Here is a 63947-nt window from a genome sequence, read left to right as displayed (position 1 = left end):
CCATGATCGAAGCTAGGGGCAAAGTGAAGAAGCAGAACAGTTATGTTGTAGATGGATTCTCATATGCACTACAGATTTGGTTGATGGAGGCTATTCCAGACATCGGGTCTCTTTTGGGTCAGAAGCTCAGAGAAGGCGTCACTAGCATGCGATGTAGGAACTGGAAAGGATCTGCTAAGGTTTCTTATGACGATATTATTAGCATGGAGTCTAATTTTGCATCCACTGTAAGCTCTGATATCTTGACTTAATCTGACTGATATTTTTAGTTCTTAATGTTTGTGTCTAACCGTTTTAATTTGGTGATTTCTTGTAGGGAAATGTATTTCCATACATCTCTTCTACTGGAAATTGCAAGATCATTGTTGATGCTGGATTTGAACGGGACGATGAGATGAAAGATGAAAGAGTCGATCTCATCATTGACATGTACGAACAGAAGTATGACTGGAGTAAACATGTTTGGCAGCATCAGGAAACTGTCCAAGCATTTGTGTACAGTTCTGATGAAGATGGTTCAGAGGAAGAAGTGGCTCGTGAGTCGCGTGACACTGGACGGGAAGAAGTTGAAACCGTCCGTGTGTCTCCTGCAAAGAAGCGAAAGAACAAGTATCAGGACATTGGAGCCGAGTCAAGGAAGAAGAGGTTACTTTCCCAAAGATCAGCTGACAAATATAGAGATGTTGAAGAGGAAATGAAGTCTTATATCCAGGGTATGTTTAAGTCTTCATTTACTTCCTTGGCGCTTGAGGTACGTGACATAATTGAAGACCGCTTCACCAAATTAGAGGAGAAGTTGCTTTCATCTCAGAAAACTGGTCCTTCTCCTGCTCCTACTCCATCTTACACTCCTGGTCCTGTTCTAGCTTCTACTGATGCTCCTACTACTGTTGCGGCTTCTACCTTTGATCTTACTTCGGCTTCTACTCGCACTGGTGCTCCTCAAAAGACTTCTCGTGCTCCTGCTTCTTCTCGCGGTCGAGGTTCTGCTTCTTCTCGGGGCCGAGGTTCTGCTTCTACTCGCAGTCAAGAGTCGGCTCCCTCTCACACTGGTGCTCCTGCAGATGCTGCAAAGACAAGGTCACAGACAAAGGTAAACAAGAAGTAGATCTCTTTTGATGTCATGTACTGTTCTGGCGGTTTGTAATATATATTTAAGGATGATGTGTTGTTTGATGTTTGTAATATATATGTATGGATGGTTATGTGTACTTGCGGTTTGTAATATATATTTAAGGATGATGTATTCACTGTTCTAATATATATGTTTAAAAAGTGTTAATGTCTTTTTTTGTTTTATAACCAGGAAGAAGACATGTCTGATTTCTTTGGCAGCTTCTTTAGCACCTTAGATGCAACTTTAGGGACCCAAGAGCACTTAAAGAAAACAATGGGCAACCTTACACAAGAGTCTAATGTAGTAGGTTTTGATCTAACTCAAGACAAGCTATTTGAAGATCCTGAAGATTTCACCACGCCTTTGACTTCTTTCCGGCCATCGAGCCTTAAGAGTCCCTCCTTGACTGATATTGACAAGCCAGAAGTCCGATACAAAGATAGTGACTATGCACTGGTTTTCCTTCCAGAAGAGAAATGGTCCAAACTAACTGAATGGTCCTTGAATCCCAAGTAAGTAATATTTTCTTGTTGTAGTTGTAATATTATCAATTCCCGTTTGAAGTAATTCTTACAAAAGTGTTTTATTTTTACAGTCGACTTCAGATTGGGCCATCCACATTCGAGGAAGAGTTATGTAAGCGTGTGATCGGGCCTAATTGTTGGTTCAAGAACTATGTGAGTTTAGCTTAGAAATATTTGACATCTGTTTTACATTTTTACATTCTGTTCTCATTATTTAAAATTTTTGTCTTTTGTTTTACAGGAAATAGACGCCATGATGTATTTGTTTCAGGAAAAAACCTCTTTGTTGAGATGGAAGGCAAAACGAGTAGCTTTTATGAGCTGTTTGTTTAGTAATCAGATCATTTCGGCGTGCCCGAGAGAAAGTTGTAGAACTCCAAAGCGTGCCCGAGAGAAAGTTGTAGAACTCGTTTGAACTCTTGATTGTTTTCCTGGAATTGATTGGTTTTCGTATTTGGATTAAGATGTAAAACTTGTGTCACAATTGTTATTGATATTTGGGGTTTTCTAATTTTATTAGATTATGTGTTCAAATCATATTTGGATTACTGTAGATAACTAGTTTAAGATATTACTGTTATTGATATTTGAGGTTTTCTAATTCAAACCCTAAAGAAAATAGGGTTCAAACCCTAAACCCTAAATCGAGTAGGGTTCAATCTCTAAACCCTAAATTGAGTAGGGTTCAATCTCTAATCCCTAAACCCTAAATCAAATAGGGTTCAATCTCTAATCCCTAAACCCTAAATCAAATAGGGTTCAATCTCTAATCCCTAAATCAAATAAAGAGTGACCAACTTCGAGTTTTGTATTTATCAAGTCAATTCTAATGATTTGTAAATTACTATGTAATGTTTATTAAGTTTTAGTGTGATGATTTCGAAATACAAAGTAGAGTTTTCGATTTTGGGATTGTAGTGTTCTTATTCATTTTAGTGTTGGAGTGTAGTATCTTAGAACTCGATTTAATGTTAATAGAGTAACCCCTTTTGAGGTTTATACCCGCTTGGACCCACCCGAATTTAAAAAAAACCCACCCGAGACCCGGATCCAGACAACCCCAAAACACGTGAAATTGTATCATTTGTTGAAACAAAGGAAACCAAACAAGAGAGAAAGGGCGATTAGGGTTCTTCATCGGCGACTCTAGAAACGAGACCAAACATGAGCAGTTCGTCAATTTCCTCCTCTCGTTTTCCTCGAATTTCAACTCATGGTGTCCCTTCAAGATGCTGGTGTGGGGAGGGCATAACCACTTTTGCATCTTCGACGACGGAGAATCGGTATCGAAGATTCTACCGATGCGAAGTTGCAATACATGTAACTCGATTCAGTCCTTACTTTGCTTTTCTTTATGTGATTTCAGTCCTTCCTTTGCTTTCCTTTATGTAACCACTTTTGTTTTTGTTTCTGGTAGAAAAAATCTGAGAATCATCTATTTAAATGGATTGATGAAGCTTTGCTTGACGAGATACGAGAAGTAGATGCGAAACATGATAGGGTTTCTCGACGGCTTGCTAGAGTTGAACACGAGATGACACAGAAGATGAATGAGAAGGTGACGTTGGAGATTGCTAGAGTAGAACATGAGATGACACAGAAGATGAATGAGAAGGTAATAGTGGAGATTGCTAGAGTCCAAGAAGAGATACAAAAGAAGCTAAAGATTGCGACAGTGGCGATGGTACTTGTCGGAGCCATCGCAGTGATGTGGACTTCTCATACTGTCTGAACTAGTTCTAGTGATGCTCATTATAATTAGCTTCTGTTTACAACTTCTTGCTGGGTCATTATTGGCTTCTTGTTTACAATTGATAGGTCGTTCTATTCAGCTTCTTTTTACAACTTTATGCAAGAGTCTTCGCAGGTAGTTGCAGTTTGAAGTAGAGTACAAAAAGCAATCAAGTAATTATGATAAAACGAGTAAATCAAGTAGAACAAGAAAATCCAAAAGCAAACAAAACGAGTAAATCAAGTAGTCAACAACAATAAGAAAAAATAGAAAATCAGAGCTAAATAGCTCTGTCACATGTAGCCCTGTTATGATTCTCTTCGCCACATCGACTGCATCTGCGCCTCTTTTTTTCTTGACCTCGTTGGGACGAACGAAGCTTGTCTTCAACTGTCTCGTATCTGCGTTTTCTTCTCCTTCCTGCTCCTCTTCTTGATTCAGGCGGTAGTACACTAGCAATTTCAACTTCATTTGGAACAACCCAACTATCTTCAGGAACACCTATTGGATTGATAGTTTCTTGATAAGCTGTTCTCCATGTGGAAGTAGTGTACATGTCATCCGTTAGTGAGGATGGGGATCGGCCAACTGTTAAACCTGCTTTGATGGCGTGTCTACATGGAATTTTAAGCAGGTCATATTTCCCACATGAGCAAGTTCTTCTGTCCAAATCAACCAGGCAGTCAAATGTATCTCCACGAACCAAGAAACGATGCTCGTTAACTGGTTGCACAAGAAACGTTCTACCCTTGGTAATCCGTCTATCTATCTTTTTCTCGATGCGGATAGTTAATGGTTTTGTATGCTTCCTGCTTTTTGTCCGACGTTCAAAGAACCAACGAGTTAGCATTTCTCTGATGCTATCCAACAACGGAATGACTGGATACTCTCTTGGTGAGCGCAAAGCTGAGTTGATTGATTCAGCCGGGTTTGTCGTCCTGATGTCGTACCTGAATCCTTGAAACCGACAGCGAGCCCACTTTCTAACATCTGCATCAACCAAATATTTTCCAATAGCTGGACTGATATTGCACACAGCTTCGAATCGCGTCCGAAAATCAACGACTCTATAAGCTTTAGAAGCTTTTGCAATCAATCCAACCATTCCATTTCCTCTGTAATGTGTGACCACATTATTCAACAAATGGTGAATGCAGATTCCGTGTTCAGCAAGAGGATATACATTCTCAATCGCCTTACAAAGTGAGCTATTTCTGTCTGATACAAAAGCTAGGGAACGGTCGTCAGCTACAACAACTTGTAGCTCTCTCATAAACCAATCCCACGAGCGATCATTTTCTGAGTCCACAACCGCAAATGCAATAGGATACAAGTTAGAGTTTCCATCTAAAGCTGTCGCAACAAGTAATACCCCTTTGTATTTGCTCTTCAAAAATGTCCCATCGACAACAAGAACTTTTCGCATGGCTGTGTGAAAACCTCGCACAGATTGCCCAAACGAAACAAAGAGAAATCGGAATCTACCATCAACATCAGTCTCATAAAACGTGTGTGTTCCTGGATTAGCTTCTTTCAGCATGTGCAAGTATTTCGGAATTTTTTCAAAACTCTTCTCCGGAATACCTCGGACCATATTAATTGCAAACTCTCGAGCATCCCATGCTAAGGACTTAGATATCTCACATCCATGATCCATTCTCATAATCTGTATGATATCGTTAACTTTGGGACCTTCTTTCACACCCTCGTACCTATGCATTATTAGACTCCCAATAGTTTTCGCAGAAGCTGTCCGACCACCATTTTTCATACTCGACGCAGCACATGTATGATCCGCCACATATTTTTTGATGATGAAATATGTGGATCCTGATAACCCCTCAGCACGAACACTCCAGTTGCAATGATTGTCAATGCATCTGATGTACCAAAGTTTTCTGTCCGATTTCACAACTTTGTAATCGAAGTGATGCTTCATCGCTGACATTTCCAACGCTGCTTTCAACAGCGATTTGTTTTGAAAGGTTTCACCTCTCTTCACAACATCCACCAAAGAAAACCGAACACTGTTTTCCTTAGGATCTTCTTCTGCAGTTGAGACGACAACATCATCTTCTTCAACATCCTGGCTTGATTCAGATGAACTACCATCGTCATCTTGAGGTGGAAACGAGGAAGGTTCACCTTTCTCTCTGAAAGGCGAGTTGGATTCCTTCATATCAACTTCAAAGTCTTGGCTGTTTCCATTGATAGGTGAAGTTGACACACACAACCTTGTAGAAGCTTTTCCTCGTACATATGTTAAGAAATTTTTGACTTGTCTATCATTCGCAATGATCACTGGCGGACAGTCTACTGCACCGATTAACTCCATAGGTAAGTAGCTTAACTCCAGCTCAAACTCGTTTTGGTCTATTCCAAAATCATCAAAAGCCAAAATCCTTAGATATTCAAAGGAACTTGTCAACTCCACAACCAATACTCTACCCCGTTTCTTCTCATCAACAGCAAATTCCCATCCTTTAAGGGGACTGAATTTCCACACCCCACAAGAAGCATAAATATGCATCTTCAACAATAGCTTCAAAATTTTTGGTTGATTTCTAAAAAAAATCTTAATAACGTGTGTGAGGAAGAAGGAGATCACGTTTTTTAATTTTTTTTTAAAAAAATTAATTTAGGAAACATGAAAATCACTAAAATTTAGGAAGTTTTAGATTCAAAAATATACACTTAACAGATTTTGGAGATATTTAAGGAAAATTAACATTTCTGCGTCGGTAGAGGGAACCATCTACTCCCGTAGAATATAGTTAAGAGGGTAGATTGTGTAATACAACTGTGGTAGGGAAATACATTTTCGTAGATTACTTTGTTAAACTTTCGTAGAGTACTTCTATAATGGCAGATTATTTGCTCAAATGAAATCTACCGTAGTTCAGAACTAAGTTAACATGGCAGGCGGTTCATTCTACGAAAGTAGATTTATATTTTACAGTGGATTTGCTCGTCTACGGCCGTAGATATGTAAGTGATTAGTAGAACCAGTTACCTTCGAGCCCGTAGACGGTAGATTAGATTGTCTACGAGCCGTAGACCAGAATATAAAATTATGATCTACTTATATTTAATCAACAAAACTATTTTTCATACGATTGTCTCTTGTTCATGTACGATTTGTATATTTTTTCATATTTTTCGGACTTTTAAAATAATTGTTATGAATTTTTAAAGTTCATCAGGGACATGAAAGTCAAAAACAAGCAAAAAATGAAATTATGGCAAAGGGACAATGCACTTGTTTTTCTATTCCGTTTTGGCAATTTTTTCATATTCAATTAACTTGAATAAGTGTTTTTATGATTTTGTCAATGACTGAAATCATGAAAGTAAAACAAGTTTTTGGCTGTAGATAACTTTTAAAAACAAATCATAACTCTTAATGATAGCTTATATACAAATATTATGCTAACAACAAATAAGAATATTACGTAAGGATAATAATAATAGCGCGAAAACAACTCACTTATATTAACACTTTCACTATAACTCATATACAAAACATTCTGCTAACAACAAATTCAGAACACGAGAGTCACGAGATTAATGATCTAATAACAAATCATATGCAAATTTCAAAATAAACTTGCAAACTTTTTGCTAAAACAAAAAAACAAGTTCTTGTCTACCAAATCCAAACCGGTAGACCCGAACTGAAAAAGTTTTTTTTTTTTAATAAAGGGTTTGAAATAGATTGTTTTTTTCATGATATTTTGTATACATCAATTACAAAGAAGAATTCCAGCTACTTGTGAATGATCCTTGAAATCTCTTGAGGAAGTGACAATTTTATGTTTATATTTGAAAAAAAAAACTATCTAAGATTCTAAATTTAAAGTTCCAAGTTTATAGATAGTTGAAGGAATAAAAGAAATCGGAGTGAATATATGAAAACAAGGTTTATGAAAAGTATGTAGAGAAAATATCATTATTTGTGTAGATTTGATGTTTGATCGAGTTATGAAAAGGAAAATGTAAGATTTAAAGAAAAGTGAATCCGGGTTGTGAATATATTCTATCAGGTTTCAGATATATACTAATACGAACATCCCTGATACAAAATTTAAAGATCTACTCGGTTCATCCAAATCCAACCCATACCGCTTTTAAGAGACTTGTTTGGTTCGATTAATTGGATTCTGTCGTCTATTTGTCCATACTAGTTTTTAGTTTACACATCCAAATAACTAATGTAAAATTGTATTTTCTTGAAATATAAGAATCGCATGGTTTGTCATACGGACAATACTATAATAAAAAACTTCGATAATTTCGTGGACTACTCTTTAGGCCTAAACCTCGAAAGCCGTATTTTTTACATAGTTCATAGTTTGATAGTAACGCCCCAATAGGCAATACATCACATTAGTTAACTAAAATACTTTAGTTGACTGATAATACAGTATGTAGAGAAATCGGAGTGAATATACAGTAATATCTTTAATTCAAAACTAGAGATCGACCTTCATAATATCCGTGCGGCTGTTGATTTTTACTCTCTCTTTTTATAAATTGGTACTAGATTATGATCCGCGCGCCTGCGCGGATTTATCTTTTGTTTCACATGTTTTATATACATGTATATTATTTAAGATTTATAATATTAAAAAGTTAGAATGATCTGGAACAAAAAAAATCGACCCGGACAAAAAAAAATCAAATACATATTTAGATACAAATGTTGAGAACTCGAAGAACTCATACCTGAAAGAACAGATTTATACCCGATCGAGTGAGCTAAATTTCAAACATAATATCTTTTGTTATATTTTTAATTCATTTTTTTGGGTTGGTGAAATTTACTATTTATTTGGAAGATGTTTGGCTAACTTAATGGTATATATTCGTATGTTTCTTTTTTCTGAACAGGAAAAAAAAGATTTGGGTCTTGATTAAATTTATCTTATATAACAAATTGCTGCTATAAATAATTTTTATAAAAACTAATTTGTAACAGTAATATTATTTTTGTTATAAATTAGTATATCATGGTTTATAGGTTCAAAGTATAGAGTTAGTCGTCTTCATAGTATTGCTAATATTGATAGATGCAAGTTAATTAATACAAATAATATATTGTATTATTAGTAATCTGTCGCATAATATTATATATTAGTAGATGTATTATTAATAATCTATCTTGTAGTATAATATGCTAGTGGATGTATCTAACTTATAGTAAAATATATGCAATATAAGAAAACATGCGTAGTGGATATAATAATAAGGTAAGAAGTTAAAAACTATGGTAATGGTTGATATTAATTATTTATAAAAAGGCATATCTAATAATAAGTAGATTAATATAACATTAATTACATAAGGTCCAACTTTAAAATCCACTTAGAAGAAGTTGTAATGTTTCAGTTTTAATAAGATAGATGTTTTCTCATGATTGGTTTTAATTATCTTATATGTGTTACTATATAATTAGTTTTATATTTTTAGGTTTATATACATCTGAATCGAATCCGAATTAAACCGGGTAATATATTTATTTTTGATTATTTGATTATTTTTTAGATATTTTTAGTTTGAATTCAAAGTACTCGTACTGATTCGGTTAATATGATTATTTTTAAGAGCATCTCCGATGTATTATTCTATTTTCTACTTTAAAATGGAGTAACTTCAAAATGGTGTATTGTTTTGCTCCAATGTATTACTCTATTTTCTACTCCAAAATTGAATATTTTTAATATTTTATGTTTTATATTTATTTTAAAATTAATAATATCACCTTTGATTTAAACTATTTACAAAATAGTCTATTTTTACTTTGTAACATTTCTATTAAATACAATATTAACCATAATTAAATTTTTATTATATAATTAAAATTACTCAACAAGATTTAGAAAGGAAACATTTAATACACTAAAAATTACATTACAATATTTAAACACAATAATACATCAACTTAAATTATTCATTATAGTTATTATAATTATTCAGTACAGATCTTTTATGTTTTATATTATATATTTTGTTGCATAAAATATTTTATTAGATGGCTATTTATATAACTAATAAATATTAACAGTAATTTTATAATATATATAGTAAAATAACATTATTATACTTATTTATAATAATATTTTATTAAAACGAAAATATTTAAATGTGAAGGACCACTTTATAAATAAAAAAAGTTCAACTCCATTTGGAAGTAATGAGTTGGTTTACTCCATATTTGGAATAATCAGGACATCTCCAACCCCATTCTATTTTTTCTCCAAAATGGAGTAAAAATGAATATGAAGTAAGAATTGCCCCAATCCAACTACATATCTCACTCTATAATATTGTTTACTCCATAAATAGAATAATCTAATTTTTGTTTGTTCATCACTCCATTATGGAGTGAAAAATAGAGTAGGGTTAGAGTATTTTTACTCCATTTTCACTTTTACTTCATTTTGGAGGAAAAAATGGAGTATTACATTGGAGATGCTCTCATGTCTATTACTCCATTTTGAAGTAAGTTTTAGAGTGGAGATGGAGATGATTTTACTGCAAAATGGAATTTAAAGTGAATTTTGGAGTGGGGTTGGAGATGCTCTAATACAAAATTTGAGTCCATTTTAGATTCATCAGTTTCGATGTTTTTATATTTATATACATCAAAACTGAATATCCGGAGAAAGACTCTACTCCAAACGCATACAAAAAAATTTCTAATACCTAAATGACACATAATTTCAAAACTAAAAAAACCACAACTTGTAAGCAAAAAATTTACCCGAATGTATATATCTAATTTGTTATATAAAAAAGTTAAAATTTTTATTATTATTAATTTTGACTTCTAGTCACAGATAAAACAATTTCGTTTAAACATGTCACATTATTATGGTTAATATGTAAAATAAATACTGTCAAAATATTATAATAAAAATAAATTAATGAAATTGTTAAGAGTGAGAAAATGAATATAAAAGATATAATAAAACAATTGAAAATACATAAATTTTATTTTGAATTTCTATAATAAATGATATGGATTTATTTAGATAAGATAATAATTGAAGTGGTTATGATTAGTTAAAAATGAAATAAAATCTTTAAAAAATCACTTAAAAGTAGGCGAGTATTGTTTTGTAATTAGTTTTAATATAATAAATTAACATATTGGTCACCATATATACGTGAGTGAGTGTGTGGTTAGAGAGACTGAAACCATTTCTCTACCAAAACGTCTTTACCTTTTCAACTCTTCTTCTTCATCTTCATCTTCTTTCTCTCTTCATTCGAAGTCTCGGCTACAAATTAAAAAAAAAACAAATACAGAATAAAAAATATCAAAACACAAAGAGACAAAAATGAGTGACGGGAGAGTCAACAACTCAGATCAACAAGAACAAGAACAAAACCTGGTCAAAGCACCGGCCAAGCGATCCCTCGGCCTCCTCATCACCACTTACGGCTGCCTCTTCGTCGGCTCCGTGGCCTCGAGCCTCCTCGCGAAATACTACTTCGTCCACGGTGGCTCGAGCCGGTGGGTGTCCACGTGGGTCCAATCCGCCGGGTTCCCACTCCTCCTCGTCCTTATCTACTTCCCTCACTTCGTCTTCAAAACAACTAAGCGCCGTCCCTTCACGCGCTTCACACAACGCCATCTCTTCTTCTCCGTCGTAATCGGACTCTTCCTCGGTTTCAACAACTTCCTCTTCTCGTGGGGTACCTCGTACCTCCCTGTGTCCACGTCATCACTTCTTCTCTCGACACAACTCATCTTCACTCTCATCTTGTCCGTGATCATAGTGAAACAGAAAGTCACTTTCTCAAATCTCAACTGCGTTGTTCTCTTAACGCTGAGCTCTGTTTTACTAGCTCTCGGTTCGAGCCAAGATAAACCGGCCGGTTTAACTAAAACCAAGTATTTCATCGGGTTTTTATCCACGATCGGAGCCGGTTTACTCTTCGCGCTTTACCTCCCCGTGACAGAGAGGGTCTACAGGTCCGTTTATTGTTACGCGATGGTCATGGAGATGCAACTGGTTATGGAGTTTTCAGCCACGGTTTTCGCTACAGTCGGTATGGCTTTCGACGGTGGGTTTAAAGAAATGGTTAAGGAAGCGAACCAAGTTTTCACTAAAGGACCGACGGTTTACTGGACTGTTGCGATTTTAGCTAATGTGGTGACGTGGCAGCTCTGTTTCGCGGCCACGTCAGGGATGGTTTATTTGACGTCTGGTATCACCGGAGGTATTTGCATGACGGCCTTACTAGCTATGAATGTGATTGGAGGTGTTGTTGTTTACGGCGATGAGTTCGGCGGCGTGAAGATTGTATCAACGGTGCTATGCATTTGGGGATTCTCGTCTTATGTATATGGGCTTTACGTGAAGATGAAAAAGGAGGAGAAGAAGGAAAAGGAGGAGAAGGGATACACCGGTGTAAAGACGGCGGAAGACGGCGGAGAGATGCAGGTGGAGATGGGTAAGGTTAAAAATGACGACGTGGCGGCGGCTGATGAAAGGGTTTGATGATGATATATGTTTGGGTAGTATCTTTTATGTGTTCTTTCTTTTTCTCAACTTTTATTTTTATTTTTAGGTAATGCATTTGCTTTTTTGATTTTCTTTTTTAAGGTTTCTTTGTTTTTCCTCTTTTGGTTGTTTTTATGAATTATATCTATCAATGCACAAAACTAGTTATGCACCTTCAACTCTCCAAGTGTGTGAAGGTTTCATTGTCGGTCAATAGTCATCTCTATAATGTATATGTATGAAATTACGCATTATTACTCCCATTTAGTACTACTAAATTTTATAGATTCATTTGACATAACAAAACCAAGTAGCGAAGCCAAAAACAAAAAGAAGCCAAAAACAAAAAGAGAAAAACTAAGATCTTATGGCAATTGATCATGAGACTTTTGATCAATTGCCATTATTTCCAATATTGCAACAAACTTTCCACAACACTCTCGAGGAAGAAAATCATTTAACAAAAAGGAAAAAAAATCATTCTATAATGTGGCATGATTCGCTTTCTTTTCCTCCTTTTAGGGCATTTACTGATGAGAACCGTTTCAACAGCAAATATATTACTGTTATACTATAAATTATTATGTTGACAAAAAAAATACTATAAATTATTAATCAAAACTTTGTTTATTTTGTAAAAAAGATCATTAACACATGTATATCGTGTTTCTCATAAGAATCTCATCTTCTTCTCTCTTATTTTATTTATTTATTCATTATTTTGAATTAAAAAATACACATTTAAATATTTTGGATGAAATATTTTTAGCTATGACTGGCCAAAAAATCTGAATCCAAAGAATCAAACTGAATTCAATTTGAGAAAGAAGTACCGAATCCAAACCGAAATTATGAAATATCTGAACGGGTTCAAAATTTTGGAATCTAAAGAATCAAAACCAAATCCGACCTGAACCGAAGTATTTTTAGTATCCGAATGTATCCGAAATAAACTTAAATACCTAAATATATTGATTATTTTAGATTTATTATATATTAAAAAACATCCAAAATATATAGATACTTTTAAATTGTCTAAAATAATTGAAACTATATACAAATAGTCAAAATTAAATATCTAAAATAGCTAAAGTATACTCAAAACATCAAAAATACTTAAAATTATTACTATTAAAACAAAAATAATTTTTATCTACTTGCAAGTAGAGCATTTTATTTATTTAGTTTCTATTATTTCGAGATTATATAACAATTAATTCTTTTATGTGTTCTTTCTTTTATGTGTTTTTTCTCTTTCTCAACTTTTATTTTTATTTTTATTTTTATTTTTAGGTAATGTTAAATGCTTTTTTGGTTTTTTTTCTTTTTAAGGTTTGTTTGTTTTTCCTCTTTTGGTTGTTCTTATAAATTATCTGTCTATCAATGCACAAAACTAGTTATGCCCCATCAACTCTTCAAGTGTGTGAAGGTTTCATTGTCGGTAGGGCTGGGCAAAAAATCAGGATCCGAAAAAACGAACCGAACCTGATCTGAAAAAGTAGTACCGAACCCGAACCGAAATTCATTAAATATCCGAATAGATTCAAAATTTTGGTATTTATAGAACCGAAACCGAACCCAATCCGAACCGAAATATTTTGGGTATCCGAATATATCCTAAATATATATATATATATATATATATATACCTAAATATATTAACTTTTTAGTTTTAATGTGTATTAAAAATATCCAAAATATATAAGATACTTTTTATTTTTCCAAAATACTTGAAAACATATACAATTAGTCAAAAGTAAATGTATAAAATAGCTAAACTATACTCAAAACACCAAAAATACTTAAACAATCCATTGATTCTTTATCCAAATGTTCAAACAAAACTAATTTATATTTTAAGTTTAGGTATTTTGACATTTGTTATTCAATTTTTTTATAATACATTATTTTATTTATAGATGTTGAGAAATTTAAAGTATATAATTAATTTTAAAATAATTTAAATGGATTATCCGAACCCGAACCAAACTCGTAAGGATCCGAACCGAATCTGAACCAAAATTTAGAAATACCCGAATAGAGCTAAAATCTTTGACCCCAAAAACCCGAAACCCGAATAGATCCGATCCGAACCCGATTGGATACTCGAACGCCACCCCTAATTGTCGGTCAATAGTCATCTCTATATTTATAATTTCTTTTATTGTGTACTAGATCATGACCCGCTCGACCGAGCGGGAATCAATTTTTTTTTTATTTTTTTTGTACTAAATGTTATACATGATTCATGATTGTAATGTGTACTAATATAAAATTTTGATAAATAACAGTGTGTACTAATGTGTTTAAATAAGCAATGTGTTTAATTACTAAATTTGATTTTTAAACTTTATGATAACGTAAAGTAGATTTTTAATATATTATTTAAAATATATAGTGCTATATATTTTGTATTTTCAACATTTATCATATAAAATTTACATTTGGGTATTATTTATATGAAAATATTTGTAACATAATATATTTATATATTATATAAACATATCTACGATTTTCGCAAAGGCCATGCGCACCCGCACGGGTTTTATTTTTAAGATGTATTCTATATTGTTTAGTTATATGTAGTATCGAGTTTGTATAATTCAATTTTGTGTTTAAAAAAACAATATCAAAACTGTATTTCGTATGTAAAAATAACACTTTGCAGGCGCGAATTGTGTCTTTTTATTGTAACACAAAATTTGATATAAAACTTATGTTTTTTACATTACGAAGTTCAGTTTTTAAAAATAATTATTACATAATTTCAAAGTGAATTTTATCTCTGAGGTGTAATATATTTTGTGTGTAATGGTTCAAAGCATTTTCGATATATATTATATTTCAGTTTGGTTTGTTTTTAGTATTATTGTATAAGTATAATATTATACAATATTACTATATTCTATACAATATATAAAGCTATGTGTTATTTGTTTTAAAAAGTAGATTAGACCCAACATAGTTAAAAAATAGTCATATCTTTATGTATGTGTCTATGACTTATCTACCTAATGTTATCCGTGAAAATAAAATCAATATGGCCAATGAAAGTATACTGATCAATTTAAAATGAATTGTATAGAGTAACTCTAGTACGATTAATTTTTTAGTATTCTTAGTATATATCTTATTTAAATCGACATGTAATAAAAGTGAAAGCCATATATGGAATATGGACAAAGAGAAGAATTGTATTTAAGGAAATACATCAATGTAAAATTAAACTATGGTATGTATTATATATAAAGAATGAGACATTTAATTTAAATATATGAGGTCCACCTTTTAAAATTCACCTAGAAGAAATTTTAATGTTTCTGATTTAATAAAATAGATGTATGAAATTACGCTTTATTATTCCGATTTAGAACTATTAAATTTTATAAAGATTCATTTGACATAACAAAACAAGTAGGGAATAGCAAAGCAAAAGAAAGAAGAAAACTAAGATCTTATTACAAATAGAGAGAAGCTTCTAATCGGAAATTAATTCATTAATCTCCATGAGACTTTTGATCAATTGCCACTATTTCAAAAAATCTTTTTTTTTATGGCAAAAAAACTTTTCACAACACTCTCTAGGAAGAAAATCACTTAACAAAAAGAAAAAAAATTATTGTGAACGAACGCGAATTAACTTAGAAGAAAGCAAAAGAGCAAAATGAATTGAAACAAATACCCGTTTAGAGTTTTTTATTAATGTGTAAATGAATAATTTTACAAACATTTAGACCCGTATTTATAGCAGTATCAAAACCAGATTTTTTTTTTTTTTATAGGAATACATACTTATATAGAAAAAGTAAAAATTTTAAACCGAAAAAGACAGAGAAATTCAAGACACACAGATGCAACAAAAATCAAAATGGCATGATTCGCTTTCTTTTCCTCCTTTTTGGGCATTTTACTGATAAGAACCATTTCAGCAGAAAATATTATATTGTTATACAATAAATCGTTATCAAAAATTTGTTTATTTTTGTAAAAGATCATTCACCCATGTAATATTGTAATTCATTGCATAGTTTTATATAAAACAAAAATTATTAATGCATTTAATACTTTAGTTATTAGGTTTAAAACTATACTTAATAATTAATCTAATTCACTGCATTTATAACCCGTTAAGAAAACACATTTCAACAATCGTAATTTAATTTTATTATAGACCTAAGCCCATGATATGTTTTTAACAAAAGAAATAAGTTAACTACATTAATATTATAATAATGTTGATTGTATTTAAAATATAAAAATATTAATATTAACTAGTAATTATATATAAGTTGAATCCAAACTATTTTTCCCATATACAAACAAATTATTAAGTTATGTAGAAATTATGTTTAAGATTTATAGTTAACTTAATTATACACAATTTAATAATAATTTTAATTCTAAAACTCAAAAATGTAACCTTCAAATAATCATTACAAAACCTATAAATTAAAATGAATAACATAAATACAATACATTTACCTATCAAATAGTTTTAGTCAATTTTATTTACTATTAAAATTATATGAATAGTTTAGTCAGTTTTTCTTATATATTAGCATATATTTTTGGTTTTTACTGAATTAAATGATGTATGCTCATGGGTTAGTGGCAGGTTTTCAGGTTTCATCATCTTTTAATTATTGAGGTTTTTCATTACCGGTTTTTACCGGTTCGACATTGGGTCTAAGATTAGGCATAAAAATATTGCTATATTGAAAATTTGGGTATACATTGGGTTCTCGTTTAGTCTGGAATTTTGGTTCCAAAGATATAGGACCCGCTCATTATTTATGAAATATGGTTTAGTTTTGGTTTCATTTTTTTTGGTTTGACACAGTTCGATTCTTGTGGTCCAGATATATGTTCTTACATCTATACACTATTTTATAAAAAAATTATTTAGTTTCAAAAGTAAATGTGTCCTTTCAAAACGTATATCAAAATTTAGTTTTTATCTATACTATTAAAGCATAATCTCATGGTGCTTTTGATTTTTTGAAAAAAATCATTTACATGCTAGTGACATTTAATTTTAATATAAATATTATTTATTTAAATAAAACAACAGAATATTACTTATGTTTATGGTAATTAATACTATCCACATTTGTAAATAATATTAATTCTAATTTTATGCAAATTATACTTTGATTTAATTTGAACATTATTTTTTGTGCATAGTATTATTTAATAATCGAACATGAATATATACATGAATTTTTTTAGAAATCATTATTTACAATGTCATTTTGTACATAACATTGATATGCAAATTTTGAATGTTCGAAAATATTTCAAAACTTACCATAAAAGTAAATTTTAGATCTAACTCATATACTAGTTTCTTTTTATAATTTTTGACTTTTCATAATTATGAGATACATGTGTTGCTGATAAAATAAAAAATAAGATACATATATTAAGATGCTTAATATAATAAAATAATATCTAAAGTTATCCTTTCATTATTAATCAGACAAAAAATTTCTATCGACTTTTATCAATAAATTAAATTTATCAAAACTATTATATATTTAAATATATACAAAATTTATTTACCTAAAATATATTTAAATGATATAATCCTGTGAAATCGCAGAAAATCATCTAGTGATCGAGTATTCCAACAGTAGTTATTTTGATTTTTGAGATTTGGTTTTTAAGAATCTAAAAAGTCGAAACCAATAAAAAGATTCGATCAAAGTATCTACCAAGCCTCACTCTATGATTTTTTTTGTGGAAACACAATGATAGAACCTAGAGATCCTCTTACGATTTCCTCCAATGTGAATTTACAGTTTAAGAATCATATATTTGATCAGAAAATATCTGAAAGAATTGTACTAAGAAAACCATTCTGAAACCAAAAAGAATATGTATATCATGATTGAATTCAGTGAAAAGTTAAAACCTCTTAACGGCTATTCACAAGGTTTTGCAAAATTGCTTCGTGAGAGATTGAACTACTTGGAATTGGTATGATTGGCATCACTGAATCCCTGTGTGAGAGAAGAAGAAATATAACTCAAAGACGAAGTTTACGGAAAGAAAAAGAAAATACTCTTAAAGTCAGTTTTAGAAACTTACTAGCCGTTTAAATGACTTGTTGTTCATGGATCTTGTTTTCTCCAATGGCTTAGCTTGATCTAGAGCCTGAGAGAGAGAGAGTGACAAACAACATTTAGCAAAGTAGGAAGCAACAAGAAACTAAAGAACACACTGGCGGCTCGATCTACCTGAATCATAGACTCCACGCGACGCCGCATCCTGGTGTGCATAAAACCCTCTGAGCACTGTCATACAAAAACAAAACAATTTTTTTTTTTGACAAGCTTATAATCGCAGTGATAAAGTTTTTTTTAAAAGAATTACTATGTAGTAAAAATGAGATAAATATTAACCTTGACGTGGTAACTAACATAAGCATGAAAGGTTGACAAATTCCATACAGTACGATCCAGCTTTTCACCCTCCACATGCCGAGGCATTATGACTAAGATCATCCACAATCCATTGTTAGTAGTTTGTTTCAGTTTTGGTACACTATCAATGCATAAATTGAAACAAAACCGAGCACTTCTTTCACATACCAAAAGTTACAAAACCGGCATTAGCAGATAGTGTTTCTTTAGGAGCTCCTTCTAGTTCCTGAGGTGCGGTTGGAGACCAAGAGCAAGAAGGAGCACTACTAAGCGAAGCCGCACGTCTTGCCTCCACAAATTGCTATATGATCATGAGATGAACTTCACTTTTTAAGTAATCACATCAAATCAAAAACCTTATGTTCCAACATTTTCAATTTGTGTTACCTTTAAGAAAGAAGTCGCAAGAATTGTGTCCACAGAGTCTTTAAATCTCATGGGAAAAGCCACTGTGACTTTATCTGCCTGTGATGCACCAGTCAAGTTGTGACACAAGAATCTAATCAGCTACAATGCTTATAATCTGAAGGTCCTGTAGATTAGATATATACCTGAGGCACAAGGAAAAATGTCTCGTTAGGTCTATGCATAATTGCTACAAGCCTATCCAGCTCAGGAGCAACCGTCCTTGAAGCTAGATGTTTCAGAATGATTTTCAACGGCGCCCCCATCACCACTTCTCTAATGGAAGCTAGCTTCGTTAATAACGAGTTTCTGTACGCTGTGAAAACATAGCAAGCAAGCCGAATGAATCATTTGGAAGATCTTTATCAATGAGATTAGAGAAGAAGAAAAAAAGAGAGTCGTTGAACCTTCATCTGGGCGAACTTTAGAGAAATTGAGCTTCAGGGTAAGACTAAAACCATCTCTAGGAGGATCAAGGATCTGAAACCCCGTGCCGTAAGTGGTTTTAATAGCTTCTATAGCTCCCAAAGGAAGTCCGTCAAAGGACATTGCTTCGGGTGGTGGGTTTGGTAACGAAACAGATAGCAACAAGATGTTTGGATTCTTCATTGTCACCTAATTTAACAACACTTACAAAACATCAGAATGCTGAACAACATCATATGGATCTTAGCTGTTTTCAAAGACTCACCTGAACATGGTAACGAACATCATCGAATTCAATCCATTGATAATCTAGCTCCACTGCTTTATCAAGACTGAAAAATAATATGACCAAACAGTTCAGAAAGTATTGAACATTCCTGCCATACTACAAAACCCACAACTCAGAAATCAAAAAGGATCAAGAAAGTATTAAACTTTCCTACCATTATACAAACACTAACAATCAAGAATCAAAAAAGGATCAAGAAAGTATTGAACTTTACTATCATTCTGCAAAACCCACATCCAGAATCGAAAAGGGTCTAACTGCAAATTACCGTAAAACCAAGATCCCAGCAGAACATTTTACAAGATGAGGGACTAAGAATGAAAGGATTAAAGAAGTATTGAACTTTTCTACCTTTCTAAAAAAAACCCAGTTCAGTTTTTTGGAGAAATGCTTAAAACAGAACCAATCAATCGACCAAACCAGCAACCTACGAATCCAAAAGGGTCTAACTGCAAATTAAATAAAAGTAGAATCGGAGCATCACATTTTCTAAGATGAGGGATTAAGAATGAAATTACTGACTTCTGAGCACGCGTCAAGAGCGTTTGAAGGAGAAACCTTGAATGCGACTGCAGCATCATCGATTGACTATCTCGCACTGTCCAAGAACACTATCTGAATCCAATAGAAACCTTAGAGTGTCTGGGTTCTCCAACGGGATCTAATCGGAGAAGAAAAAGAGCCTCGTTGGATACAGACAACATTAACAACGTTTTCTTCTATAAGCTTTTTGGAAGTCACTCTCAGCCGAAACGACGGCGTCTCTCTCTGTATCTGAATGGCCTAATAGGCTAATATAAATTGGGCTTATCATACATGCATGTATAAGCCCATACCCACGCCCAGCCCAGTTAATGTTATAATGCATGAGCTTCAGCTATATTGTTGCAACTTGCAAATACATGCATGTATATATAGACTGCAACTGGCAAAATTAGGGATTTTTAGATATATATATATATATATATATATATAACTAACCTTCTTTTTTTTTGCCAAGAAAAGACTAACCTTCTTATCATTTAAGAAGTTTTTATAGGTTAGAATCGACGGTTGACATTTCTCTATCCTCCATTTTCTCTCGCTCTTACCATTAATTTAGCCAACTACCCATTATTCTTGCATCTAACCTACATATGTATTTTTGTTGAAAACCCCTCCAGATATCACGCTTTAGTATTTTTTGAAAAACAAAATTTGTTACTTACTTTATTTTTATCTTCTTTGAGTTGCGTCTATCTCACTATGGTTTCAAGTTACTTCTCCGCATCGGTTAAGGGGAAGGGCCCCGCCCTCAACACCAAAGAACAACCTCGCAAACACATCAAAGCTCGAGAGTTCAATACTTCAACTCTAATCAGAGACAATGTCCTCACATTTCTTGGTCGAGTGACAAACCTTCAAGAACAACTCGTTGGAGACCTAATCACAGCTTTGCCTAAGAAAGGGGTTTCAAAGGCAAAGTAACGGGTTCATATCTAGGCTTTAGGACTTTACAGTTCAGATTTGATTTGGAGGGGGACATGCTTACTTTTCTAGTCAATAGACTGTACTATTTTGCTCATTGGATGGTCCTTCTCCAACGCTAGGAGCTTTTTATCTCACCTATGTTTCCATCGCATATTCATTTCTCAATGCGACGCCGTGGATTTCCTTTTCAGTACTAGCACCTTTAACCAAGGAAGCATCATTGAGTTTGACTCAGGAGAAGAAATCCTTGTCACCTTGGAATATGAAAGTCTTGACCCACACTGCTAAAATTATAATTACCTCTCTCATCGGACCAAGGATTGCCCCATCATCTCTCTTGAAGATAGAGACCGATTCTATGGAACCTCCAAAAAGCTAAACTGCAGCAAACAGTTTACAACTCACTTCAGACAACAAACAAGAGATGAAGTTCATGCTCGACGCAGCCAACAAGCCAAACATGTCTTTTCACTTCAAAGTATCTTTGTAATAAAACACTTATTGCAGACGTCCTTTTTAATCAAAGAGTATACTGCCATGATGGGAGACCTTTCGGAGAGCAACTATCCTCTACACCTAAAGGCCAGTCTCTCAAGAATAGAATAGCACCTCACCATACCGCCCCACTCTGAATCTGCAATTATCTTCTTCACCCCAATACTCAAGAAGACGTTGGTTCCGATTGGTAATAGCTGTAGCTTTAAATTTTTTGCTGTAAAAAAATCTGTAAACTTTTTGTTGTGGCTTTAGATTTTATTGTTCTAAATTTTATAGAAAGCCCTAAAAATTATTTTGGATATTTGGCTCTGCAGAACACTTATACAGTTGTAAATTATTTCAAGAACTGTAGTTTAAATAAAAAACTTAAAATTTGATTGCTCTGAATTTAGTGTTGTTAACTATGGTTCTGTACAGCACATACAGTAACTATCAATCACACCCGTTATTCCAGAGATCATCAAAATACATCAAGAACATCTCTAACCAAACCCCCGAACTTTCACTGGAGGGAACATCATTCCGCTGAGTCACCTCAGCAAGCAGGCCAGAGTTCTTGAGCTGCTCTACAATCACATATCAAAACAATACTTCCAACTCCAGACGGCTGCTTGAATGCAACTTAGCAGAAGAGGATTTCTCACCCCGGCCCCAACACGTATTCCATCAACTGAGGAAGTTATGGCAGATCTCAGGGAAGTCAAAGTGCAGTACACCAAGTTGATGACCCTGTAGAGAGAGCAGCCCGCATAAAAAAATTCTATAAGAGGAAGAACATGGTCTGATGGCAGAAATTGCAGCCAATATCATTGTTGCAGCCTCTTCAAACCTTGCAGCTAGACAAGAACTTTATAGCATGAGACAGATCAACCCCCTGCCCTTTCAGCCAATATCATTATTGCAGCCTCTTCAAACCTTTCAGCTAGATTCGTTGTCGTCTTCATAAAGCCGACGTAAACTTACATCTAAGTTGCGATGAAAGGTTTTTGTCGCTATTCTACGTCGAATTTACGACAACTGTTAAACTTGTCGTAAGATAGATGTAAAGTTGACGACATCTGTGTTTTCTTGTAGTGTGGTTTCAATTTATTATGGCTAGCCTTCTAACAAAATTTTTAAACTTTTGAGTTTTGTAACAAGGCTAAAAAGGGACAAAATAATTATTCTTGGATTTACTAAGGTTAAATATAAACCTATTTCATTTTCATATAAAATTTTATACAACTAAAAATAAACTAAAAAAAAATTCCCACAAAATATAAAATCTCATTCTGACTAAATGTAACGTTAAGTCTACTAAAAATAACTAATCAATTTTATCCATCAAAAAACAAAAAATCTTGATTCCTGCAAAATATTGTATTCTAAAAATGTAAAACTTTTTTTTTTATCATCAAAAACGTAAAATCTTTTATTATCATACATAACACAAAATATAGATTTTCCACCAAAAAAAAGAAAAACTCATTTTTCTCTCAAAACTCGACATTCAGTTTTCCGCTAAAACGCAAAATTTATTATTCTGCTAAAACATGAACACGTTTTTCATCAAGAACAAAAAAAAAACTATTTTGCTGCAAGAAGGAAAACCTTGTTTTTTTTTCACCAAAACACATAACCTCAGGATGACAGGAAAAAACGCAAGACCTCATTTTCTAACGAAACACAAAAACTCTTTTTTCGGCAAAAAAAACAACTCATTTTTATACCAAAACGTAAAATTCATTTTTAGCAAAACAAAAACGTATATTTTCTTTTTCCTACCAAAACACAACTCGTTTTCCCACCAAAACACAAAACCTCATATTCCTGCCAAAATGTAAAATTTCATTTTCCCACAAGGAAAACAAAACACAATTGTTTTCCTACAAAAAACACAAAAACTCATTTTTCCGCCAAAAATGAAAAAAACTCTTTTTCTTACCGCTAAAATGAAAAATCAATTCTCCACTAAAAACACAAAAAAAAAATTCCGTTAAAACATACTCATTTCTTGCCTAGAATACAAAACCAAAAAGAAAACGTGTTTTTTGCCCCAAAACCTAAAATTTCATTTTCCGCCAAAAAACAAAAAATCAGTTTCACGCCAAACACAACTCGTTTTCCTACCAAAATGCAACAACTCGTTTCCCCCTCCCCCCCCCCCACCCCAAAACATAAAATTTCCTTATCCTGCCAGAAAAACACAACTATTTTTACTACCAAACAACACAAAAACTCGGTTTCCTCAACATTAAACCTATTTTCGTGGCTGAAATATGCAATATTATCTGCTAAAATGCAAAATCTTGATTTCTTTCCAAAAACATAAATTCTTGTTTATCTGTCAAATTTTGGTTTTTCAAAAAAAAAACATAAAATTTTGGTTCTCGAGAAATCGTAAATCTATTTACTCCAAAAAAACTTTCAATCTGTAATCAATAATATAAAATGCAATTAGTGGAAGAGAAAGGAATGAAATATGAAGAAAAATAGAATATATTTTTATTCCATTTATTCATGATCAAAACTGTAATGAAATGTTTTTCTTTGAATTCTGTATACTTTTTTTTTGGAATTGATGAAATGAATATTTTATTTCATCATTACAGAAAGAAAATATATCAAATAAATGGAATATATATTTTTTTTGTTTTTCACCAAAAACATAAAAGTCTGGTTCTCGTCGAAATCGTAAATCTTTACTCCAAAAACCTTTCAAGCTGTAATCAATAAATATAAAATGAAATTATTGGAAGAAAAAGGAAATAAATATGAAGAAAAATATTATATATTTTATTCCATTTATTCATGATCAAAATTGTAATGAAATGATTTTCTTTGAATTCTGTATACCTTTTTATGGAATTGATGAAATTAATATTTTATTTCATTCATTACAGAAAGGAAATATATCAAATAAATGGAATAGATAATTTTTTTTTTTGTTTTTCACCAAAAACATAAAATTTTGGTTCTCGCTGAAATTGTAAATCTTTACTCCAAAAAACTTTCAAACTGTAATCAATAAATATAAAATGAAATTAGAGGAAGAAAAAGGAATGAAATATGAAGAAAAATAGAATATATTTCATTCCATTTATTCATGATCAAAATTGTAATGAAATGATTTTCTTTGAATTCTGTATACTTTTTATGGAATTGATGAGATGAATATTTTGTTTCATTCATTAGAGAAAGGAAATATATCAAATAAATGGAATAGGGAATTTTACACTATTTCATTCCAAAATTGACACTCCAATTGCAGCCTTATATCAAAACATATAAAATCTTGTTTGCCCAAAAATAAAATAAAATATCCAGTTGTACATGATATTTGTGTTTCCAGCCCATGCAAATTCAAAAGACATTCAGGCATTTCAAGGCGTTTTTAGTTATTATTTTACGAAAAAATGTTTAAGCACCGATGATTGGTGCATGTCGTTTCACTTTGTCTCATCTTCTTCATATACACTCTTCAACCTATCCTCAAGGCCTATCTGCCTCATAGCCGCCTCACTCACTAGCCCTCTATCTTCAATCGCTCTCCTCTCGACCTAACGTAAGCTTTCTTCTGCTCCGATCTCAAAGTAGAGTCATTTTTAAAGCCTAGCTCTCTCTCTCATTGTTCATCATTTTAACCTAATTTCGAATGATCCATCCTGAAATTCCCTTTTGATTCAAGTTTTTTTCCGCATCGAGCATCCATCGCACTGTTTCGGTTTCGAATTTTTTCACAATTTCAACCTAGATTCATAGGATTCTACTGAATTTTCTGTGATTACGGTTGTTTCATGGCGATATGATGTTTGATTCTCATTTCTTGGGTTTCGATCATGATTTTGAGTAATTCTTCTTTTTATAGGTTTTGAAAAATGGTGAGAAATGAAACCAGGGCTGGGAAGCAGAAGAAGAGACCTCTTCCAGAGAGCAAAGAGTCAGATTACGACGATGATCTCTCCATGAGGCAGACAAGGCCAAAGCGAGCTGCAGCATGCACAAACTTTAAGGAGAAATCCGTCCGTATCTCCGAGAGATCCGCCACCGTTGCAGCAAAGCAGCACCAGACTGTGGAGGACGAGATTGTAGCTCTACACTTGACAGATTCTTCTCCGCAGAGCTGCGGCGAAGACGAGCCTCACCAAACCAGGAGGCTTACCGATTTCGTTTTACATGATACTGACGGAGTTTCGCAGGCTGTGGAGATGGTGGAACACGGTGACATGTTCATCACGGGCCTGATCTTGCCTTCCGGTGAATGTTTTGATAAGGAGAAAGCGAAGGGCGTGAGGTGTGAAGGTTTTGGACGTGTTGATAATTGGAGCATCTCTGGGTATGAAGATGGTTCCCCAGTGGTGTGGGTGACGACCTCTCTGGCGGATTACAAATGTGTTAAGCCTGCTACTAGCTACAAGAAGGTGTATGATTATTTCTTCCAGAAGGCATATGCCTCAGTGGAGGTTTACAAGAAAGTGGCCAAGTCTAACTTGATGAGTCTTGATGAGTTGCTTGTGGCAGTTGCGAGGACTATGAGCCTGGAGACTAAGTGCTTTTCTAGTGATTACTTGGCCATCAAAAATTTTGTTATATCCCAAGGAGAATTCATATATAACCAGCTTGCGGGTTTGGATGATACGGTCAAGCAAGACGATGCAAGATTTGTTGAGATTCCTGTACTCGCTGCTCTCAGAGATGCGAGTAGTCGCATACTTGAATATGATGCTGGGAAACCTTCTAATGGGGTCCTGAGGATTGATGGAGTTTCTGAGAGGAAGGCCATGACATCTGATCAACAACTGGTTGACACGGATGAACAATTTGCTCGACTTGTACAAGATGAAGAGTATATGAAATTTATGCAACGGCCCAGAAAAAACAGCATCTCAGCTGCTTCTTCAGGTAAGGGTTACATAATGACCACTGAAGATGAGATCGCCAGTGATTATCCTCTCCCAGCTCATTATAAGAATTCCCAAGTTGAAACTGATGAGCTTTTATTATACGAGGATGATTACTACGAGGTTGACATCGATGAGCTTCCTCGCAAGATGCTTCACAATTGGGCACTTTACGACATTGATTCAAGGTTGATATCCCTGGAGCTTCTCCCGGTGAAGCCTTGTGATGATATCGATGTAACCATCTTTGGATCTGGTTTAATGGCAGATGATCAAGGGATCTGGATTGATCTAGATGATCAAACTACCTCTATGCCGTCAGAGAAACATGAAGGAATACCCATATTCCTCAGTCAAATAAAGGAATGGATGATTGAGTATGGGGTGTCAACGATCTCGGTTTCAATACGAACAGATGCAGCCTGGTATCGACTTGGTAAACCGTCAAAGCAATACTCCCCTTGGTTTGAACCTATTCTGAAAACCGCAAGGGTTGTCATAAGCATTTTTGGTCTCCTGGAGAAGGAAACTAGAATGGCTAGGCTTTCATTTGAAGATGTCATAAGAAGAGTGTCTGAGTTTGAGAATAACCATAAGGCTTACATTTCTTCTGATCGCTCGGCAGTTGACAGATATGTGGTTGGCCATGGGCAAATAATGTTGCAGATGTTTTCAGAGTTTCCTAACAAGGAGATCGGAAAGTGTTCATTTATTACTGGTCTTGCAAATAAAAGGGCAGAAAAGCACAACACAAGATGGACCATCAAAAAGAAGAAAATTTTACTGAAAGTGAATTTGAATCCAAGGGCAGGTATGGCACCTATATCCAAGAGGAAGGCTATGCAAGCAACAACAACTTGCCTGATCAACAGAATCTGGGGCGAGTTTTACTCCATTTACTCTCCAGAGGAGCCATTGCAGGCAGTTTGTGCAGAAGAGGAGGACGAAGAGGAGGAAAATGAAGAAGATGACACAGAGGAAACTGAACCTGAACCTGTTGAGGTTGAAGGGTCTAATACTCTTCCAAAGAAAATTCTAGGCAGTTGTGGAAAAATGGAAACAATATGGGATGGTGAGAGTCTAGGTAAAACTTCTGCTGGTGAGCCTCTCTATCGACAAGCCCTCCTTGAAGGGGAAATAGTGGCTGTAGGTGGTGCTGTCACCGTGGAAGTCGACGAAGTTCAATCCATCTACTTTGTGGAGTACATGTTTGAAAGTTCAGATCACTGCAAAATGCTACATGGAAGACGTTTACAAAGAGGGTCTGAGACTGTTCTAGAGAATGCTGCTAACGAGAGGGAACTATTCTTGACAAACGAATGCATGACTCTGCATTTTAAGGACATAAAAGGGACAGTTTGTTTCGAGATTCGAAAAAGACCATGGGGGCATCAGTTTAGGAAAGAGAATACCACTGCAGATAAGCTGGACCGGGCAAGAGCAGAAGAACGAAATGCAAAAGACATGCCTAAGGAATACTTCTGCAAGAGTTTGTATTCACCTGGGAGAGGAGGTTTCTTTAGTCTTCCACTCAGTGATATGGGCTGTGCTTCTGGATCGTGCACTTCATGCAGAATAAGAGATGATGAAGAGGAGAGGAAAAAGATCAAACTCAACGCTTCAAAGACTGGTTTTTCTTCCTATGGGGTTGACTATTGCGCTGATGATTTTGTCTACGTATACCCCGACTGTATCAATGGATCGAAGAAGGCTAATGGGAAATTTAAGTCAGGGCGGAACATAGGGTTAAGAGCCTTTGTTGTATGCCAACTTCTTGAGATCATTTTCCCAAAGAAATCTAGAAAGGGTTGTTCCTTTGAGGTTAATGTCCGAAGGTTTTATAGGCCTGAAGATATATCTGAAGGAAAGGCCTATGCATCAGACATCCGAGAGGTAGTAATTATTTGTTCCGTAATATTATTACATTTGTTCGTTCCTTCATAAGTTTAGCTTACTCTGGTTTTTTTATTTTTTTATTTTTTCCTTTTTTGCAATATGTTTTAGTTGTATTACAGCGAGGACACATATGTTCTCCAACCAGAGGCTCTAAAGGGAAAATGTGAAGTAAGAAAGAAAAATGATATGCCCTCATGCCGTGAGTATCCAATATTGGATAATATTTTCTTCTGTGAACAAATATATGACCCATCAAAAGGTTCGGTCAAGCAGGTATATACTATTTCACTCTTTTTGTTTGCACTTAATTAATTTGTACTCCAGTTTAAAAAACAGAAATATATTGTTTATATAATCATTTATTATGATTGTTGTTGCTGTTTCCAATACAAAGTTGAAGTGTGTCTCTTAACTATCTTGTAGCAGTTGCCCGTCAATACCAAGCCGAAGTTCTCTGCTATTAAGGACAACACACTTTTAAGAAAGGAAAAGGGGAAGGGAGTAGAGAGTGAAACTGGTTCTGCTATTGTCAAGCCTGATGAGGTACCTAAAGAGATGCGTCTGTCGAGCCTAGATATTTTTGCTGGTTGTGGTGGCCTGTCTCAGGGACTGGAAAAAGCAGGTATCTATTGTCTCCAGCCAATACATTATTAACCAAAATGCCTTGAACGAGTTGTATTTATGTGCATGCTTTTATCATGTTTACAAGGTGCATCTACAACAAAGTGGGCAATCGAATATGATGAGCCAGCTGGGGAGGCTTTTAGAAAAAACCATCCCGAAACAACAGTTATTGTTGATAACTGCAATGTGATTCTTAGGTAAATAGTCGACAAGATACACTGCTTTACTCACTCTCAATGTGGATGTGTCTTGTGTTGTGATCAGTTGTTTGAGCTTATCTGCAGGGCTATAATGGAGAAATGTGGAGATCAAGATGAGTGTATCTCTACTACAGAAGCTAATGAACTAGCTGCTAAACTTGATGAGGACCAGAAGCGTACTCTACCACTGCCTGGTCAAGTAGATTTCATCAACGGAGGCCCTCCATGTCAGGTATATACATATATTAAGATTGTTGCTATACAAAATTTTTGTTTGCAGAAGTGGAGAGAGACCTTAATCTATGAAATTTGGCAGGGGTTCTCTGGTATGAACCGGTTTAGCCAAAGCCCATGGAGTAAAGTTCAGTGTCAAATGATATTAGCATTCTTGTCTTTTGCTGATTATTTCCGGCCAAAATACTTTCTCCTGGAGAACGTTAGGAACTTTGTCTCATATAGTAAAGGGCAGATGTTTAAACTCACTCTGGCTTCTCTTCTCGAAATGGGTTACCAGGTAAAAGACTCCTCCTGTTTATCTCCGCAATGTGAAATAGAACTCAAAGTCTGTGCCTAATATGATATGTTTGTCAGGTGAGATTTGGGGTCTTGGAGGCAGGTGCATATGGGGTTTCTCAATCTCGCAAAAGAGCTTTTATATGGGCAGCTGCACCGGAAGAAGTCCTTCCCGAATGGCCTGAGCCAATGCATGTCTTTAATGTTTCAGAGTTGACAATCTCACTATCCAAAGGTTTACGCTATGCTGCTGTTCGTAGTACCCAACAGGGAGCACCTTTCCGTCCAATAACCGTCAGAGACACAATCGGCGATCTTCCACCAGTAGAAAATGGGGAATCCAAGATAAACAAAGAGGTATGCTTGATATAACACACACACAGATCAGGATGAATAAATAGTTTTTTTATCTTATGACACATATCAAAACATGTCTTGTTTGTTGTTGCAGTATCAAAATGATTCAATCTCGTGGTTCCAAAAGGAGATAAGAGGAAACAAGAATGTTCTCATTGATCACATCAGCCAAAAGATGAACGAACACAACCTTATAAGATGTAAAAGAATCCCAAAGAGGCCAGGTGCTGATTGGCGTGACCTCCCAGAGGAAAAGGTCAGAGTCTTAGCATAAGACTCTTATGCATATCTGACGAAGACAAACTTACTAAATTCAATTTTTTATTTTTTTAACTCTAATTACAGGTGACGTTATCTACTGGAATGGTGGTGGATTTGATTCCAAATCTACTAAAAACGGCTCATCTACACAACCAGTGGAAAGGACTGTTTGGGCGGTTAGATTGGGAAGGCAACTTTCCAACTTGCACTACTGAACCTGGGCCAATGAGAAAGGTTGGTATGTGCTTCCACCCTGACCAAGACAGGATACTCACTGTCCGTGAATACGCCCGATGTCAGGTAATAAATGAACATTATTCATTATTAATTAAAATTTTAGGAGCGCGTATGAAATTGATAAAATATTTATTGTTATTACTTTGAAAAATACAATAAAAGCTACATAAAACAAAAGTTAAAAAAATTTAACACTGAGAATTAAAATTAGCATCTGTAAAAATGCCAAATATTAAGAAAGAGAGTAAGTATTTTGTTCCACGTCAAGTAAAGAAATTGATTTGGTTATGCAAAATTGTGGCAGGGGTTTCCGGATAGCTATGAGTTCGAAGGGGACATAGCACACAAGCATAGGCAGATTGGGAATGCAGTGCCTCCACCTTTGGCATTTGCTCTTGGTCGCAAACTCAAAGAAGCAGTACAGATCAATAAGTGTGCCAAAAGTAATTAGTTTTGATTTTTTCTCTTTATAGTTTATTCATTGTGATAAACCTCATCTTGAAACTCAATAGTCATACTTACATTACATAGTTTCTTGATTCGAAGTTGTGTTCGTTGAAACATTGTTGTTATCGTTGCTCTTGTGTTATTCTCTTTCTAAGATACGTGATGGCTCCATTTACATCATGATTATCATTCATAAATAGGCTCTGTTAATTAAACATATCAGGACAGTGGCAAATCTGTTTTTATGTCTTAGCCGACTACTTTCGGCTCATTAACGTTGATTTTGTTGTAGTTTTATTTATTTTTCCGCTGCTGACGACAACGTTCATATGAGGAACAAGACCATAAACTATTTTCGATTAACACATCTGCATGGTTGAGTTACCTTCATTGTTTTTTTGTGGTAAATATGTTAAGATTTATTACCGATTTAAAATTTTTGACAGACAATAATACAGAGAAAACTAGTAGTAGAAAAAAATACAACCACTAAACTAACTAAAACCGAAACTATATGCTAGAATAAAACTAGATTGGAAGTGACTAAAAAACCTCGAAGAGGAGCAACCCGCCTTTTAAACTCCAAAGCGTTGGATCAACAATAGAAAAGACACTGATTTCGTCTTAGTTGCCACAAGTGCAATAGAAAGGCCACTCGAAAACCATATCCACACCTACAACTTCCTTGACTACCACCGCTAATACGCAAAAACTGAGAACAACAAACTCACATAGAGGCCCGGGAAAATGCACAAGGAACAGAAGACTCGGCCCGATGAAAACCGGAGATCCCGGATAAAGATACAGCCTTGTGTCGTGACTGCGCCAATCTAGCCGGAACCTTTTCAGCACGGATAGCAACTCCACATCACCACATAAAAATACGCTCATTCGATCGAGAGAGCCGCTGCACCCGGAATTTTGAAGGAAGATCTACTATCTGGGAGGAAAACAACAGCACAACCACCACCATACCAAGCACTTATTTGTTGAACGGTGCATATGGCGGTCTCATGAGTACCACCACGTCTGCAATCTTCTTGGCATTTAGGTAAAGAGCACTTATCAACCCGTACGCGGCATGGCCTTGACTGTTACACGACACTTTTCCTCTTGACATTTGAATTAATATCAAACCTCAAATCAGTTGTTAACATTCACCAAATACTTAATTAATTGTTTTATTTTCTATTTTCTTTAGTTTGACTCTCGTTGAGAGGACATGTTTATGCCCCTCAAGGGTATCACCAAGCACAGCATCTGGCTCAGAGGGATTAGTTGGGGCTAAGGCCTGAATTACCTCATGACTATAACAAAATGTATGTTTTAGAATTTTTAACAAATCAAATTTCAACACATTCAACTATTTTTTTTGCAATTTACAGCTTACATTATTACTTTATAAAAATTGCATTGTTTTTTTAGAACATATATCATTTTGAATCTGATGAAGTATTTTGAAAAGTATTTTGTAACTAAATCAAAACATAAATAAAACAATATAATGATTGAAAAAAATTAAGAAATATTGAGACTGAGGATCATAGTAAAATTGAAGGTAATGGTTAGAGTATGAGGGTAAGCGTGATATAAATAACAAATTAGTTTAACTATAAATTTGAATTTTATTTAGAGTTATAATAAAATCTGTTGAGAACAAAATCTAACAAAATCTTATCAAATTTCTATTTTTTTATAAATTAGTGAATTTTACATTTCGTAATTAAAAATATAAAACTAATATAAATTAATTTTAGTCAAGATTCTATCATAAACGGAAAATATAAAATTCTAAACTATTTTATAAATTTTCTAATTATAGTATATATTTTTGTTAATGTAGAAGTTCTATATGAATTAAATACAATACAATTATATTAAATTGATAAATTAACATATTTTTATTTGTAAATACTTTTATTTAAATAGTTTATCATTTATACCGCTAAAACGAATTAAGCAATGTAATATTAAAAACAGAAAATAAAATTATTAACATATGTTAAAATTTTAGATCTACAACTATATATTATATTTTTTTTATCTTGAAACTCACAACAGTATATTATCTAAAATGATTATATATAAATATTTTAATATATATAACTAACTTTTATTTCATGTACTATTTACAAAATATGATAGTAGAAAACATTAAAATTTAATAATGCATTATAGATATTAATGACAAATCAATTATAACTATAAAAGTTAATGTATATTTTAATTATAAAAAATATGTTCAGAAAATATAAAAAAATCTTTTCAAATATTTAAATATTTTTATAAAATAATGAATTAGTTTAGTATGTGTAATTTTCCAAATTTCTTTTAACAATATATACAATTTTGAAAAAAAAATATTCCAAATTTAAAATGACAATATTCAAAATTTTACAAAATAGAATATGATCAATGCTAAAGTCTATTTTTTAAAATGCAACACGAAAAAAAAATTATGCTGTAAAAATTAAAAATAACATAATATTTTAAAATCTTAATTTAATAAAAAAAATAAGAAAACTTAATGCCATGACATCCAAAAATATCCTATATCGATAAAATCTATTAAAATAGTATGATAGATATTACTATGTATAAAATTTATTAAAATAATAGAGATTTATCATTTAAACAAAACAATTTATTTACATATAAAATCTCACAAAATACTGAAGTGATATAAGTTAAAGTCTATTTTAAACATTACATGGAGCTATAAATGATTCTAAAGTGATATCATTTCTATAGTATAAATAACTAAAATTTAAAAATTTATTTTATATCAAATGTGAAAATTAAGAAAGAAAAATTGAAGGAGATTCTTTATTTAATTATTTCATATTATGAATTTATTGTGCCGAATTCAAGAACATATTAGTAAGTAATAACAACTATAACAAAGTAAGAAACATATATAATAAGATTATAGAATTACAACACTAAAATACAAATTATATATTTAAAACAAAATCATTTATGATAACATTAAAGTTATATATTTATAAATAAAAAAATCCGCACGAACGTGCGAGTGAAATTCTAGTTTGTTTTAGGATTGGTGTTACACAATGCAACACGTACTGATATAAGTAAAATCATACGTACTAGCTCACACATGTGCTAATAGACTTTTTTGGGTTCAGCCCCTATGGTGAACCTTTAGGTTCAACAACCAATAGAAAATTGTCATTTTAGATTCAATATTTTTTAATTAAGGAAACAAAATAACTTGCTAAACTATATAATGTTTTTAAAATAAAAAAAATAGATAAATAAATAATAATAGTTGTCAAAAATATATACTTTTTAAAAATATATGTTGTTAAGATTTAGTGTTTAAGATTTATAGTTTAGAATTTATCCAGATGTTTAGTGTATTTCCAAGCGTTTAGGTTTACCCAAAGGTTTAGGGTTTACCTAGGGGTTTAGGGATTAGAATTAGAGTTTAGGGTTTAGTGTTTTGTTGACAACATTAAAAAAAAATTAAATTCGTTTTTATACTATTTTTATTTATCTTTAAATTTTATTTTGAAAACATAATATAATTTGGCAAGTTATTTTGTTTCTTTAGTTAAAAGATATTAAATCTAAAATGACAAGTTTCTATTGGTCGGTAAACCTAAAGGTTCACCCTAAGAGGCGAACCCAAGAATAACTCGTGTTAATATATGTGAATTTGTCGTCTAATGAAGGTGAATCCAGTGATCATGTGCTCTCTTTAATTTCAAACCTTGCAATTTTGTCTCATTGCATGTCGGGTAAACCACCGAATGTCTTGTTTGCCTATCACGGGAGCTTACTCTATGTTCTTACTCATCAATTATCTTCTTCTTGATTCCCTTCAACTTCTTTTACATATGAAAAGTCAACTTTTGATGGCTACATATACATGAGGCCCGCCAAAAAAAACTAAATCCATGTATTAAATCATCTTACCTTTCCCCTCAACTGATTCAGATTACTTTCTATTTTCAGTCCAGATTCGAACTATATGTTAACGTCGGTAATGAAAATTGATGCTCGGTCGGTTAATTAGTCGTAACATAATTGGATAGTGAAGTTTCTTTCATGCATGATAAAAGCAGCAATCAACATTCATGCATGTGTGATGTTCCTGGAAAACCTTACTTGCAAGTGACAAATTTATATTCAGCTGATACTAAATTCCACCTTCTTATTTATAAAGCGAATGAAAAAGTCGTAAATGTATGTTGGTTCGTTGGCGTTTTGGTCTGGAGGGATGTTTTAAAACCTAAGGAAGAAGGTGTTTTTGTTGAACTATAATCAAATCTTGTTAGTATAAAGTTAGATTTGTATAAGTTAGTAACAAGCGAAAAGTCACATTTGTATAAGTTAGTTATAAGTGAAGAGTCACCTTATTTCTAAAAATTGTGTATTAACCATTTAAGAGTTGTGTCTTGAATAAATATAGATCGAGTATGCCTATAACAACAATTCATTGAGTCTAATATAATAAGTTTCAGTTATACTTTGTTTTTCTTTTACAGAACAGAGCAAATTAATTATATTCATATTCATATTTTGTTTCATTTCTTTTTATAAATCATAAACACTCATAAAAATCATTATGGTATCAAAGCTTTACAGCTGAGAAGACAAAACAGAAAGCAATATTAAAAAAAAAAAAAAAAGAAGAGAGCATTAATCAGAAATAGTCATGTTGTTAATCAGAGATCGTGATATTGATAACCATAGATTGTGATATTGATAATCAGGAGATCATCGTATTGACAATCAAAAAAAAATCACATACTTGATCACAAAAGGCAAGAAAATGCAAAATCAAGTGATCCGGGGAAAAGTACAATTTCTGGAGCATTAAAATGACAACCATTTCAAAAACCAGAAATCTATGGTATGTGGTTGAAGAAGGGGGTGTCGGTTGAACGGGTACGAGAGGAAGAAACCCTTGAAACTGAAAATGCAAGAAAGCTTAGAGAAGAAGCAATTTTGAACGATACAATGACACTGTAAATTTTCCAAACTGCCGTTAAGGCTATCACGCATTGCAGCAGCATCAACTTCAAAAGAAGCATGTGATGCATTGAGGTTCTCCTCAATTTCGTTTGATTAAACTTCAAACGTTGTGAAGGGAATATGAGAATCTAAAGATGTATGATAACAAAGAGATTAAGACTTTCACCGAGAAAATTGTCTTGGCAAATCAGTTAATTTATCATGGTGAAAATAAAACTGATTCTCAACTCATACAGAAGATACTCATCTCTCTCCCAGCCAAATTCGATAGTATTATTAGCATTATGGAGCAAACTCGCGATCTGACTTCACTAACAATGACAGAATGAATAGGTATTCTAAAGGCTCATGAAGCAAGGTTGTCTGCAAGAGAAGAAAGCACAAATGAAGGAGCATTCAATTCTCGAGCAAAAGGAAGAGATTCTGGTTTCAAACAAGATAACTCAAAGCGTCATGGAGACAAGAAGTGGTGCGGTTTTTGCAAGAAAAACAACCACACAGAAAGTGAATGTCTAAAAAAAACAGAAGAATGATGATCCAAGGAAGGATCACAGAAGTAACAAGAAATGTTATAACTATGGTAAATTATGCCACTTTTCAAGTTCGTGCTACTCAAAGAAAAAGGATAAGGCACATGTAAGTCTCAAAGAGGAAGACTTGAATGAAGACCATATGTTGTTCAGTGCAAGTGAAGCAACAACAACATTAAGGGAGGATATTTTGTTAGTAGACAGTGGATGCACTAATCATATGAAAAAGGAGGAGAAATACTTCTCAAGACTTGATAGAAGTATCAAGGTTCCGATAAAAATCATAAATGGAAGCATAGTCATGACAACAGGTAAAGGAGACATTACTGTCATGACAAATTGTGGCAAGAGGACCATCAGGAATGTGTTCTTGGTTCCGGGTTTGGCGAAAATTTTGCTGAGTGTTCTACAAATTGTTTCAAGCGGATACCGGGTGAATTTCCAAGAGAAGATATGCATCCAAGAGAATGCAAAAGGAAGGAGGATAATGGATATCTCAATGACTGACAAGAGCTACAGAATCAGGAAGAAGCCATGAGCGCAAGTGAGCAAAGAAAAATGGAGATATGACATAAGAGGCTTGGTCGTAGGCAACACAAGGTTGCAACAAATGCAAGACAAAGACTTGGTAAAGGGGTTACCAAAGTTTAATGCGAGGAGGAAACATGTGAGGCGTGTAGACTTGGAAAACAATCACACAAAAGCTTCCCAATGGAATCTCAAACTAAGACAAGAGAAAAGCTTGAGATTGTGCATATTGATGTATGTGGGGCAATGCAGCACCTATCTATTGATGGAAGCCGGTATTTTTTTCTATTTTTGGATGACTATACTCACATCTGTTGGGTATACTTCCTGAAACAAAAATCAGAAACATTCTTTATGTTCAAGAAGTTCAAAGAAATTGTGGAGAAGCAATCGAGTTGTACCATCAAGACATTGAGATGAGATGGAGGGGGTGAGTTCACTTCACAAGAATTCAACTGATTTTGTAAAGAAAAAGGAATCAATAAGCAAGTTACCTTGCCTTATTCACCACAACAAAATGGTGCAGCAGAGCGCATGAATAGGTCCTTGGTGGAGATGGCTAGAACGATGTTGTTGGAACAAGACTTACCGCTTAATTTATGAGCAGAGGCGACATACACTGCATCATATCTTCAGAACCATCTGCCATCAAAGGCAATAGAAGACGATGTGACTCCTATAGGGAAGTGGTGTGGACACAAGCCAGATGTGTCACACAAGAAAATTTTTAGTAGCATATGCTACATACATGTCTCGTATAAAAAGAGGAGGAAGTTAGACGTCAAGGTAAAACATAGAGTCTTTATTGGATATATCAATCAATCCAAAGGCTGTGGAGTTCTCCTCCTGGAAAATGAGAAGATTGAAGTATCAAGAGATGTAGAGTTTGAAGAAAACAAGAAGTGGGATTGGAAAAGGCAAGAAGAAGTCAAGAAGACATTAGAGTTGTCTATGGAAGACTCTCAATCGCCTAAGGAACAAACCGAAGGTACTTCCAGCCCTGTTTCCATTCAAAATAATGATCATGATACAAGTGATGAAGATGGAGAATCTTCTGAGCCACCAAAGAAGTTCAAGTCCATGACTGAAATCTTGGAAAAGGCACCAAGAGTAGAGGTTGAAGAGGCAGCTCAAGAAATAAAAGTCTGTCTTCATGCAAATGAAGAACCATATACTTACAATCAAGCATGTGGTAAGGAAAAATGGAGAAAGATCATGAATGAAAAAGTAGAGATGATTGAGAAGAACAAGACATGGGAACTAGTAGACAAACCCGAGAAGAAAATGTGATAAGTGTAAAGGGGATCTATAAGACCAAGACGGATGCAAGCAGATATCAGATCAAACACAAGGCGAGACTAGTTGCACAGGGGTTCTCTCAAGAATATGAAATTTACAATTTTGAGATATTTTTCCCAGTCCAAGATATGATACAATACGAGCCATACTTGTGTATGCAGCTCAAATGAAGTGGAGATTGTATCAAATGGACGTCAAGTCAGCTTTTCTCATTGTAGAACGAAAAGAAGAAGTTTATATCACACAACCACCTGGGTTTGTGATTGAAGGAAAATAAGAAAAGGGGTTAAAGCTACACAAAGCATTATCCGGTCTAAAACAAGCTCCACGATCTTGGTATGCAAGAATAGATTCATACTTCATTCAAAACGGTTTTGAAAGAAGTATGAATGGTGCGGCTTTGTACATCAAGAAGCAAAAAGAAGATGTTTTCGTAGTTAGCTTATATGTAGATGATATCATCATCGCAGGAAACAATGTCTATCTCATCAACACACTCAAGGAGAATATGAAGAATGAATTCGAGATGACGGATCTTGGATTGTTAAACTACTTTCTTGGAATGAAAGTAATCCAAGATAATCATGGCATATTTCTTTCACAAAAAAAATATGCAAACAAACTTATTGATAAATTTGGCATGAAAGGAAGCAAGAGCATTAGCACTCCACTCACACCGAAAGGAAAAGAAGTTGAAGATGACAAAGAGTATGGAGATCCGACTAAGTATAGAAGCAATGTCAGAGGGCTTTCGTATTTGTGTACATCAAGACCTGATGTGATGTACGCAAGTTCCTATCTCTTAAGATACATGTCATCACCTCGCGTGAAGCATTACCAAGAAGCCAAAAGGGTGTTAAGATATGTCAAAGGAACATCAAGTTTTGGAGTATTATTTATAAGTGTGGATACACCAAAATTGATAAGATACTCAGACAGTGACTGGGGTGGTTCTACGAAAGACAAGAAAAGCACATCAGGTTATGCTTTTAATCTTGGATCGGCTATGTTTTGTTGGCAGTCAAGTAAGCAACAAACTGTGGCTCAATCTACAACGGAGGCAAATTATATTTCCATATGTGCAGCAACAAACCAAGCAATATGGTTACAATGACTCATGGAGGAGTTTGGAATAATGTTTGAGGAAGGCGTTCCTAATTTATGTGATAATAAGTCGGCAATAGCTATTGGAAAGAATCCGGTGCAACATAGAAGAACAAAACACATAGAGATCAAATACCATTTTATACGTGAAGCCAAACATAAAGGACTCGTTCAACTTGAATATTGCAAAGGAGAATATCAACTCACAGATATCTTCACAAAGGCGTTGAGTGGTTCAAGGTTTAAAGATCTTAGAAGCAAGCTTGGAGTGAAGCCGAGATATGATTAAGAAGGAGTATTGAACTATAATCAAATCTTGTTAATATAAAGTTAGATTTGTATAAGTTAGTTACAAGGGAAGAGTCACATTTGTATAAGTTAGTTACAAGTGAAGAGTTACCTTATTTCTAAAAGTTGTATATTTTCTAACTAAGAGTTGTGTTCTTACAACTAAGAGTTGTGTCTTTACAATATATATTGGTTCATCTTTTATAAATATAGATCCAATATGTCTCATAACAACAATTCATTGAGTGTAATACAATAAGTTTCAGTTATAATCTGTTTTTTGTTCCATAACATAGCAAGTTAATTATATTCATATGTCGTTTCATTTCTTTTTATAAATCGTAAACACTAATAAGAATCAACAGTCTTGGCCTCAGATCACTAATAACAAGGTTACTTGTTTAAAGTTCTTTGGCGTTTGATATCTAGCAGATCATCTTTTTAGGTGAAATGGATACAAACCTATTTACTCAAGCAAGAGTCAATCTGGTCAGTCAAAGAAGAGATAAAAGGGATCTTGTATCTGGTGGAAAATACTAAAATTTAAAAATATGGTGAGGCAGTTCTGCAAAGTTGAGGTTAAAAATAGTGAAACTACTTGTTTTAGGTAAAATAATTGGTCATCGATGGGATGTTCGATTGAGTTACTTGGACCTCACAGTCAAATTTATATGGGAATAGGCAGGAATGACGCGGTTCTAACTGCTCTAACTAAGAGAAGAAGGAGAAACCATTGAACATACATGCTTGTAACAATCAAGCAAAATCTTCCATCTATAGTGTCCAGGATGCAGGGTAACCAAGGTGTATTCAGACAGAAATTTATCACGAGGATACTTGGAACCACATTCAGTCTACATCAAACAACGTTTATTGGCATAAAAGCTTCTGTTTTGACCAAGCTAACCCTAAATTTTAATTTTCTATGTAGTTTGCTTTACGCAACTGTCTAACCACTTGTATTGTATGACTACATGGAACATTGGTATAGATGTAAGTTGTGTCTCATACAATTAACACATAAAAACACGAGAACATATATTCTTCTCGTCTTCTCGTGTACTTATATTTCAACAATGTTGAGGAAACTGACTCAACATCTCTATGAAAACTAATTTTCTACAGATTGTGTTAAGTTTCATCGGCTTTCAACTTAGAACCAATTGGTAGTAAATATAGTGGTTCAAGTCCTCTATATATTACTCTAGTCTTTTACATATTTCTAATGTAAGATCTTCTCTTCAACACCGTTCTTCGAGATAATGATGCGTATAACCATTAATCAGAGATAATGTTTTATTTTCTAGTAGTCCATCATCTCTACAACAGACTGGTATTTAATTGTGAACTATGTGTCTCAGATAAAGGTAAACCGAGTGATACTCTTCCTTGCTTGGTATGTCATCCAAGTTGCAATCCACACAATATGGAGAGAAAAGAATGCTAGAAAACATGGTGAGCCACTGTCATCGTAGGAAGTCATCTTCAAACGAATTGACAACACTTACAAGAACAACCAATAAGCAAATGTCATTACAAAAGAACCATGCAGGATTTTGGGTCCTGCCTACCAATCATGGATTAGTGCTGTTTATTTTTAGATTGTTAAGTCCATGTGAAATGTTCTTTCTTTCTTTTAGAAAAAGTCAGTAAACAAGTAAAGAAAGCGGTAAACAAGTTTATTTTTCAGTTAAATTTAATAGTATATTATTTTTAAAACTAAATTGATTCATTAATTACCAATATGCCATTTTACATGATAGTACAATTTATTTTAGTTATCAGTAAAATATATACTATTTACTGATCGTGGTCTTGTCACCAGTTTATCAGTTTACAATAAATTTTGTTATCTAGGAAGCAACCCCTTACTAAACCTTTGCATATATAACATCTACTTTTTTCCCATCATAGTAATACCATCACTAATAACAAGAATAGTTTATTGTGAGTTATGTTGTTAAAGAGCGTTAGGATCAACCATAAGATTTTTGAGACCGCAGTAATTTAGTAAAGATTTCAATAATTTTTTTAAACAATAAAGAACTTATATCTAAATAATTTTTTCACCAAATTTGGGGGATATAAAAAAATGTTTCATTTGGTTTCGTCTATAACCGGGCTCCAAAGGGCGTGTATGAATAGGATTATGTACTGTGATTAGCATTAAGATCTCTCATTAGGAATACATATTTATTGTCACATCCACACATGTTAATCTGGAATCCAATTAGAGTTCACATATACTCCTGTATCAAAATAAGTGAAGTTTAAGATTTTTGCACTTTGATTAATAAATTATTTAGTCTTTGTCGTTTACTTAAAAATAACAATAATTATAGTTAATCTAACCAATGAAAAATCATACTGCAGAATACAAATGATCAAAAGTATTAAATTACATTTATTTTTGCATAGAAACTTGAAAACATCACTTAAAATGAAATAAAAATCAATACAATTAAAACAGCATATTTTTTTGACATTCCCTCAAATTTTATAAATATTTACAGATGAATGCCATTACCTATTAATTATTAATTATATTAAATATTTATCTAACACAAATTAAGGAAACAACTTTTTCTTTTTCTTTTTAAAAGGAACCAACAGTTATCTTGGTATATTTTTAATGTACGCCATGTAACCACGTATAAATCATATTCATATAATCATATCGTAATGCACCTTAATATAACAATCTCAGAAATATGTTAGAACATTATATATTAGGCCTAATAATTTACTTGACTTTTTTACATACTGAACTCCGTGAACGAAGACAGCAACTTCAAACCAAATAAAACGTACATATATATATATTTTTTTTTAAAAATCAAACGTTCATATTTGAATGTTTATTTTGATACTTTTTTTTAAACTCAGTTCATTTGAACTATACCATAAAATCTAAATACTTTCTAACAAACACAATACCTATATTTTTGTTTTGAAGCACCCACAATACCAACCATAAAAAAACCTAAACCCTTAAACTATTTTTGACATTGAATTTCATGATACACAATTAATATTATATCTAAAAAAAAGTCAAATAATGGAACATATCGATTTTATGGTTTGGCACAGAATATTGAATAATAAAAATATACATATTTAATATTTACTTTTAAATAATAAAAATCATAATTAATAAGTAACTATAAATAAAAACGAATATTAGTTCATTTTCATTTATATAATAAGAAAAAAGTTTCTATAATATTTTTATATACATAATTTATTCTGTAATTAAATTACTACGTACACCAAGTAATAAATATAAAGTAACTTAATCCATTTAAAATAAACAAAAAAACATTGAAAAAGTTCTAATAGCATGTGAAAAATAAAAGTAAACTAAATAAACAAATAAGCAATTATATTTATTTCAAACTTAAATCACTAAATTGTAATAACCGTATATGAATCATTGATGGTCAATATATTTCTATTTTAGTATACATCCTCTCAAATATTGATCTATTATGCTTACAAAAAAATGATATATTAGTTTGACTAAAAATTTGTAAGGCTTACTTTGTTAAAACTAGAGTAACACATTCATAATGTATCCACCATTCATCTAAACATTCATGAATTATAATACTTTAAATTTGAAAATTTATGTCAAATTGTATTACATAATGGTTCATGCATAGATTCAACCGGTAACCAGTCAGGTTTTAGCGGTCTTTGTGGGTTTTTTTAGAATTTTGAAATAACGAGTTTAACTAGATTACATATAGAGTCATCGGTTTTATTGGTTTAACCGTAGGTCCGGACATGAAACACTGAATATAACACTTCATAACATTTTAAATATAAATATACAATCAAAAATATAAATTTATATCATTCGAAAATATTTCTGCACTTTTCAAAACGCGGATCTAAATCTAGTAGTTTCTTAAAACATCACTTAAAATGATACGGAATGAGTATATCTCTGTCTAATTAACCAGAATCGATATAGTAACTGACACCAAAGAATATAAAAGATTACATCTAAGAATTAATTTATATTATTATCTTCTTTATAAATACATTTTGTTCAGCACCGATCATAATTGCTTGTTATGCTAAGCAACAATCATTCGGAATTTTAGTTGATGGATTATGTTATTTCAACAGTAAAACTTGTTTTATTGATCTGTGTGGTCCCTCTGTTATCTCATTTTCACTATAAACTAAACTAGATTTTCTTTGATTTGGAGATCTTGTAACCCAGTGAGTGGTTAAGACTTCAAGATCTCACGTGACGCAGCATTGAGTCATCAGCGCGAAATCTAAACTTTTTTTATTATGAACCATACACTTCAAAATTATTTAATTTAATAACAGCGACAACTGTAATGTTTTTTCAAAAGGCTTGCAAACAGCCAAACACTGTAATATTGTTCTTGAAAATTAGTGTTATTCTTCACTCACGTCGGTACTCCGCATCTTCTTGGAGAATTCAGTTTCACTCTATGTATATATTTATTTAATTTGTAAGTTTGTACCCCTTTGTTTCACAATTTATGAAGTACTGAATTAAAGCATATGAACTAAGAAATTTAATTTTCTATAATACGCATTTTTGCAGTTGTAATTTAAAAATAATTAATCAATTATAAAAGAGTGAAAAATCTTATTGGTTAAACCATTTATAATAAATTTAATTTGACTTAAAATAAAAATTTATTTACAGTTTAAAACAACAAAAACCTTCTAAAACATTCAGCTACCGATATAGAAATTTCATTGGTTAATTAAAAATACCGTTAAGGTAATTAAATTGGAAGTGTATATAGTTTTGTAAGTATGAATTATTTTTATGTATATTTCTCTCTTCTCTTTTTCCATTTTACAAATTAATAATAAACTATCAATTAACATGGTATTGTATTCGTTTTGGCATTGGGCGATATTGAATTCAATATTCATTTGGCAGCATAAATTAGGCCTAGGCAAAAAAAACAAAACCGAAAGATCGCATCGGAACCAAACCGGAATATACCAACCGTTGATCTTCAAATAATTGAATGGTTCCTATATTTCTATATCCAATATAATCGAACCGAACTGGAATTGAACCGAGAATCAAACCAAAAGGGTATCCGAATATATAAAAATATTAATTATATATACATATAACATAACTAAATATATATTTACAACTAAAAATTTTCTTTAAAGAATCCAAGAATATCTGGAGATAACTACATTATTATAAAATATCCGAACTATCCGAATTATCTGAAAGTATCTGGATCCGAAATATCCAAACTAATCCAAAATATCCAAATTTTTTTTATCAAAATCATCATAATTATTTGATATTTTATCCTAAATAACCAATATTTTATCCGAATTACCCGAACTATCTGAGCCCGAATCAGAACCAAATGAGAACCGAAATTATTTCGGGTATTTTCCAGTTCCTAATTTTACTATACGAACCGAACCGAAAATATGTCAAGTGATCAATGGATTCTCTAACCCTATATCTGAATTATCCGAAACCTGAAATATCCGAACCGATACCTGAAATGCCCAAACCTAACATAAATGATGATTTTTAGTTAACAGCGGCTGAATTATTTAATGTCTGAATTATTTAATGTGTTGAGTATGTTTAATTTTGTGTAGAACTCTTTATTTTAAACAAAATCTGTAATACCATAGTAGTGATTAAACCGAAAGAAAATAGAAAGAAAGAGTTGTTGTCGGCGAAGATTTAGCCAAACTGGGGTCCGTCGCGTAAATAGAACGGTCAACTGTTAGTAGTCAATGTCTCAGTTAGAGTGGAGCCCATATGACTGTAAGACATTGATGACGGGCCCGGCCGTTGGTAGCCGACACCAACGGACCAACGTCCTTCCTGTATCTTCCGACATCAATTTTGTTCTTCTCCATTCAGAAAACCTTTATTGGAGATTCTTTTTGAAAAAAAAAAAAAAAAGATTTCATCACTACATATTTATCATTAACTAGGTGTATTTTTACGTCATGTACAAACATAAATTTTTAATTTTAATTAAAACTACTTTTACTAGATTTAGCAATTTAGAAAATTGATTAACATTTAACACTATTTTTACATTGAGTAATGTATTTAAATATAACATAAAATATTTTAAATATATACAAAAATAATTTTATTACTACCATCTTTGTTTTTATTTTAAAAATTAATAAAAACAAAAATAAATATTTTACAAACTTTTATATTATTACATTTTTGAAAAAAATTGTCAAAATATCTAAAACCAATTATCCATGTTATTATAATCTTAATATACAATATTGTTTTAAAAAATAATATGGTAATTGAACTTCTTAAAATGTAATTTTTTGAAATATATTTTTGTCAAGATAGATTAACTTTTGAAAATGTTAAAGAATTTACTTGATCTGATACATATGGATATGATGGGGCTGATGCAAACTAAGAGTATAGCTGGGAAGAGATATCTCCTAAGTCTAGTTGATTACTTCTCGCGGTTCACTTGGATCAAATTCATTCGGGAGAAGTCTCAAATTCATTCGGGAGAAATCTGGTACACTGGAAAGCTTCAAAATATGGGTTCTTCAAATCACAAATGACACAAAGAAGTTGAAGTAGATTCGCAATGGTCATGGGGGAGAATTCCAACACAGCATGTTACATCATAAATCATATCTATGTCAAGAAAGAACAACGAAGACTCCTTATGAGTTATGGAAGGGAAAAACGCTGAATTTCAGTTACTTTCGTGTCTTTGGTTGCAACTGCTATATATTGAACAATAAAGATCATCTCGGAAAGTTTGATGCATGAAGTGATGAAGGCATGTTCTTGGGTAGGCCCGTGCAAATCGAAAAATCAGATATCCGTGAAGTATGAAGCAAATCACAAATACTAAAACTATGCTACTATCCGCCTGATGTTCACTATGTCAAAAGCATACAAGAATATTTACATCAAAACAACACTGATATAGGGTTTCATCATCTTCACTTGGCTACTAAAAGTTCATATGTAAATGCCACTAAAGGTTCGTATCTAAATGCTTTCTACTTATATGGCATACCAATGTTATGCAGAGGAGAACTGGATATTGGAAAATATATTTAGATAAACTAAAATGGCGATAATAAGGGTGATCAGTGTTTTCAACAAATCAAAACATCTTTCTATGAAATACGTGTCAAACAACTACCATGTTACGTGGAAATACTGAAAACGTGAAATCGACAATTACATATTAACTCAGGAAAAACATGAAAAAAACAACTTATATTATTATTAAAAACAAATGAGGAAAATTATAGTCTTTAGTAAAATATATTTTTATTATAAATTTTCTTTGGGGTAAATTTTTGTCTTTCCTTTTATTAAAATTTGGGTAAATGTTTTCCCCACTTTTTCCTTTTTAAAATAAAAAAATAATAAAAATTATCTAATTCTTTAACATATCGTCTACCAATATGTAAATAAAAAATGAACGGTAATAAACAAAAATACATTATGGTTAACATACAAGTCTAATGCAGAATATTAAAAACTTCACTAAAATAGATCATCTGCAATGATGGAAAAATTATTACACCCATAGCAATCAAATAAACACAGTAGTATAATACTATAAAAATACTCAATATCATCATAGAAAATTATCATAAAAACATAAAATCCAAATTTATAAGAAAAATAATAACGACCGTTCTGCGCATAGTGCGGACAAATCCCTAGTAGCATAAATAATTTCCCTAGTAGCATAATTTTTGAATATTTTGCAAACTATATATGATTCATTCTATCTTATGTGATATATATATATATATATATATATATATATATATATATATATATATATATATATAAATAATAACGACCGTTCTGCGCATAGTGCGGACAAATCCCTAGTAGCATAAATAATTTCCCTAGTAGCATAATTTTTGAATATTTGCAAACTATATATGATTCATTCTATCTTATGTGATATATATATATATATATTAACATAAAATCAGTTTAATTACTAAATTAAATATAATAACATATATATATATATATATATATATATAATATTTTCATATTAGTAAAGTAAGTATAATATAAATTTAATTATCATTATCCTTAGAATTTTTAATTATTATGAAGATAATGATAAATTATACAGCTAAACCACTAACATTATCTATTATCTATTAAATTTTATAATTTAACATAAAAATCAATAAGTCAAAATTACAGAGAGCATGAAAATCAGTAAATTTACTTCTCTAATAAAAATATAGATAGATAAATGGTATAATATCCTTCATTCTACAAAAAAAAAACAGATTTCGGAAATAATACAATGGTAGAATGATAATTTACGCTATGTCATACTATCAATGTATCTAGGGTTGCACATTTTAACCATTATTTGATTTGATTCGTTATTTGTTTCGATTTAATCTGAAATTCCAGATATCCGTAAAATTTCGAAGCAAAGAAAATAATAAAAATTAATATATGTTAAAATCGAAGCAAATCACAAATATTATTTTTTTTTGGAAAGCGGATATTCAATCTGATCCAGCAATATATAAATATATGTATATCTTTCATTATATTTAGACTTTTAAATGTATAAAATTATATAAATATTATTTTGACATAAAAGGAAGAGAAAACATTTATGAAAAATATAAAGAGAAGAGAAACATTTATGACAATTATAATTTTTTAAAAGTTTTGTGTTATTATAATTGTTAACTAAGTTTAAAAATTTACAAAATTATGTATATTCACTTCTTCTTTTTATTTTGTATCTTATATATCATACAAAAAGATATTTTACAAAACAAATTTGTATCAAAATTTTAAGATTATTTGTATTAATCAAAATATAAAAGATATTCATAAGTATTCGTAAATATCCGCAAATATCTATTTATTTTTCGGATATCCATTTTTCTGAATATCCGTATTTTTCCGAAGAAAAAGAAATAAAAAATTAGATATTCGTGACATCCCCTATATATTAAAGGAAAAATATTTGAAAAATTGTAACCTCAATTTTGTAATAATTAAAAAGGACCCCAATGCTTAGGTATCACTCAATTAGGTTGTCAATTACATTCAATTGAAAAATAAGTAGGTCCACATATGATTTTTATATGTTGCAAGATACATTCGTTGATTAAAATATATGATATGATGATATGATATGATATTTACGATAGAAGCATTTATGATTGTTCCGCTACTATTTTTTTCCTTTTCTTATTTAAAACTTACGGAATTACCTTTAATGACTAATATATATATTTGACAATTAATGTTTCTAATAATAAAGATTTGATAACAATTTATATCTCCTCCATCATTTTTTGTTTAATTTTATATTATTAAAATAAATTAAACAATCGAATTAGCTATAAAATTAAAATTTATATTTTTCGTATATGTTATATTTTGAATTTTATAAAATGACAATAAATGACTAAAACTATTAAAAATTATTATGTTAAAAATTAATGATCAATGGTTTAACATTTTTATTATAAAAAGATACACATGATTTTAAAACCATATGAGTAAAAGGTATCATTTAATAATAAAACAAATATATATATATATATATTAAACTATATACCATATAAGATTACATCAATATTTTAATTTCAAAACTTTCAATGAATTTTCAAGAACATTTATAAATTATAAACTTATGGAATTTTTCACATTGAATTTTTTTATCAATGATTTAATATTTTGTTATAAAACGATATGAATTAAAACTGTATGATTATGAAGCTTCATTTAATAAATAACTATAAAATATAATTTATAAAATATACTATTCTTAGATAAGTAGATTGGCCCGTCTTAACTTATATTAAACTTTTATTAAACTAACTATCGAATTGATAAATAATGTACAAAAAAATCTCGCACTTTCCTTAAATAAAAGTTATGAAATTACCTAATATGATTAATGTATATATGAAAAGTAATTATTATGAATAATGAATGTTTGATAAAAAAGTTTGTATCTTAGTTCTTTTATTATTTATATTATTAAAAGATATTAAACAATCACATTAACTATATAATAAAAATATTTAAATTTTTCTTATATGTTATATTTTGAAATTTTGAAAATCTTTGTAAATTATTAGAAATTTGAAGATCTCACTTTGAAAATTTTATGATCAATAGCTTAATTTGTTTTGTTATAAGAATATACAAATAATCATAAAATTGTATTAATATGAATTTTTATTTAATAAATATTCAAATTAAATAATATGTATATATATATATATATATCCTAACAATTTTAAAGCAACAAAATTGGTTGCATCAATTTTAGTCGTTCAGTTGAAACCTTTCTAAACTATGTGAATGACTAAAGTCAAAGTAATTCGATTTGAAAATAATAATTAAGATGATGGCTCTAAAATCATTAAAATGGTTCTCAATGATGTGAAAATTAAATATTAAAAAAAATTGTAGGATATATTTTTTGTAATAAAAGTGACTTATTGACCACATTACAATTTTTATAGATATAAACATGGTGATAAAAAATTTAAGTCCAAATCGATGAGGCTCATCATAAATTCAAATAGATTTCGGTCCACAATTACACTTACAAATGTTCAGCTCAACATATCCCCTATCCCCTATCTATCTTATTAAAACAGAAACATTCTATTGGACCTAACATTTTTTTGATAAGTTTTTAAATTAAATACACATTCATACTTTATAGTTAAACTTAAATTAAATCACTAATGTTCCTTTCTTTATACTACTATCCATGTTTCCAAACAATACAATAATTAATATTACTTATTTTATATCTATCATCTATACTATTAAAGCAGAATCCCTCATAGGATTCTGCCTTTAATTTTGGAGATAATTACATTGCTATGCCACTCCTATATTTAATGAAACAAATCAATTAATGTAACAAATTCAATTCATATATCTTCTTGCTTTGAGCCGTAAATTTTTTGCCATCAATACTATTTTTCTATTTCTAAACAATTATTTTTTTACTTATTTATATCTTTCCTTAATTTTTCAGGCATGATTGACTGATTATAGGAATGTAATTATACGATTTACCTTTTACCATATGATTTCTAGAAAATGATTAAACATTTACTATATTATCACCTTTATAAACTCATTAATATAAACTATACGGCCTTTCTAAAGTGAATGACTTATTAATATAACTATTAATCTATAAAATTATTAACCTTTACTATACGAATGTTTTTATATCTATTTCATTTGCTTAATATGGAACACATGTTTCAATTTATATACTCTTTCCAAAAACGAAAACCTGTGACCTATATTGATAAGAGTTTTTAAAATATGATTGCTATACAATTGGCATCCCTTGATATTGGTATAGTTTGTTAAATTATATAATATCTATAATATAGTTCTCATATAAAATATTTAGGTTCCCATAACATTTATACAACATATATTAAATATTTCAATAAGAAATATGTTTGAAAATCGTGTTAATAGTATAGTCTAATAAAAAAAACTTAAAAACAGCATCTTCTTTAACCCATTTTTGTTTAGATTTCGGAAACCAACCAATCTTTGGCCAAAGACAGATATTCACACCTTATAAATGTTAAAAACTATCTAAATAAAAATTGTAACTTAAATAAATTCAATAGCCGAATCTATATTACTGCTTATCTCCAATATCCAATTAATTATCATATGAAATATATTATCACATTAATTCGATAAAATTACCTCGGCCATAACTAAAGATACTGTTTGTAAAAAAATATAAATATTATCTAATTTACACCTATTATTTATAAAAACTTCCGGGTTACAGATCATAATTATTTTAAATTTGTAAAAAAAAATCCAAAGTGATTTAGTTTTGAATGTTAAAAAATCAATCTTTAAAAAGTTTGGACGTAAACACAGTCCAACATTATTTATTACTTTTTCAAGCCTAATTTAATTAAATTATTAAATATGATATCTATTTTAAATTATTTTTGAAAACAAAATTGAAAATTTATTTGTTTTTTAAACTTATCTATATTACACTGCTAAGTTATTAAAAATAGTAGCTGAAAATATGAATTTTTTTAAATAAACTAAAACATACGGCATTATAAAATTATCAATTTGAAAAATACGTTGTATTGTCTAAATTTCAGTTGTCACCAACACTTAAATATTAAAATTTAAATTGTGGATCATAATCTTAATTTAAAACATCAATACTATATTATAAAATTTTATTAATCTGTAATAAGATATCTGAAAATATCTAGACTCTCAAGTATTATCATCAAACCGCAAAATTATAAGTATGAATATGATCTTGAACTTTTAACAAATGTATACAATTATTATATAAAATTATTAATTGAACAAATTATCCCGCGCTTTCAAAGCGCGGGTCAAAATCTAGTCTATCTTATTAAAACAGGAACATTACAACTTCTTCTAGGTAGAATTTTAAAGGTGGACTTCATATATTTAAATTAAATGACTCATTTTTTATATATAATACGTACCATAGTCTAACTTTGCATTGATGTATTTCTTTAAATACAGTTCTTTTTTTTGTCCATATTCCATATATAACTTTTTACATTTATTACATGTCGATTTAAATAAAATATATACTAAGAATACTAAAAATATTAATCGTTCTATAATTACCCCATACAATTCATTTTAAATTGATCAGTATATTTTCATTGGTCATATTGATTTTATTGGTGCGAATAACATTAGGTAGATAAGTCATAGACACATACATAAAGATATGACTATTTTTATAACTACGTTGTGCTTAATCTACTTTCTAAAACAAATAACACATAGCTTCATATATTGTATAGAATATAATAATATTGTATAGTATTATACTTATACAATAATACTAAAAACAAACCAAACTAAAATATAATGTACATCGAAAATGCTTTGAACCATTACACACCAAATATATTAGACCTCAGAGATAAAATTCACTTTAAAATTAAGTAATAATTATTTTAAAAAATAAAATTTCGTCATGTACAAAAAAAATAAGTTTTATATAAAATTGTGTGTTACAATAAAAAGACACAACTCGCGTTTGCAAAATGTTATTTTTACATACGGAAGACAGTTTTGATATTGTTCTTTAAACACAAAATTGAATTATACAAACTCGATACTACAAAAACTAAACAATATAGAATACATTTTAAAAATAAAATCCGTGCGGGTGCGCATATGTTTATATAATATATAAATATATTATGTTACACATATTTTCATATAAATAATACCCCAATGTAAGTTTTGTATGATAAATGTTGAAAATACAAAATATATAGCACTATATATTTTAAATAATATAGAAAAATCTACTTTACGTTATCATAAAATTTAAAAATCAAATTTAGTAATTAAGCACATTGTTTATTTAAATATATTAGTACACATTGTTATTTATTAAAATTTTGTATTAATACACATTGCGATCATGTATAACATTTAGTAAAAACAAAGATAAAAAAAATTGACTCCCGCTCGGTCGAGCGGGTGATGATCTAGTATATATTAAAGGAGAAGCATTCTAAGAAATGTGTTTACACTATAATGGACATGTGGCAGTCTAACAATGATATGAGAATAGGCATTTACACTCTCATAAATGTTTTCATACCCTACATAAATGTGTTAAAAACTATGTATTTTATGTTTTGTTTTTAATATAAAATTCACATTTAAGGTTCCAAAAAATATGAATTTAAAATCTAATTCTACAATAGGATATTAAGACATGATAAAAAACAATTCAAAATCAACTAATATCCAAATTAGGACTGTTAAATATGCTAAAACCAAAGAGTACCGAACATAAATAGATAATATGGTTTTTTGTATATACCATCGTAACCAATTGAATGTGATTTTATAAAAACCGTAGGATTTGGATATGGTTTGATTTATAACCGATTAAACTGAAACATGTAAATCCCTTTCTTATTAATAGATAATCATTTTTTAAGACTAACCTTTATTATGTACTAGGATAAACCCGCCCTACGGGCGGGCAAGTAAATAAATTAACAGTATAAATTTTTTAAAATATTTAATTTATTTTTATCTAAAAGTAGCAATAACTTAGCATATGGAAACCCAAGGATAATGGCAAATTAGTCTTATGTTTCAGTTACACAGTTTAGCATTTGTATTTGTTTTTCTTTGTCTTGTGTTGCTGTAAAGCATTTTTAGCTGAATAGTAGATGAATTTATTCAGTTATTAAAATATTATGGGCATTTGGTGTGTCTTTTTGGATTGATGATTTGTATTTCTTCTTTTTAGTAATTAATTTTTGTTATTTATTTGGATGCATTAGCACTATTTCTTGTGTGTTTATCTGCAGTATATATCATCCAACTCTTTTCTCATTTATTTTCAGCTTATGCAGCTTAGCCTATGAGTTGGACGATATAACTTAATATGTTTTAAGCTCAAACAAACCCAGATGCATAACACATCTTTTATTTACCTTTCTGAAAAACTTGACTTCAGCCTTAAAAATCAAGATAGCAAGACAGACAAAAGAAACATACTATAACAGTATCCTTAAAAAAAACTGCTTTACTTGACTCATTTGGATAAATGATCAAAATTAACTGAAGATAAGACAATACAAACACATATCAGTCACAAAACAGGTGGAAAGCAACTGCTCCAATCATAAAACGAACCAAATGATCCAAAGATCTTATACAGTACATAGGCGAGCAGAATCGTAGACCAATTTTTGGATGATCCTTTTAAACCTATCTACAATACTCCTTTCTTCTCCTGTGAAGAGAAACCTGGTAATGTCTGTTCATGGTAGTGTTGTTTTAATTAAACATAAAGTTTATACCTTGTATGAGAACCGCCTCCCATCATACGCTGCTCCACAAACCATCAAAATAACCAAATCAAATTCAATTTCACATATATGAATGATATAACATTATTGTAGACAAAAGGTGAGATAAGGAAGTCAAAACCTCAAATAAGACTTCAGTACACGTTTGATATGAGCACTAAGAGGACCTTTTCTAATGCTGTTGATAAACTGAAGCCACTTGGTGTCATGGAGGTTAACAGGTGGTTCTGGGGCCTGTTAGATAAACCAACTCCGACCACCACCACCGCAAAGTAATGTCCTCCTTCCTCTGCCTCCAAGTGATTTCCGTCGGCCGCCATTAATGGCTGAAGCTCCGGCTATGGATATTTTCGTCATTTCTTCAACGGTGGCATAACTCTTACGCGTACTACCCTTCATCCCTCTGTTTTTATTCTCTCCCTCACTTGCTGATAAGCTTGCTCTTGAATAAGAAGCTGACCTGAAAAAAAAACAGAGGCGGTTCTGCTCTTATACGGTGGAGGAAATATAACCAACATAAGTGTGAGGATGGTGTCCATGGCTTCCCAGAAACATAAGCAACAAAACCATCACGGTTGAGAATTTCTTAGTCTAAAAAATAGTTACGGAAGAAGTTTATAATATGGATCCAGCATGGTGGAACATATCCAAACATCAATTAATAGTCAGAACCGGAGAAATTCCTCAGTCGTAAAATATGAACAGTATAAAAAAATCAATCAACAAAAGCTGCCATAAATCTACGACAGAAACTCCAAAACACAATGAAAAACTATAATCTGGAATCAAGACGGTGGAGATGTGTATAGAATTTAACGGGAGGTATTATTTAACCTGAGAATCAAGAAGGGGCATGTTGACTCCCATGAGTTCTCCAACACGGCACACGTTTCTGGCCTCCCAGAAACGGAGCAGGCGAACTTCTGCGGTGGAGGAAGACCGGCCAGTCTATAAATCGGAGAGGAAGATCAAAGAGTTAGCCATAACTCACACCTTTTGTTTATTGTTTAGTCCAAAACGAATTATGATTCTAAAAGTAGGGACTCATACCTTTTTATAGTAGAACGTCCATTGCCTTGCCATACCGAGGGTCGCATTGAATACAGATTATGTGTGGTCGATTAATGGAGGGCTCACTTTATGAGAGGAAGTCGGTTACCGATCGCATCTTGCACCGTAAGGAAGGAGATGAAAGATCGGCTGCTAGATGAGGGAGTGGCGACGCAAAGGACACACCAAAACACTCAGACAAAACGCAGAGTTTAATTACAGAAACGTGAATCTATTAACTGATATGGGCTTAATTGTATAAGTAGCCCAAAATAAGCGATGCCCAAATAACTGACTAAATGAAACGCAGAATTTTGAAGGAAGTAGACACGTGTCGACGCATAGTAACACTATTTTCTGACGTGGCTCTCTAAAAAGAGAGACCCCTTTTCTTTATATAGATAGATTTTATTAATAACTTTGCCATTTTAACTTAGGTGTCATCACCACATTTCTCCTCAACTTTTATTCTTAATAGACCATCATTTACTAGACAAATTACAACTCATGCCATTTGTATACATATAATATTTTTGGTTAATACTACACATATGACATTGGTTTAAAAATTGACGAACTCACCTAACAAACCAATTCTCTTGAACTCCTTTATAATTTCAAAAACACATTTTTCTTTATACAGTAATTTTAATGCATAGTCTCCACAGGCAGATTAATAAACTAACAAATTATAAAGCAAAGTCCATTGTTTCATTCGTTTTAGGCGTTTGGGGTAACGCTAACATGTGATTCACTTCTTCTTTTTTAGAAAGCGTGTGATTCACTTTACGTTTCGTTTCCATTGAATCTCCTGTGACGTTGGCTTAAGGAATGCCGATCAGTTACAGATTCTTACGAAATAAACTCGACCAAATGTGGTGTTCAGTGTGCATCAAAACAGAAAATACGTATACTAAGTTTTCAAATTAGGAACATGACTGTGTCAATTTGAAGTTGGATCCACCTTTGTTCAGACTCATAACAATCAGGGCCAATATTATATGTAACTATAGTAAAATTATGTAAGTTCAAAGGAAAAATGGGTCTAAGGAAGATGAAGACAGTCATAAATGAGTGATTTAACTTAAAAGTCTTTACGGTTATATTGAATCCTTTCAAAACTTATCGTATTCATACTTTTGAACATATGAAACAATTCTTTCTTTTTGGGGTCAAAATACATATGAAACAATTCAAAAGTGTTCTGATGTTAAACTTCTTTTTTTTTTACAACATTTAACTACTCTATATAGATTCCACCGAATTGGAGAGCCAAGCCGGAGGTATCGAATCAACATATAACATAGCTGATGGTGAAGTCCTTGCTCCATGAGCAAGCTTGTCCGCCATTGTGTTTTGCGCCCTTGGAATATGTCGAATCTTGAAATTAGGGAAGAAAGTCTTACTTTGGCGAAATTCCTCCATATGCGTAGTAAATGCTGGCCATTCTTCGGATGAGGACACCATCGTCACCAATTGAGAACAATTCGTAGCAAAAACCACATCTGAGAACTGCAGGGTCTTCATGCACTCCATTGCCCAAATCAGCGCTTCACATTCTGCATGTAAAGGAGATAGGCTACGTCGGAGATTCATTGCCCCCATCATCTTGTCCTCTGAATCTATCTTTCGGCAATACCACCCCTGTCCAGTAAAGATATCTTGTTTCTTCCAAGATCCATCAACAAAACATACTCTGGTTGTGCCCAAAGTTTGCCAATCGTTGGTAGGCTAAACATTTCCGTGGGTCTTTGGTATCAATAATTGTGCCTCCGTCCATAGCGTTTCCTCGAGATCCGCTATCCTCAGTATCTCCTGGGGATTCCCATTCTTATTTGTGTAGATCTTACTATTCCTATTCTTCCAAATATACCACACAATCCAAGGAAAATAATTTGAGTCCACTTCCTTCGGTAGCCTCCAGAATAAATAGTCCAAACTAGTGAAAACTGATGTGGACGGAAAAATTCCAGGGGGAGACGGGATTCTTGATAAAGCCCATGTTTGTAGTGCTGGTGGGCACTCAAAAAGAACATGATGCACCGTTTCTTCCTCCGCTCCGCAAATATTGCACCTAAGGTCACATTCAATACTCCGTGTCTTTAAATTTTTGAACACTAGTAATGTTCCAGATAGTATATGCCAAATAAAATGTCGCAATTTTGGCGAGCAATTTAGTTTCCAAGAATAAGCCAGCAAAGGTTTTATATTTGGTCCAAAAGGTGTTATTCTTGGTTCTCTGTCCGGGTAAATTGTTTCCGTTCAAAATCCCGATTTCACCGAATACTTCCCAGATTCTGTAAATGCCCAGCCATATGTATCAGGCCGGTGATTGCGGCTAAGTGCCATACCTCTAATGATCATTCTGATGTTAAACTTTAAAACACTTTTAAAAGTCACTTGACTTATTTATAAATTTCATATTTGGTAAGATTTCAGTGTGTGCATATAAGTAAATACTAGATTTTGACCCGCGCTTTTAAAGCGCGGGTTTATTTTCCTTTATCTTTTTTTTTTAAATTGACAAATATTTAATAAATGTCATATTTTCATATATTTGTTTTTTTATAAAAGACTTAAGCTTTTTATCTTTTTTTATCGTGTTTCATTTTAAATGAGTATAAGCATGATCACAATATCCGGACCCGAAGAACCAACCCAAAACCGACCCAAAAATCAGGGTCCCGAACCCGATCAGACCCGGGGAAAATATCCGAATGAATTCTAAATTGCTATATCCGAAGAACCGATCCAAACCCGATCCGAACCGAGAACCAAATGAGTACCCGAAGATACCCGAAAGTGAATATATATCTAAAAATATATGTTATAATTATATTTATAATTATTTTAATATTTTAAATTAATATCATAAGTTAACTATAGTAGTCATTTTTAGTACTTTTGAGTATTTTTGGATAAAATATGATAGTTTGGATAAAAGTTTACCCAAAAAACTGTATAGAATGTATATTTTTGGTTACTTTTGAGTAATTTGGATACAAAAATTTGAACCGAATCGGATACTTTGGTTACTCTGAGTATAAATAACCGAACCCGTTTTAGATATTTTGGTTATTTGGTTATTTTTCAGGTTCTTATGCATGAGAACCGAACCCACCCGCACCCGGAAAGATCTGACTCGAACCCGATCCAAAAAAAATAAAAATTAAATCTGATTTGTTAATCGGCCCAAATGACCCAAAAGAGGAGATGTGGACAATGGGCTGGATTTAAAAAAATGACCCAATATAAATGTGTTATTAATATTACTTAATTGCCCTTAATGAAATATGCAATGTTATTAGAAAAAAGGGTATTTTTAGTAAAAAATTCAATAGGATCCTATTTTAATAGTATAGATTACCATCTCAACCGTAGACAAATTATAAGGCTGTAATTGGGCGAAGTGAATATTCTCAGCATATCTTACATTTACTACCTATATCTTCTTACTAATTCTAGGTTAGAATTCATATTTATTTTTACACTAGATTTTGACCCGCGCTTTTGAAGCGCGGGATATTTTACGATGAAAAATTTCACTAATAATCTAACAAATATTTTGGTAATTTTTAAAGAGTGTGTATTTAAAATATTTTTGCATTTAAATCAGTATTTTTAAATTCAACCCGATTGTGATTATACCGGTTAATCCGAAGATCTGACAATTCAATTTATGTTTCTAAAATATTCATATTAAAAATCACTAAAACCCGAAACTAACCGATTGAACTGATGGATAAACGATATATAATCTAATTGGATTTAAATTGTAATAGTTTCATAATTTGTAATCTTATAATCGAAATTTTAAAGTTCACTATTTTGAAATTTATGAAATTATGACGTTTCTACAAAAAAATTAAAGAGAAAATGATAGATATAAAATAATTAAGATTAATTATTGTATTATTTGGAAACATTGATAGTAGTATAAAAATATATTGTTTGGAAACATTGATAGTAGTATAAAGAAGTAAGTATATTGTTTGGAAACGTTGATAGTAGTATAAAGAAATAAATATATTGTTTGGGAACATGGATAGTAGTATAAAGAAAGGAACATTAGTGATTTAATGTATGTTTAATTATAAAGTATAAAGGTATATTTAATTTAAAAACTTACAAAATAAATGTTAGGTCCAACAGAATGTTTCTGTTTTAATAAGATAGATATATAACTATCAATACTCTGCCCATCAGCCATAGTACATTGTTTTCAAGAGACCGATAAGCTTAACTTTTATCTTCCACATACAATTTGAAGATCTCACATCTGAAATCATATTGATGGCTGCCATTACCTATATATGCATGATCCATAAGTCAAATATAATACACAATGTAATATATAAATTGTAACAACTAACAAGCATGTATAATTGAAATAGTATAGCAAATGTAAATAAATTTTATTTTATTCTTGCTCTATGTTTCTCGCTCCGCGCAAGGCGCGGATCTTTACCTAGTATGTATATATTTATAATGACGCATGAATATCTATTTGTTATATGAGTTGAACTATAATTATAATTTGTAAATCACTTGAATCACTTTAATTATAATTAAGTACTTGCAAGTGAGGCTTCTTATTTTTGAGTCTTTTTTTTTTGATCTTTTTGCTTTATTTTAACAATAAGTAAATTGAAGTAAAGATTATAAATTTGATGGACAACAATTAGTTAAAAAAATTTACAACTTTTTTTATCTTTAAACAAACAGAGTTGTGTTCAACCGAAGACATATTAATTTGAAGAACACTAAATATGGAAAAATAGAAAAGCTTTTATTTCATGCTTCTGTTTAGTTTTTTTTTAATTTTTATTTTCAAAATTTAGACATTTGATATTAATTCTATATTTGATTATTTTATTAGATGATAGAAGCATTTTTTGTTTTTGTTCTTTTATTTAAATATATAATATTTTTTAATAAATGACTTTTTGACAACATGGCTCTAAAATTCGTATAATATATAATATGATCTCAAAGTAAATAATTATGTTTTTAGGTATAAAACCGAATAAACTAAAAATCGACGGTATGTAAACCAAATCGAACCGAAATAAATATGGATTTAGAATAATAGTTATATTTTACTAATCAAAATACCGAAAACAACGAACCAACCGAAACCAACCCGATATCCGGATTGAACATCCTTAATCCAAATGAAACCGAACTCATGTTTCAAAAAATGATAACTTTATCTCGCATAAAGCTCGGATCTTATTCTAGTATAAAGTAAATCATAAATACTTTCAAAAACTCGGATATCCGATTCGTGTACCTAGGCCTCATTGCAACACCAGCCAGAACTTTCTCATTATTATTCCAGCCAGAACTTTGATCCCGGAATTCACGGATATAAATAAATTGAATTATCCAACTACATTTCAACATTTGACAAACAGTATATATTCTTCTTAAGACACAAAAGTGCATTGATTAAACATGCAACATTTGACCAGCAACACATCGACATGTGGAGCTGACGATGCGCCAACACGATGCTAACTAGGCACCACACCAGACATGGCTCTTCTAGTCACCACCACGTCACTCTCTTCTTTTTAAGAAAAAATGAAACACATCAACTTTCTTTTACGTTGTTCATATAACTTTTTCAGACATCAACATTTTTGTTTGTTTCCGAGAGCTCATTAGTCCAATATCTGTGAATATTAGTGTGTCTTTTGTCATATATATATGAATACGTTCGAAGTGGATAGTTTTTTTTTTTTTTTTTTTTTTGTTTAACCTGGGGGTATCCCAGGCCCAGAAGGCCCAGACTAATCCCCAAGGGGAAGGAATGCCCACGGATAGACGCCCCTCCCAGTTTTTCAAATGGGCCGAAAGCATGGCCCATATCCGTGTGGGTGACAAGAGCGTTGCAAGGTAGTTCCCTCCGGCGTGGATCGAACCCCCTACCTGGGTGCAGGCGGGGACCCGTCCTAACCATTGGGCTACAACGTCTTGTCAAAGTGGATAGTTTTTGTGCAAAAGATCCGTATCATCTTAATTTGGACTAGAGGTTGAGGGATATAAATGAATAGCTAGTTTTTTTTTTTGAGCAACAAATGAATAGCTAGCTAAACCATTAAAAATTTGTAGCTACAGCTTCCGAACCACATCCCCTATATATTAAAAGAAAAACATTATCATTTAATATGTTACATTACGTATGTCACGTGGCAGTTTCATATCAATTTGAAAATGAATACGATAACGTAACATATGCATAGAATTTCTCATCCAAACTCTACATAAATACATTCACACTATATATTATTTTATTTTTCTCAATATAAAACGCACATGAATAGTTCTACGGATTATACAAAGTTCTACATTAAAAGACAATTTACAAGAAAAGTTCACTATTGTCTAAACTTATTTTGTTTTTACTTAATTGATTTTAATAAAATATTATTTTTATTTGTTATTTTGAACAAAATTATCATTTAATGTATTTACGGCATCTTTATATATTATCAACCACCTCTATATATTTTTAACATACATATACATATAAGAGTGGTTCAGATATCCAAGATTTTTGGAGGTATTTGTGATCCAATCCATTTGAATAATCAATTATTTGATTTAATTCGTAGCCATCCGGATATACAGTGTCCTGGATATCCAGAAAATTAGTTTTAACCGGTTTTGATCCATAAAAATAAATAAATCAATAACAAATACATGAAAATATAAAATAATATAAAATAAAAAAAATTATTACAAAAATAAAAAAACACTTATTTACTTTTTGAATACTAATACCTAATTTAACAAATTTAGTAAATAAAAATATTGTAAAACTTATGTAGAATCTATTATTTATATAACTTACATATATAATTCATTAAATATATGTATATAAGCATATGACGGATCTGATCGAATATCTGTTTTTAAAAATATTAGTATTTGTGATTTCCTTTATTTTTTACGGATATTGCATATTAGTATTTGTTTTTTTCATAGAGTTACGGATATTCAGATTTTTTCAATTCAAAAAAGATAACAAATCAAATAAAAATTTATGGATATTTTGCCAAGCTTTACATATATGTACACATTAACGTGAGCACTCTATATAACTAAATATTCAATACAAGTGAGGATTCTAATTCTTTTGGAAGTTGATTTTTTTTTTATTCACTATCGACCAAACTGTAAAAATTCAAGCATTTTAACCGAATAAATAGAATAAATATTGATTTTGAATGATTGTTATATTTTTTTTTTGACTAAATGATTGTTATATTTTAATAGATTAAAAACCAAAAAACTAACCTAAAATTGAAATGATATTTAGATTAAATAGACCTAATATCTTTTTATCCTAAAAATAATAAAATTAATATTCTCATTTCGCATCTTGCGCGGATTATTACCCAGTGACTTTTAAAAACATAACACAAACACTATCTTCCAACATAAAATAAATAAATATACGACCTGCTGATTATTCGCGCAGATCTCAGTCCTATAATATAAAAACTTTGTAACATTTATCCACACGACTTTTGTTGTATATATGGATTAGGGGTCAAACTTTTCTGACGTAAACCAACAAACCTGATCCACGCAATGAATTCGAATTAGTTCACAACAAATTAAAAACAAATATAAGTTTAGTTATCATAAAATTGTAAAAAGAGCATGTACTTTGTTAGTCTGTCTCAATAAGAATAGGATAATCCAACAAAAGCTCCTAAATAACGTAGATGCAACAGTTGACCAGACAAAAGAGATATGACACGTGGTGCTTAGTAGGACAACACTGATGGGGTTGTTGAGTGACAGACCCACGGAGCAACTCAGAAAAGTGCCGAGAGCACCTCCAACCATGAAATGGTAAAAGTTCTTAAAAAATAATGTAATAAAAACAAATTAAAACATAAAGGCAAATGAATAGTATTAAAACCGACCCTTATAAGGAGGAGTTTACGATCTTTTAATTTTTTTATGCACATGACATATATCACGTTCTAGTTGGTCTTGATTACTATTAGCAAAATGAAAACAACTTTGAACCTTTTTTGGGTCGAAAACAACTTTGAACTTTAATTATATATGTATAGGATATTAAAAATATTTTATATTTTTCAAAAATCTTAAAATAAACTTATCTATGCAACGAGATCTATTATTGATAGATTAAAATGATATATTAATACTAATTTAAATTAGATTGATTGAAATTTAATACGATTATAATATATTAGGGTTTTAGTTGAATAATAGTACTAAAAATTATAAATTTCGAAACTAAAAAGAATGTGTTACTAAGATTTAAGATACACAAATACGTATACTTAACTATAATTTTTTTTCTCTATATATAGTTTTCATATTTAGATTATCAAATCTCATAATATTTGTCCTAAACAAATTTACAATAA

At 31.6% G+C, this 63947-nt stretch overlaps 6 protein-coding genes across 9 annotated transcripts in view; 4 read left to right on the top strand and 2 right to left on the bottom strand.

The window, feature by feature from the left end:
* Nucleotides 1–1228, top strand: part of LOC130499383 (uncharacterized) — a 1325-nt gene extending 97 nt beyond the window's left edge. The window contains exons 1-2 of the mRNA XM_056993371.1: nucleotides 1–227; nucleotides 317–1228. The exon at nucleotides 1–227 is cut by the window's left edge and continues 97 nt beyond it. Of these exons, the coding sequence (XP_056849351.1) occupies nucleotides 1–227; nucleotides 317–1108 (1019 nt within the window). The 3' untranslated portion in view covers nucleotides 1109–1228. The remainder of the gene's footprint in view (nucleotides 228–316) is intronic.
* Nucleotides 1229–3653: 2425 nt separating this feature from the next.
* LOC108839346 (uncharacterized) lies at nucleotides 3654–5903 on the bottom strand. The gene has a single exon (XM_018612125.2). It carries the CDS (start codon nucleotides 5901–5903, stop codon nucleotides 3654–3656), a length of 2250 nt encoding a protein of 749 aa, XP_018467627.2.
* A 4654-nt stretch (nucleotides 5904–10557) lies between these two features.
* LOC130495049 (probable purine permease 4) lies at nucleotides 10558–12065 on the top strand. The gene has a single exon (XM_056986015.1). It carries the CDS (start codon nucleotides 10717–10719, stop codon nucleotides 11881–11883), a length of 1167 nt encoding a protein of 388 aa, XP_056841995.1. The 5' UTR covers nucleotides 10558–10716; the 3' UTR covers nucleotides 11884–12065.
* A 5572-nt stretch (nucleotides 12066–17637) lies between these two features.
* On the bottom strand, nucleotides 17638–20153 carry LOC108829890 (actin-related protein 2/3 complex subunit 2A). 4 transcript variants are annotated; one of them, XM_018603480.2, is made up of 11 exons: nucleotides 19954–20153; nucleotides 19783–19858; nucleotides 19408–19527; nucleotides 19124–19331; nucleotides 18863–19032; nucleotides 18699–18776; nucleotides 18480–18612; nucleotides 18291–18382; nucleotides 18126–18182; nucleotides 17977–18042; nucleotides 17638–17888 (listed from the first exon to the last, which is right to left on the bottom strand). In XM_018603480.2, exons 1-11 carry the CDS (start codon nucleotides 20010–20012, stop codon nucleotides 17853–17855), a joined length of 1095 nt encoding a protein of 364 aa, XP_018458982.1. In that variant the 5' UTR covers nucleotides 20013–20153; the 3' UTR covers nucleotides 17638–17852. The 4 variants fall into 4 exon arrangements, with proteins under 4 accessions (XP_018458982.1, XP_018458983.1, XP_018458984.1 ...); XM_018603481.2 differs by lacking the exon at nucleotides 19783–19858 and having other exon boundaries at nucleotides 19408–19474; nucleotides 19954–20146; XM_018603482.2 differs by lacking the exon at nucleotides 19783–19858 and having other exon boundaries at nucleotides 19954–20104.
* A 5103-nt stretch (nucleotides 20154–25256) lies between these two features.
* On the top strand, nucleotides 25257–30818 carry LOC108829897 (DNA (cytosine-5)-methyltransferase 1-like). Its single transcript, XM_018603489.1, has 10 exons — nucleotides 25257–28172; nucleotides 28284–28448; nucleotides 28602–28797; nucleotides 28885–28996; nucleotides 29084–29231; nucleotides 29316–29513; nucleotides 29591–29869; nucleotides 29964–30125; nucleotides 30215–30430; nucleotides 30672–30818. Exons 1-10 carry the CDS (start codon nucleotides 25257–25259, stop codon nucleotides 30816–30818), a joined length of 4539 nt encoding a protein of 1512 aa, XP_018458991.1.
* A 7739-nt stretch (nucleotides 30819–38557) lies between these two features.
* Nucleotides 38558–39286, top strand: LOC108829887 (secreted RxLR effector protein 161-like). The gene has a single exon (XM_018603475.1). The coding sequence runs from the start codon at nucleotides 38558–38560 to the stop codon at nucleotides 39284–39286; it is 729 nt and encodes a 242-aa protein (XP_018458977.1).
* The last annotated feature ends 24661 nt before the right edge of the window (nucleotides 39287–63947 follow it).

The sequence above is a fragment of the Raphanus sativus genome, chromosome 1, assembly GCF_000801105.2.
Source record: "Raphanus sativus cultivar WK10039 chromosome 1, ASM80110v3, whole genome shotgun sequence".
Lineage (NCBI taxonomy): Eukaryota > Viridiplantae > Streptophyta > Magnoliopsida > Brassicales > Brassicaceae > Raphanus > Raphanus sativus.
This window is presented reverse-complemented; position numbering and strand designations above follow the sequence as displayed.

What these genes read in the sequence shown, in the direction of transcription:
- LOC108839346 (XM_018612125.2), bottom strand. Translation starts at nt 5,903, where the DNA reads ATGCATATTTATGCTTCTTGTGGGGTGTGGAAATTCAGTCCCCTTAAA.
- LOC130495049 (XM_056986015.1), top strand. Translation starts at nt 10,717, where the DNA reads ATGAGTGACGGGAGAGTCAACAACTCAGATCAACAAGAACAAGAACAA.
- LOC108829890 (XM_018603480.2), bottom strand. Translation starts at nt 20,012, where the DNA reads ATGATGCTGCAGTCGCATTCAAGGTTTCTCCTTCAAACGCTCTTGACG. An exon ending in ACTGGGTTTTTTTTAGAAAG is followed by an intron (nt 19,528 to 19,782) that starts GTAGAAAAGTTC and finishes TGGGTTTTGTAG; the next exon opens with TATGGCAGGAATGTTCAATA. An exon ending in ATGTTAGTTACCACGTCAAG is followed by an intron (nt 18,183 to 18,290) that starts GTTAATATTTAT and finishes TTTGTATGACAG; the next exon opens with TGCTCAGAGGGTTTTATGCA.
- LOC108829897 (XM_018603489.1), top strand. Translation starts at nt 25,257, where the DNA reads ATGGTGAGAAATGAAACCAGGGCTGGGAAGCAGAAGAAGAGACCTCTT. An exon ending in ATGCATCAGACATCCGAGAG is followed by an intron (nt 28,173 to 28,283) that starts GTAGTAATTATT and finishes AATATGTTTTAG; the next exon opens with TTGTATTACAGCGAGGACAC. An exon ending in GTGAATACGCCCGATGTCAG is followed by an intron (nt 30,431 to 30,671) that starts GTAATAAATGAA and finishes AAATTGTGGCAG; the next exon opens with GGGTTTCCGGATAGCTATGA.
- LOC108829887 (XM_018603475.1), top strand. Translation starts at nt 38,558, where the DNA reads ATGAATGGTGCGGCTTTGTACATCAAGAAGCAAAAAGAAGATGTTTTC.